Source organism: Felis catus, chromosome F2, assembly GCF_018350175.1.
Source record: "Felis catus isolate Fca126 chromosome F2, F.catus_Fca126_mat1.0, whole genome shotgun sequence".
NCBI lineage: Eukaryota > Metazoa > Chordata > Mammalia > Carnivora > Felidae > Felis > Felis catus.
Window position 1 is genome coordinate 21,877,837 of NC_058385.1, and position 72,089 is coordinate 21,949,925.

The 72,089-nt window shown below is 41.5% G+C and overlaps 1 protein-coding gene and 1 pseudogene across 1 annotated transcript; one reads left to right on the plus strand and one right to left on the minus strand.

Annotated features, from left to right (window-relative positions):
- Nucleotides 1–7,122: 7,122 nt before the first annotated feature.
- On the minus strand, nt 7,123–9,743 carry MSC (musculin). Its single transcript, XM_023248413.2, has 2 exons — nt 9,234–9,743; nt 7,123–8,323 (listed from the first exon to the last, which is right to left on the minus strand). Exons 1-2 carry the CDS (start codon nt 9,741–9,743, stop codon nt 8,237–8,239), a joined length of 597 nt encoding a protein of 198 aa, XP_023104181.1. The 3' UTR covers nt 7,123–8,236.
- On the plus strand, nt 8,030–40,522 carry LOC123383059 (annotated as a pseudogene).
- The last annotated feature ends 31,567 nt before the right edge of the window (nt 40,523–72,089 follow it).

Sequence of the window (72,089 nt, forward strand, 5' to 3'; positions counted from 1 at the left end):
TAAATAGCTGAGGTGAAAATTTACCTGATAAGATGTTTTTGTTATTTATTGCTGAGGAACGACGACAACAACAACCACAACAGCAAGCTAAATTTAGTAGCTTAAAACAACAAAAATGTTATCATCTCTCAAGATTCTGAGGGTCAGGAATTAGGACAGGGCCTAGCGAGGATGGCTCACCCTTGCTAGCTGTCCTCAGTAGCTTCTTCACTCTCCACTAAGACACCTCCACAGTTGGCTGTAATGGCTCCCCTGCGATCAGCCCAGCCATCTGGGGCCTCAGGCCTCACTGTCAGCTGGGATCCCAGTTCCCCTGAGCGTAGTCTCAGGGCTTTCCTCTCATGTGGTATCTTCTGGGTTATTGAACTTCTTGCATGGAAGCTCAGAATCTCAAATAAGTAAAAACAGAAGCTTCTAGTCCTTAAGGCTTAGACCTGGACCCATCAGTCCTGCCAGTCACTTCTGCCACCTACCATTGGTTGGAGCAAATCACTGGACGGGCAATACACACGCGTGTGGATAATGGAAGCCTGCTTCCTCGAAGGCCATCTTTGATATCTAAGTCCCTCTACTTCAGCAGAGGCAACTCCATCCCTGCCCATGTCTGCAAAGAAATGGATGGCTCGGAGGATGACTGAGTCAGGAAAGAGAATAGCTCAGCCTATGCCTTCACCACAATTTGAGGGAAACCTTGTAATTAAAGCATATAAAAGTTGGAGATTCCCAGGGAGGTTGTGCACATAAACAGCCAGTGATCTAGGGGCAGGTAAGAGACACCTAAACTTCTTTTTAGAAAATTACATATAGCCGATGTCTAGCAACGCACGGGCATCAATATGTATTATAACTAGGGTCCTTCCTCCCCGTACGGCTCTCTCTGTTCTCTGCACGTGTGGTTTAACCACCTTGTCCCCTCAAGCCCCTGATGCCTTGGCTTCCAACTCTTAGAGCACCGCCCTTTGTGATTTAGATGTTCCTTAATTGGGTTTAGCTAGAAGAGTTTCTGTTATTTTTTTATTTTTATTTTTTTTACATTTATTCATTTTTGAGAGACACAGAGAGAGCGTGAATGGGGAAAGGGAAGAGAGACAGGGAGACACAGAATCCGAAGTAGGATCCAGGCTCTGAGCTGTCAGCACAGAGCCCCACGTGGGGTTCGAACTCACCAACCGTGAGATCATGACCTGAGCTGATGTCGGAGGCTTAACCGACTGAGCCACCCAGGTGCCCTGAGTTTCTGTTATTTTTGCACAATGATAGATAGTCCCTCCCTACTCCTTGGCTCTTGGAACAGTTTTCCTTAAGGATCATCCAAATCCCTTGGACCTCATGTGGCTGAGCTTTTTATTTTATGGGATCCTTTCTTTTCCCTTGAAGAAGTTTGCTTCCAAAGCCTTTGAGTTTTTGTTATTGTGTGTTTGCTTGTTTTTGTTTCTCTTGTACTCAAGTTTTGCATGTCAAGGCATTTAGTTACTTCAGTGATGTGTCCTGTATAAGCTAATCAATATCACAAATAAATATATTTGCCTGCCACTTGGCAAACTTACAGATAGAAAAAAAAAAAACTCTTTGTTGAGGATCAGTGGAAATGATTCCCACGTTTCCTTAAATAAATTTCTTCATCAGGACAACACAATGCTATGATTCTAACATAGCCCTCAGAGAATATTAATATATGGGCAAAAGAAAGGGGATTTTGCAGTCACGAGTTTGGGGCATCACTTTCCCTTTCAGCTGAAAGCCAGATCCAGCCCTGAGACTAGAAAGGCTTAAAACACAAGGACCTAAAGAGCTGGGAATGGGGCAGAGAGTGGGAAACATTTCAGAAATCCTTCAGAAAGCAACCTATATGACACCAGCTCAGGCATCGGCCTTGCTCTCCTGATTTGCCTGGCAAGATTAAGGCAGTATTGCATAGGGAAAGTCTGCCCCATCTAATTGCATATCTTAACCGCTCTAACAAATCTTTCTGATCCCGTGTTTGCTCCTATCTCTAACCTAGACGTGATCTACGTGTTCCTGTCCTGCTAAGATTGCCTCACCATCAAGAAAACATGGAATCCTATCTGCGAAAAGGGCCTTAGGAATTACCTAGGTCAGTGGTTCCCAATTTTTTCTTGTCTCTGGTCTCCTCACATTTTTAAAAATTATTAAAGACCCTGAAAAGCTTTTGTTTATGTGGTTTATATCTACTGATATTTACTGGGTTTGGAATCAAAACTGAGAGAAAATTTTTTTCATTCATTTGAAAATAATGATAGGCTAATTACACGTAAACATGACAAACACATTTTTATAAGCTTATTTATTTGTTTTGAGAGAGAGAGAGAGAGAGAGAGAGAGAGCAGGGGAGGGGCAGAGAGGGAGGGAGAGAGAGAATCCCAAGCAGGCTCTGTGCTGTCAGCGTGGAGCTGAACACCAGCCTCAAACTCACAAACACGAGACCTGAGCGGAGACCAAGAGCCGGATGCTTAACCAACAGCTGCCCAGTTTGTTATAGGCACCAATTTGTTATAGGTGCTCCATAACAAACATGTTTTTAATGAAAAATAACTATATCTTCCAACACATTTTCATGGGAAGAGTGGCATAGTGTTATATTTTTGCAGATGTCCTTAACATCTGACTTAATAGAAGATGGCTGGATTCCCATTTCTGCCTTCTACATGATTCTGCTGTGATACACTGTTTTGGTCAAAGTATATGAAGCCTCACACAGATATGTAGTTGTAAAGAGAAGACGTATATTAATGGTCATTTCAGGTTAACGTGGATATTCTTTGACATCACACCAAGACTCCACCAGTGTAGTTTCTGAAAGGTGGGCTGCAGTGTGAAATCTGAAGTCGTATCAATGAGCTTTTTGTATTCTATTGCATCAAATCCATTGGTCTACCTTGCACAACTACCTGAGTCTGTTTCTTACACCACTGGTGATTTTTGACGCTGAGTGTGATCATCTTTATTTTTCAAGAGGAAACTAAAGAAAAATTTCTTCTTAGTGGCCAAAAAAGAAAGATCCATTAGTTTAGGAAAATTACATGTGGACTAAAACAAGCAAGGTGATAACAGTGGCAAAGGGATGATGGGAAGTTTTTCAGATGAGGAATAAGGACACCTGAACTACTGTTAGAGGAAAGAAAATGAAGAATATAATTTTTTTTAATTAGCATGTATGGAGCATTTCTCAAGTGCCTTATAGAATTATCTCATTTAATCCATTTTCTGTGGGGTAAGATATATTGTTCTTGCCTCAGGAAGAGTGGCAAAGTACCCAAAGAAGCAGAGCTACAAAATTGTGGGATTAGACTGGAACCAGCTACATTTAATACGGTGGTTTGCAATCTTTTAAAAATATTTTTAAAAAAAGATCCAAAAAGCATATAAATCTTTTAACAAACTAGGAATGGTCAAAGACAAAGGCCTCTTGCTTCTTGCTCCCCACCCCTCCCCATTTCTACTGCTAATAGTAATAGTCAATACAAGATACCGTATTTTCACCAAACGGAAAATCACTGCTCTTAACTGCTCCATGATCCTCTTTACCACAAGCAATGAAGGACCCCAAAGTTGGTCCATAACCTATCTTGCTGATAATAGAACTAACAAGGGCTGAGATAATTGGAGATAACCACTACAGTAGTGCTAATTGTGTTTACACAATTACATGTGGATTTCAGGTTTCTGGTGACTTTCTAGACCTTCTTAGTGTCATAGACTCACCTTTCACCGTTGTGGGAGAGAGAAGAAAGATAATACAGAGGGCAGATGGAATATAAAAGGAGATTAATGGTGAGTGCAAACAAGTAACCAGTGGCATCGTGGGGGGCCGGGCACATGGGGGCGGGGGGGGGGGGGGGGGGGGCGGCGGGGAACCGCCCTCAGGGGGTAAGCAGAACTGCCCAGTGAAAGGAAAGTAGCCAGGTTCTCTGTTATAAAGGGAGGCAATCCATACACTCTAGTGAATTTTCCTAGAAGTTAGGTCTTTGGCAGTGAGAAGACAATTATTAAATTATCTATTTTTTGCTCTTCCAAACATAACTAAAATGACTTTCTCAGTTATTGTTTTTTCAAAATCAGTAGCCAAGCTATTTACCTATTGCCTATTAAAATAGGATGTGTATTAGTTCTTTTTATGGAGGGGAATATCTTTTAAAAAAACTTATTAAGCATTTATCAAACGTAGGGGGAAACGTACCTATAAAAAATCTCCTTTGTAAATTGCGATGGTCAATGTCACTATCTGTTGAAGGAGCCATCAGACTAAAGTGAAATTGTAACTTGAAGTCCAGGGCAAAAGAATACGCACAAAATCAATTCAACATCCACAACCAAGAGAGACGCCTAGGTGTTTCAAGATTACAGTGCCGAAAGCATTTCTTTTAAAATATTCATCTTAGGAAGAGCCTGTGAAAGGGGATTTTTTGTTCTCTTTGATTGAGTCAGTATCACTAATAATAATGCTTTGGTCTCTCAAAAAGCCCCCTGAAGACTATTTTTCAATTTACTCATTTTTTTTTTGCTATTCAGTACTTTTTGCATTATAGTCCTGACAGCTTTTTCTCTCAACTCTTCTCACACAGCAGCAGAATCGAATTGAAATAATCCTTCAGAGAGACGTTCTTCTTTTTTTCTTAATCTTCTCCATAGCCAGCCTCAACTCCTATTTCTCCAACCCAAATTCCTAAAGGAAAATAAAGGAAAAAGAGAATAAGGAAGGCTTTGGGCTCCCTTTCTACTACTCAGAGTGCACAATGGTCATGGTCCATCAATAAAAGATTGTTCCAAGGTGTTTAGACCTCTCCTACAGCCACTGTTGTCCAAGAAGCTTGAGCAGTTGATACAGATTCACTGAGACTTACTAGAAATTGGTCTCTTTCCTTCTTCTTCTTTTTAAATAACATAATTCTTGGCATTGGACTTTTTAAAGAAACCGTGGAGCAAAAATAATTCTTTTTTTTTTTAACGTTTATTTATTTTTGAGGTGGGGTGAGAGGGGCAGAGAGAGAGGGAGACACAGAATCTGAAGCAGGCTCCAGGCTCTGAGTTGTCAGCACAGAGCCCAAAGCAGGGCTGGAACTCACAAATTTGAGATCATGACCCAAGCAGAAGTTGGACGCTTAACCAACGGAGCCACCCAGGCTCCAACGGAGCCCCCCCAAAATAATTCTGAAGATTTTTTTTCTTCCCTGTAAAGTGGCAACAGAAATGAATTTGCATGGTATGACAGTCTGGACACATGAATCAGTAAAGAAGGCCACTTCAGTGTGGGGAGTGGTGATAGAGGAAGGGCAGGAAATCTGTAAGTTTACCCCTGAACTGCTCAGAGGGAATATAATTATAGACACAAATATTTAAATTTTGTTTATGAAAATTTGCCCAAATATTTTGTTTATTCAAATGCTTCTTCTTTTCTCTATTTACTACAAACACAGCCTTTTTCTTTCTTTCTTTCTTTCTTTTTTTCTTTCTTTCTTCTTTTTTTTTTTTTTTAACTTTTTCTGTTTCTGCTTTTGTGGGACACTTCTGTTTTATGGTTGTAATCCAGGCATTTTAAAGCTGGGCCACGAATATTAAAGACTGGAATCCTGAAATGCCCCACCCATTTAAAGTGTCCCCTTTGCCAAAGCATGTCTCCCCACTTTTTTAAGGAGTCATTTAGGGTGCTGCTCACTGCTTATTAGAAGGGTTGCGTAAATATTTTCACATTTATTTCTGATGGCACTCTTCCTAGGTAGGCACTATTATTATCACCATTTTGTAGGTGATAAAACGGAGGCTTAGAGGGGTTGCATATGGTCACTATTCTGTGGGTGGCAGAGCTTCAATTTCTAGTTGGGTTCTGTGGACATTCAAGGTCACCTTAACAACATACCACACTGCCCCCTTCCCTTAAAACGGATCGAATGTGATGGAAGCTTTGGAAAAGACACTAACAGCTGGCCTCCAGGAGACACCCCACCCCCAAGAAGCGGGCCACCCAGAACTTATCAGGGGGCCTAAGTGCCTTTAAACCACCATACTAGGGTTTCCCGTCACTAGTTAGCAAACCCGAGTTTGCTTTTACCAGAGAGCCCCTAATGCCACAGAAACCAAGAAGTGTAATCCTGTGCCAACTTCTGCTGTTGTGGCAGATTAGATCCTGAGGGCCGGGTCCCTCCCCCTGTGAATAAAGCCCAAGAAAATCGTCTCCGAAAGCAGTTATCCAGAGTTTTGGTTTAGTTTAGTTCAAAACAGGAAATCATGCTCCCCTACCTCCCTCTCACCTCCTAAACCCCAGCTGTATTTTCTCTTTCTGGTCAAGAAAACTGCCTTTCGATTTTATTAAATAACGAACATACTCCAAATTGGGCAGTTGTTTAGGTAGTTTTCTCCTTCACACTTTTCCAAATTTTCTAAATGTTCTACAACGAGAATGCAGCTTTAAAACAGACGGGCGTTAAAAAATAAAATAAAATAAAATAAAATAAAATAAAATAAAATGGCGTTTGAAAAACCATATGATGGTTTTCCAGGTTATTACTTCTTGAGAATATTGCAGTGAAAATGGAAGAAAATGACAAGGAAAATGAGGTGGTGTACATTAAAAGCACTATATAAACATTATTTAGGGGAAGAAAGAAAAGCTCTAACTGAAACACAACTTGGCGCCTTGTATTATGGTTTTATTCTGCCAATTAGACCTGAGACCTACTCCCCACTCCAGTGTGTGGGCTGTAGGGGTTTAAGCTGGAGAAGGCATCCGGTGTGTGTGTGTGTGTGTGTGTGTGTGTGTGTGTGTGTGTGTGTGTGTGTGTATGCGCGCGCGTAAGTGTAAGAAGTGTACCTATATTACCCTGTAGAACATACACCTTTCAAAGTGGCCCTGGCCCCAAAGACTCTTCTGGTGTAACAAGCCTCTGGTTCTTGTCTTCCAGTAACCTCGGCCTCCAGAAGAATCAAATCATAGCAAGTAATGAGAGTTCCATTTGGAAGCGCAGTAATTTAAATGTGATCACCACCCGTTCTGCAGAGAAAGAACCAATCCCAGCGCAGGGAGCCAAGAAATCACCTTTAAATGAACTTCCGGACCAAACTAGGTAAAAGGCAACAAAGACCACATTCTGCCGCGCCCACGGCCACTCGGTTTTCACAACGCGTTTTATTATTCATAAAAAAATAAATTTATTTACATTTGCTAGTTGCTGTGGTAGTGCAGCCTCGAGACAGCGGCGCATTTCCCCTGAGCGGGGTCACTGGGTACGTACAGCCTCAGCGGACCACCCAGCGCACTCCTCCCGCGAGGCAGAGCCTGGACGGTGGGCCGGGGGAGGCGTCCAGAGCATGGAGGCGGCAGGCCCGCTGGGGATGGTCAGGGGCCGGAGGAGGGGTGCTGCAAGGAGACGTGGGAGGAAGGACTGGACGGAGGCCTGAAGGGGACGCGAGCCTGGTGGGGTGCGGGGTGCGGGGGTGGGAGGCTCTAGTTTAGACGGGAGGCGGGTGGAGACAGAAGCCTAGCTGGGAAGCAGCGGGAGCCTGGGGGGAGTGAAGGGCTTGACTGCAGCCGGGAGGCAGAAGCGCCGGGAGCGCTCCGGGCCAACCCGGGTCAGGTGGTCTGGGAAAGGGCGCCTCCGTCTTTCCCTAGACGGAGCGGGCGTGCCCCTGCCTCCCGGAGGCTGGGGTCCCGTGGGGGGTACAAACCTGGCCCAGGTGTGCCACTCCCCTCTCTTTGCAACTTAAAAACATGCCCCGATGTTGGTCTCGCGTGAAGACTGCTGTCTGTAAAGCCACTCATCCAGAGCACGTTCTAACCACTGCCTCACCGTAACATGCCTGTGCTGGGCACGGCCCCGCCATCGTATACGTCTATCTGGCTCAGTCGGGAAACTAACTCGTAGGCGGTTTGGCAGGGCAGCGCGGGGGTCAGTCTACACTGCTAAAGCCCGAGGCTGGATCTGGTTGCGCGTTGTAGAGACAGAAGGAAGGTCTTTTGGAAAAGAAAACTGCCGTCGCCAGGATCCCCAGCAGCCGCAGCCCTTGGCGCCCTGCGATGAAGGCCACACGGCCAGCCCTCAGGCTCTGTCCCCAACGCCCGCCTCACGTCCTGCTCACAGTTCGGGTGGGTGGGGGGTGTCGAGGAGGATTTAGCAGAGTCCGATGGCACTTTCCCCCATTCTCTGGGGGTTCTCATGCTCCCTTCTCTCCGTGGCCCCCCAACACACGCGCTTGAACAGTAACTCCAGCAAGTGACTTCGATCTAAGCGGTGGTCCCACATAATCTGTTGGCTGCGGAAACTTCTTTGGTGTCGGTGTCAGGTCGTCCTGAGACCACGAACGGCCATGTCTGTAAAGTCAAAAGAGAATCAGACATCGAAGGAAAAAAAAATACCGTCTCAAAGCGAAACCGCTCTCTTAAATGAACCCTGGAATACCCCTGGCTTTGAGTAGCTCAGATTTTATCCGTGTTCTGGGAATTTGGGTATCTTTTCTCCAAACTGGGATTTTAATTTTACTGGATTTTGATTGCGTGAGACGTTAAGACTTCCGTCCACGCTTCCTCCTGGACTTTGCCCTCAAGATGATTTGGTGAAACTTGCAAAAGTTTGGGATTTTGTGTTTAATTCCCTTCCCACAGCGCGCGCGCGCGCGCGCGCGCACACACACACACACACACACACACACCATCACCAGCCCTCCACTCTAAGTAGGAACTGGAATAGGTTCTTTCTCAAGCCTGGAAAGTTGGCAGGTTAGAAAGGGACTTTCCAGACAAATCCCTTTTGGGGAAACCTCTGCTATTCTGCAAGAACTTTTTAACATCCAAAGGCTGATTAGAGCTCGGCCTTCCCTCCTTCCTTTCAGTAAGTAGGCCTCCTTAAATGGAACCTGTCTGACTCTTAGATGGAAAAGCTTGGGCGACAGAGACTTGCCATTGAATCTGCAACCGGGTAGTGGACGCAGATGGCATCGAGATTCACCCCGGAAGCAGGATCTAAGCCAACTGCTGTCACAGGGCAAAGTACCAGGTACAAAGATCAGAATGAAGAAGCCCTGAAGGGTGCACGGTTCTTCCCCAGGAGAACGGCCTGGCCCCTCCCTTGACTGGGAGAAACCAAACCGGACTCCTCACCACCCATTCCAGCACCCCCCCTTTCGGGTTCTTGCCAGGGGGCTGACCCTGCCTGGCACGCGGGAGCTCGCTCCCTGAGCATTTCCCGGCCGCTCGCCCCGAGCCTCGCGTGCGGCGCCCCTACCAGGTTCACCGGGTGCACGTAGCCGTTCTCGTAGCGGTCCTCCTGCAGCAGCTGCCGCAGGTGCGCGATGTAACTGGAAGCCAGCCGGAGCGTGTCGAGCTTCGAAAGCTTAGTGTCTGGGGGCACCCAAGGCAGACTGGTCTTGAGCCTGGAAAAGGCTTTGCTAAGCACGCGCATCCGGGCGCGCTCGCGGGCGTTGGCGGCGTTGCGCTGCGACTGCTTGCAGTCGGCCGCCGAGCCCTTGGGCGGGAGGGGCTTCTTGCCGCCGCCGCCCCCAGCCACGCGCGGCCGTTTCCTCTTGCAGCCCTCGGCGCCGCCGGCCGCTCCCAGCGCGCACCGCTCTTCCTCGCCGTCGGGGTCTTCCTCCTCGGCCGAGGAGTTGTCACTGGGCGAGATGTAGCTGCGCTCGGCGCCGCGGAGGGGCGGCCTCTTGGAGGCGGGGACCGGGTACCCCCGCTGCAGCCCCCGCAGCTCCATCTCCTCGGGGTCGCTCACCGAGCCGGTGGACATCACCGCGTCCCCCACGCCCACGCGCGCCCGCCTTCCTGCCCCAGGCCAGCCTCGCGGTGTCGGCCTTCCGCTCCCTCTGGCGGAGGCGGGGGGCCAGGCAGCGTTCGGAGCGAGACTGGAGACCCGGGTAGGCAGCCCCGCCGGGGAGCGAGCCGTGCCGCGGACCCGGGAGAGCGCGGGCCGAGGAGTCCGCGCCCCCGCCCAGGCCCCGCGCGCACTAGCGCTAGCTGCGCCTTTTGACACGACTATTTATTTGTACTCCTTGGGACAAACCACCCGGGCAAAGAAGAGGGGGTTGGAAAGGGGGGCAAGAGGTGGGGCGGGGGCGTGGAAGGGGTGGGGACCGTTTGCGCTCAGGATCTGCTGTTGGGGGCAGGGAAGGGGAAGTCTCCGCTGAGCCGCGATTTGGGGCCCCGGGTCCGTGGGACCCTCAGATTGTCAGTGAGAGATGTGTGTCGGGCAAGTGAAGGAGGGGACCTTGTTCGTACCCACCCCACTTCCACGCCCAACTAGTCTTAGCTATGGCGGAGATTGCCAGACGCTTCGAAGCCCTAGGATCGCGACCTCTGCTTCTCTCCCGGGCTTTTCAGCGGAACTGTTTCCCAAGTTCATAACGCATCATGTAGGACTGCCTATTCTGGGCTTGCCCGACCACAGCTTAAGAGCAAAGCAAGCAAACAACACTGACAACAGTTAACCTCTCCCTTTTCCGTCCTCCTTTTCCCCTAACGTGGCTTTATGATTTACAAAGCACTTTTAGTACATCGGTTCGGTTCGTTCCATTTTCAAACATCTGTGACTTAAATGTTATCTCCACTTTGCAGAACTTCAAGCTAAGCCACAGAGATAGAGATTTAAGTAAAGGACCCCCAATCACCGGGCTGGTAAGTAGAATACGGACTGGAGATCTGTGTCTAGCATCCCCGGCCCCTCGGTCTTTAGTCGCTAACACGCCTCCCTCACCACACATCACAAGCCGTTATATCCATTATTTTCCACTGTCTTGAGAATTTCATGCTTCGTTTTGTTTGTAATACCACAATGCGTAAGATAGAAGCTCTTGCCCCAACTCTTTGCGTTGTAGTCTAGGGAATCGATTCCTATTTTAGATTGTGTATTGAAGAGCACACTCCTGGATGCAGAATGCTAAGTCAATGCAATCTCCAAAAAAAAAAAAAAAAAAAAGACAAAACAGCATCCAGAATTATGCCAACCAAAAATAAGCCCTCTGCCCACTCCCCTCCCCCAAAGGAAACAAAACAAAACCGTGGCCTCATTATTTTTTAACTCAAAGGACCTTTGCAGTAGGTGCTCTTGGAATGGGTACTTCACTTTGGAAGGAGGCACCTATGGCCAGCTACTGAGTGCCTGCTGTGCGCCAGTCACTGGGGTGGGCGCCATACGACTGCCCACGGGAATTAAAAGAAAGCAACAAAACAACAAAATGGTTAAACCCCTGCGAGGTTGGGGTATGGTAACTCCGTTTAGCAATGAGGAAATCGAGTCTTCAAGCCGGAGTTAGGTGTTTACTTGTCCTTTCCCTGAAAGCTCACAGGCTCCCAAACGGAGCCAAGTGCGAGGAAAGAAATGTGCAGTCAGCCCAGGACAGAGTGGGCAGAAGCCATGGGGCCAGCCTCCCTCCACCAGCAACTCCGCAGAACAAATGCTCCCGGCTTCGTGCCTGAAGTGCCACAACAGGTGGCTGGCCTGGGCTGACTTCATCACTCAGGCATCGTCCACCTTCGTGTCCCAGGCCAGGCCTCCCTGGTGGGGGATGTTTCACACAAGCCCTCCTGGTCGCCCTCATTTGTAGAGGTTTTCTCCCTACACATTTTGTCATTTTGTTAAGGGATGGGGCAGGGGCTCCTCTGGGGATCACTTGAATGAAAATATCGCTCATTTTCCGTTCTCTCTGGGCTGGGAAAAGGCAGAGAGTATCCACAGAATGTAGAGTTCTTCATAGGGGTGCTCGAACTTGAACTTGACTTTAGGTGCCACAGGCCAAGGAGGGAAGAAAAAGTGAGAAGGGGGAGCGAAGGATGTAAAAAGGAGATCGTAAGCTAGATTTCTGCATCACCTATTGGTGACTTGAATCTATCAGTATAAATACATAGACTCACACATTAGAGGCAGGCATATAGGTTTTAAAAATCTGGATTGTTTATACAGGTGCAGAACAAAGTCTTTCTTTAGAAAAGATTAATGGTGGGCAAAGTGCTAGTTTTTCTCTAAACAGTCGCAAAAATCTGTACCCAGTCTCAAAGCTAAGCAGGTCATGGCCAGTTTCTCTTGCTTGTAGGAACTGACTGACCCCAAATGTTCCTGCTTATTTTTTTCATAGCTCTTTCCTGTTTCCCTTCTCTTCTTTGTGCCTCTTCATCGTTCCGTCTTTCCATTCTTTTTTCCTTCTTCTTTATCTCTCTTCCTTCTTCCCTCCTTTCCTGTGTTCTCTTTCAAGAAAGGCAGCTATTTTCATCTTCTTTCATTATTCCTTTCCCTCCTTTTCTTTCTAGTCATATTTTTCTTTTACTCTTTTACTCTTTTTTTTGGGAGTTGCAGACTTCCAATAAAGATCAGGAAGTGTATCTTCAAATGCATTTCATTTGCATAGTGTATAACTGAAGTTTGCTTTAAACATGTTTGTAATATATGACGTCTGTCACCTCTTTACACTTTGAATATGCTTTTACTTTCCCTTCTCTCTTCAATACAACAGCCCCATGAGCTGAACAGTGCAAGTATAATTATCTCTTTTGAAAGCTCAGCTATTCTAATGTTTTGGGAAGTTGTACACTGCAAATGAATCGTAAAGACTTTATTTTGGTATTTTAAAAAAAGCATATTGAAAATAATTCCTATCTGCCCATGCTTTGCAACATGTTTTCTTTAATTTTTTTTTTTGAAGTTTATTTATTTATTTTGAGAGACACAGAGAGAGTGCAAGTGGGGGAGGGGCAGGGAGAGAGGGAGAATCTGCTGCAGGCTCAGCACAGAGCATCACCTGGGGCTGGAACTCATGAACCACGAGATCATGATCTCAGCTGAAATCAAGTCTAGTGCTTTTCCAACTGAGCCACCCAGGCACCCTGCTTTGCAACCTTTTAGATTTGTGGCCTGAATATACAAATGTTTATGGTATACATTAATCGTCTTGAAATTCTTTAAGATGTCCTTTTTAAGTAGTCAGGGGAGGCTGGGTGGGCTAAAAGTTACATTATAAAACAAACATTAATACATTTAATAATGTTTTCTAATCCTGGTTTTCCTGCTTATTGGCTGTATGACCTTTGGCAATTTCCTTTTTCTGAGGCCCAGTTTCCTGATCTATAAAATGAACTATCTGTCTCATAAGGGAGAGGAAGGGTATGAGCAAATGCCTGGGCCAGAGCCTGATACATGGAAGAAGTTCAATAAATGCGAGTTATTTTCATCACTATTAATTGCTTTGTCCGATGTCATATAGCTAATAAGTATCAGGTCAGGAACTGACCCAGGTTTTGTACTCCAGGACTTGTTCTGGGTTTTCGATGGCCCCAGGATGCCATTTGCTTTAACCGCAAGCTTCTAGGGTTTGAAGTACGTGATCCCGTTTCCCATAGATCTTGTAGGAGACCTCACTGAGAGAAAACGGATGGGCCTACATTTCTTTCTCCAGGTTCTCTTCCCGTAAAGTCACAGCACTTCTCCAATCCTCACTCTCCTTATTTAAAAACTGGAATAACATTCCTAAATCAGAGTTATTGAAAGGCTTACATGAAATTGTGGTGTATGTGAAAGCACACTCAGATGTAACACGGAAAAGGCACTTAATATATTAAAATATTTTTAAATGCAATATTTAAATATTTTAAATGGTTTAAAATGTTAAAAATATCTAGGGGTGCTTTGGTGGCTCAGTTGGTTAAGCATCTACCTCTTGGTTTTGGTTCAGGTCCTGAGCTCATGGTCTTAAGATTGAGCCCTGTATAAGACTCCCTGCTGAGCTTGGAACCTGCTTGAGAGTCTCTCTCTCCCTCTCTCCCTCCCTCTCTCTCTCGCTGCCCCTCTCCCACTCGTATGTACATGTGCATGAGCTCTCTCTCGCTCAAAATAAATATTTAAAAATGTATTAAAAATATCTAAAACTTAGGTTTTCTAAAAAGCTAGACCAAGGTAGGTTAATAATTAGAGACCACAGAAAATAGGCCATTTATGGCCACTGCCCCTTCTAACTCTGTTGGAAGACTAGATGCGAAAGTCTGAATTTGGGCTGGTCAGGTGGGTTTAGGGTTTTGGGAGAGGAGCGGTTGCATTTACGTTCTGGGAACACCAGGCCAAAACATTAGTAAGTAAATGCTTAAGAAATGATTGCTGTGACAATGCATTTGAATGGAAAGAGCCCTCCCTACATGACCTTCCTGGTGGTTATCTTCCTAAAGTCTCCTGATATTCTGAGCCATCTGGATGGCTGAAGAAATTGCCATATCTTTGATCTACAAAAACAGAGTCTCCAATTGGCCAATATGGAAGCCACTAGCCACAGAAGGCTATTGAGGACTTGAGCTGTGGCTAGTCATGTACAGTAGAGTAAAACACACACCAGATATTGAAGACAAAATGAATAAGATCATGTAAAATACCTCATGAATATGTTTCCAAAATTATGTCTAACAACGATAGCATTTTGGATATATCGGGTTGAAACAAATGTGATTAAAATTATTTTCACTTGTTTCTTTTTGGTTTCATAATGCAGCTACTAAACATTTCGATTTATATATGCGGCTCAGATTATTTTCTTTTGGATAATGTAGGGATTAACTATGCTACTATAGATGGAGTGTATAAGGTTCACTGTGAGACCAACTCCCACCTACTCAGGACACACTCTCGTGGGAAAAAGCATGATCACTCGGGAAGCACACATGACATCACGTATCTTGTCCCTCATCCCTGTCATCTCCCCCCTGCACCTCACCACGCGTCTTCAACCTCACATAATCCACCTGACCCTAGAACACGCTGAGAAACACTCTGCCCTACTATGTAACGGAAGCCTTAGCCCTGGAGAAGCATTGAGCTTGATCCCCCCCAGGCATAACGGACACTCTGCAGACATCAGCCAGAGCTCCATGGCCCAGTTCATTAGGCTTTCATTGCTTAAGGAGCAGGACACCTAGGCCAGCGAGGTGAAAGATCTGGGGAACGCTGTGCACGGGTCACGTGGTGTGCCAGTCACACGGGGAGCAGGTCGGTTGGAGGCACAGTTAGTACAGCCTCACCCCAGGCCCTGTCTCTTCTTTCTTCGACTACACGAAGCCACGTGCCCAGCTTTAGGTCCCCTGCAGCCTCCGTCCCCGGTCGTCCAGGATGTCTCCTCCACCCCCACTCCCAGCCCAGGAAGGAAAGGGACTCCTGACGTTTGGGCGCCACCAAGGAAGCGGCCAAGCACCTGTGGGAACACTCGGAATGGACAAGAGGAGTTCTCTGTCATCTATGACACAACCAGTCGTCCACTGCTGGCTTCTTTATCCAGAAGTTGTGCCAAGATTTTTGCTTCCTTGGAGCCCCAACAGGCCTCAGTGCGTAGACAGACCAGTGCCTGGACACATCAGGTCTGCGGAGGCTTGAGGGCGAAAAAGTCTGAGTATGTTTCAGAGACCTGATTTTCTCTGCCATCAAGAGGGAAGGAAAAAATCTTCACTGACTGTCTTGACAAGTAAAAATGCAGGTGGCTTTGGGAAAAGATTTTTTTAAAGCAGTATCTGCGGATTGAAAGCGTAAGCTCTTCTGCCCCTGGCATGCTGTGTATCTCCTGAAAATGACTTTGACTGCTCCACTAGCAGAGTGAAGCACACCAGCTCTCAGGAAGAAAAAGCCCTGCGGTGAAGGCCTCCGAAGGAGGCCTGTTTGAAGACTCTCTGGACCTCATTGATTTGGGGGCATTCTGAAGGGTGAGCTAGTCTGAGTGCAGTCTTATTTTTTAAAGAATCTCTTGGGGCGCCTGGGTGGGTCAGTCAGTGAAGCGTCCGACTTCGGCTCAGGTCATGATCTCACCGTTCGTGGGTTTGAGCCCCGCGTCGGGCTCTGTGCTGACAGCTCGGAGCCTGGAGCCTGCTTCGGATTCTGTGTCTCCCTCCCTCTCTGATCCTCCCCTGCTCATGCTCTGTCTGTCTGTCTCTCTCAAAAAATAAACATTAAAAAGAATTTTTTTAATCTCTTGAGACAGACTTCCACTTTTGGGCAGAAGCTAAGAAACTTCCGTGCCAGGAGATTTTTAGTGTTTGTCGGCAGTACTTTGGAAGTGTGAAAATATTTCATTATCAAAACACCCCTTGAAATGTAGCACACTGCTCTGGTCTCCAAGATGCGGTCCCAAGCCTTGTTAATTGTGGAGATAACCTGGGAGAGAATGACATCCTGCCATGTGGCTCCTCCCCTCCCGGAAAGAGCCCCCTTTGCTGTGGACTTTAGAAGATTTCTGCATTCGTCAGCTGAGTGGTCTTGGGACACTTGCTCACCTTCTTGGACTTGTTTCTCTGTGGATAGCCCACCTCCCAGAGACTTCCCAGCGTTCAGGCCCCCCTGGACAATGTAGGGCATTGCACAAGGTTAGTTCTTGTGTTATTGTCTTCATCCTCTCTCCTAGGGTCCCATCTTTTTGTACCCCCTGGAGCAAAAGAGTCATTCCCCTGCTGAGAGTTGCTTTCGTTTTAGCAGCCCTCCAATCCTCCACGACCCCCGCCCCACCCAGTGCCTCATCCCCTACAGAACACCCAAGTGAAAACTAAATGCCTCCTGGCGCCAGAAGGAAGTTCTCATGTAATAGATACTTTGTGGTGTCAGAGAGCAGGGATTCTGTGCACTTTGTCCACCAGGCCCTTAATCAGCTCTTCTGTAGAAGAGGGGCCTGGCTTATTTACATACAAACTTTGTTTCTCCAGGCCCAAGCCCCTCTGACCTCCAATCCTAAAATGAGCTCTCATAGATGATCAGAAAACAGGGAAGTGTTTTGGGAAATGTGCCCACTTTTTCTTGATTTTTCCCCCTTTGGCTTATCTGTGCGCCTCTGCCCAATTAGCAAGGAAAACGAGCCAATTAACTTGCAGCGGGGGAGAAAAATCCACTCTGTTACATTCCTCTTAAGGTCTGATTCTCAAGCAGAGCTCCTTGAGGATGTTGCAAACAGAACTACCTAAGGAACCCTCACGCCTGGTTACATCGCCCTGCTCCCATCCCTTCTTGGACTGCCACATTCTGGAAGCTTCCTTTAGGGAAGAGAGGGGCAGAATTAAAAAACAAACACAACAACAACCAAAAACAACGAAAGACTTAACTGTAAACTCCATGAAGGCAGAGACTGTGTCTTGTTCATCTGGGTATCCTCAGTGACTAGCAGCTTAAGAAGGCACTACCGAAATATGTGGTGATTGAAAACATTCACAAACACATGAGCACAATCCAGCCTTCACCCATAATTAATGGAAGGTGCACACTCAACCCGTAATTTGCCCTTCATTTAACCAACTCGGTTTATTCCTATGTACTCTACCCTACTATCAATACTTACAGAGACCCAATTACATTTCTCACTAACTGAATGGACTTTTAAGAGTTATTTCCTGTTTTCAAATGTAGCTTATATATCCGTCTACTTTTCGTATGATATACTTACCACAGTCCCAGGGTTCATTCCTACTAGCAGAAGGATTACATTTATTATGAACATCCCAGCAGCAAGATCTCTTCTTATAAAAATGAACTCTAGCTTTAAATCCCATTTGTAACTTTTTATTCCTGATTGGAAAAAAAAAATCAGAATTTTTATAAAGTTGCAGAGGATCACAGACCTACAAAACCTTGGATTACGCTTTTTCTCATAGAATGAGGAGAGAATGGGACCCTTGAAAGTTTCATGGGTTAGCAGAGAAGGAGGACTCAGAAAGACAGGAATCTGTGAGGTGAGAGGAAAACCAAAAGTGAGTAGTGACATTGAAAACAGGGGAGGAGTTTCAGGAAATCATGGGTGGGGACTTCCAGTTGAGATGCTACGGTAAGATCACGTTTGGAAGCTTCCCTTGTGCTCCAAACACATGGTAATAAGAGTTAAGATGTAACAATAGAAACCTGAAAAGACATAGTCATGTTCAAAAGCAAGAAAAAGTATCTCTGTGCACCAGGACTGGAACAGAAACCGAATGTGGAGTAGGGTTGAAGTTCCTGGTGGGTCCTCAGCGTCTCCTTCAGGCAGGAGTACTCCAGAGTTGAGAACCTTTGCAGAGAAGAGGAGCCCAGCTGTCCCCTGTGAGGACGGAGACTCCCCTGGGTCACTCCTTAAATTAGGATGCTGGAACAAGGTGCTCGCAGCCGCTAAGGAAACACACAGAAGCAGGCCTAGCCAGTGTATTGGCTCTGCGACTGGGTCATTTTCAATTGTTTTAGTCTCTTAATTATGGGTCACATTTTTCTGCTTCTTCACATGCCTGGCAACTTTTTTTTGGGTGCCAGACATTATAAATGTTATCTGTTGGGTTCTGGATATCTCTGTATTCCTGTAAATACTGTTGATCTTTGCTCTGGGATTCAGTTAAGTTACTTAGAAATGGTGTAATCCTTTTTGGTCTTCCTTTGGAGGTCGGTAGAAGGAATCAGAGCAGGGCTCATTTAGGGCAAATCATTCCCCTACCAAGGTATGAGTCCTATGAGCACTCAACCCAATGCCCTGTGAATTCTGAGATTTTCCAACCCAGCTGGAGCAGGTATTATTCCTGGCCCGGTGTGAGTACCTAGCACTGCTCCCTTTTATCTCTTTTGGTGGTTCTTCCTTCAGCCTCTGGTAGTTATTGATCAGCTGAACACCCCAGGGGGCCCTCTGCAGGTCTCTGAGTTCTGTCCCTGGGTAGCTCCCTGCTTTCTGGTACTCTGCTCTGTGAATTCTAACTGCCTTGTTCTCTGTACTCTCTTAGCTCTGTCCTCTCCATTCAGGGAGTCGGCCTGGGTTCTCCCTTTCTGCTCCTTAGCTTGGAATGTTCTGTGATGGCAATAGCTGGAGAAACTATAGCAATTTTAGGGCTTGCATTATTTGTTTCCCTTCTCTTAGAGTCCACTAACCACTACCTCATGCCCAATGTTTTGAGAGTCTCTATTTCTTATATTTTGTTTGTTTTGTGGTTGTTTCAGGTGGAAAGGTAAGTCTTCTCGATTTTGGCCACAACTGCAAGTCTTTGGACTTCTACCTTAGTGGGAAACTAATTTTTCCTTTTTTTTTTTTTTTTTTTTTTTTTAAGGATGAGAGTTGCTTAAACATGGTTGTATTTTGATGAAGAGATTAAAGATATTAAAAAATATGAGAAACAGAAAGGAATAGTGATGGGCTAAGTTCTCAGAGGAGGTGGAAAGAATAGGGACAGGGGTTGGCTTTGAAAAACAAGAAATATACCTCTCTGCCTAAAATGAGATGAAAATAACGTGGGTTGCCAATGTAGATCAGCAGAGGTTTGTAACAGGAAGTTTGAGAGGTAAGCTCCCAATGGTCTCTGTTTTCTCAATAGAGTATAAATTCAGGTTACTGACTTCAGATAGGGGAGTAGGCATGAGGTATCCAGATTTTAAACAGTGAGAAATGTGAGAAGTAACCATTTTAGAGACTATAAGAAAGGTCTGATGAGGTGTAAGGAAAATTATTTGAAAGAAGTGTTAAGGGCTCTGATGAGGTTGACTGATTAGCATTTAGAGCCATTAACAACTGTGAAGTAATCTAGCATAGTGGCTGATATGTAGTGATTTTCAGTTAGAAATAGCTGAATCTTGATAGTAAGATTGCCTGTTTACATCCTTGGTAACAAGAACTGGCAAGAATGAGCCATTAGTGGGTGAGTTAGGTTTTGATGAGGTTAGAGAGGCAATTTAGGAACATGGTGTCTAGGGGAGACACTCACAGAGATTTAGATGAAGCCTCTATAGTTGGAGACCCCTGATATGCAAGAGAAAGACAAAACAAAGGCATACTTACACAGTACATACATATATATATTTATACATATATATATTTATATACATATATATACACATATACACATATATACATGTATATACACATATATACATGTATATACACGTATACACATATACACATATACATATATATGTGTGTATATATATATATATGTATAATTTTATTTGGGGGTTAAGTGAAGAGGGAAGGATTTGGAGAGAGGCGGTAACACTATGTTGTACAAGACTTGAGGGTGCCATTGACATTGTGCTTTGTCTATATAAAAGACAAAAAGTCTATAAATGCAGGCATACATGCATATATAAACACAACGTATTCTTCAAAATTTAGGTTGAGAGTATTAGCAGATTTCTCTCAATACGTCCCACAGCCACCTAGGTCACAGCAAATAGTGGGTATTTTACATCAATACTAAGCCTCTGATTTCTTAATATTAACCATAGGGTATGGACTGGCATGTGATATATAATTAATGGAGGGAAAAGGTGAAATAGGTCAGATTGTCTGTCCCGCCATGGACCTTATTTTCTTATTCTGCATACTAAATTTCAGTATCTCCTCACATTTTACAGTAAACGTATTGAGGTTAACAGAGGCAAAGTCCCTTGCTGAGAATCATGGAGATAGTTGAAGGGGAATTCAGAGTCCCGGGATAGGAGTCTAGCACTCTTGTTACCATATCATGCCCATGATGGCTAATTTTATGTGTCAGTTTGGCTATGATACAATATCCAGATATTTGGCCAGACATTATTCTAGATGTTTTCATGAAGGTGTGTTGTTGTTGTTGTTTTTGTTGTTGTTGTTTGTTTTGTTTTTTTTTTTAGATGAGCTTAGCATTTAAGTCAGTAGACTTTGATTAAACCAGATTATCCGCTGTAATGTGAGTGGGCCTTATCCAATCGGTTGACTATCTTAATAGAAAAACACTGACCTCCCCAGAGGAAGTGTAAATTCTGCCAGGAGACTGCCTTCAGACTTGAACTCAACTCCTTCCCTCCATCTCTAGCCTGCTGGCCTACCCTGTATCTACTGTTCTTGGACAAAGTATGCTAGTCCTAGACAATTTAGTAAGCAGGATAATATGTAATGCTATGCACTCTGTGCTTAAAGTGAGAAAATTAAAATTATGAAGGGATATTGAATCTCATAGTTCTTGAAATTTAGTCCTTATTTTCAATGTCATGGAAAAATTATTCTATCCAGGGAGGAAAATGTTCCAAGTAACTATAAAATATCAAAACATTGACTTTTCATATTTCTTTTAATATTATTATGCTACTTTGTCAAAAAATATAAATTTTAATTAGAAATTTTTCTTCATGTCGCTTGGATGGATATAGCCATCTTTTCTTTTAATAGAATTATCATTTTCAAATCACAAAATTCACCCTTTACAAATATGCCGTTCATTGGTTTTTAGTCTATTAACAGGTTGTACAACCATTATCATTATGTATTTCCCAGACATTTATGTCATCCCAAAATGAACTCCTATACCAATTAGCAGTCAGTCCATACCTCTTGGAAACGACTAATCTTTCTTTTTCTGTGTGTTTGTCTATTCTGGACACTATTACATAAATGGAATCATCTAATTGCATTTATAGGCCATTCATATTATAAGTCACAGACCTTTTGTGCCTGATTTACTTTACTAAATATGATGGGTTCTTTTTTTTCAAGGTTTACCCATGCTTTTCATGTAATAGCACTTCATTTTTATATGGCTAGATAATATTCCATTGTTTTTACATACCAAATTTTGTTTATCCATTCATCAATTGATGGATGTTTGGTTTGTTTCCACTTTTTGGCTATTGGGAATAATGATGTTATGAGTATTTGTATACGGTGTTTTGTAGAACATATGCTTTCAAGTTTCTTGGGTATATATCTAGGAATGGAAATGCTGAGTCGTATAGTAAGCTTATATTTAACTTTTTGAGAATCTATCAAAATATTTTCCAAGGCAGGTATACCATTTTATATTTACAGAAGCAATGTAGAAAGTTTCCAATTTCTCTCCATTCTCACTAGTACTTTTTATTGTTTTTTGTTTGTTTGTTTTGATTATAGTCCTCCTAGTGAGTATGAAGTGATGATGTTTCATTGTGCTTTGATTTGCATTTTCCTAATACCTAGTGATGTTAAACATCTTTTTGTGTCCTTGTTGACCATTTGTGTATTTTCGGAGAAATGTCTATTCCAGTTCTTTGTCCAGTTTTAAATTGGATTGTTTGTCTTCTTGTTGAATTATAAGTATGCTTTATTTATTCTGGATAAATACATGATTTGCAAATATTTTCTCCTGTTCTGTGAGTTGTCTTTTCGTGTGATTCTTTCCTTTAAAGCACAAGAGTTTTTGACTGTGACCAAGTCTAATTATCTGGTATTTTCTTTGATTGTTTAGGTTTTGGGTATTATGTCTAGGAAATGATTGTCTAATCTATGGTCACAAAGATTCACTTCTGTGTCAGCAGTAATGTTCTCCCTTTAATTCCTGATTTTAGTAATTTGAGTGCCATATCTTCATTTTGGTCATTCTAGTTAAATGTTTATTTATTTATTTATTTTTAAAAATTTTTTTTTTAATGTTTATTTATTTTTGAGACAGAGGGAGACAGAGCATGAGTGGGGGAGGGGCAGAGACAGAGAGGGAGACACAGAATCTGAAACAGGCTCCAGGCTCTGAGCCATCAGCACAGAGCCCGATGTGGGGCTCGAACCCACAAACCGTGAGATCATGACCTGAGCCGAAGTCAGACGCTTAACCGACTGAGCCACCCAGGCGCCCCCCTAGTTAAATGTTTATTTAAGTTGACTATTTTTTATTTCTTATTCTCAGTTTTATTTATTTCTGCAGTAATCATTGTTTTGTCCCTTTTGCTTATATTTGGTATGGTTTATTACTCTTTTCTAGTTTCTTAAGGTAGAAGGTTAGGTTATTGGTTTGAAGTCTTTTTTTATTCTTTTTTAATATAGGCATTTATTATAAGCATGGTGGATAATTTTATGTGTCAGTTTAGACTAAAGGGTGCTCAGATAGCTGGGAAAACATTTTTTCTGGATGTTTCTGGGAAGGTGTCTCCAGAAGATTAATATTTGAATCAGTAGAGTGCATTAAAAAATACTGCCTTTACCAACGTAGACAGGTGTCATCCAATTCCTTGAGGATGTGAACGGAACAAAAAGGTGGAGTAAGGGCAAATTCACTCTCCCTGCTTGAGTTGAGGTATCTGTCTTCTGCCTTTGGACATCAGCTGAGCTATTTCTTAGGCCTTCAGACTCAATCTGAATCACACAACCAACTTTTCTGGTTCTCTAGCTTGCATATGGCAGATTTGGGGACTTCGCAGCCTCCCTAATCTTATAAACCAATTCCTATAATAAATCTTCACATATATATATATATATATATATATATATATATATATATATATATATATATATACTATTGATTTTGTTTCTCTGGAGAATCCTGACTAATACAACAGCTATAAATTTCCCTCAAGCACTGTTTGTGTTGTATTCCTTAAGGTTGGTTTGTTGTGTCTTTAGTTTTTTTCATAAGCATTTTTAATGTGTTGTATGTATCACACCATACCTAAGTGTAACGTTTTCTTTTCAAAGTATTTTCTGATTTCCTTTGTGATTTCTTCTTTGACTCTTTTTTTTTTTAAAGGAGTGTTGCTTACTTTCCACATATTTTTGAATTCCCAAATGTCCTTCTATTACTGGACAAATACTTTGTATTATTTCAATCCTTTTGAATTTATTGAGACTTCTTTCATGATGTAACATACATTCTATCCTGGGGAATGTTCCGTGTGCACTTGAGAAGAATGTGTATTCCACTGCTGTTACATGCAGAGTTCTATAGATATCTGTAAGGGCTACTTGGTTTATAGTATTGGTCAAGTATTCTGTGTCTTTGTTGACTTTCTTTCTAGTTCTGTCCATTACTGCAAATGAGGTATTGAAGTTCCAACTTCAATTATTGTTGAATTTGCTAATTATTCCTTTACTTCTTAGAAATTCTGTTTCGTGTGTTTTGGGGCCCTGTTGTTAAGTTCTTCTGGCTGCTCAAATATCCTGTTGAAACCCCTTTAGTGAATTTTTCATTAAGTTTAGATATTTTTCAATTCCAGAATATCTTTTGGGTTCTTTTTAGAATTTTTTTAGTCCTTAGACATGGTTTTCTTTTAAAAGCTTTTTGCACATATTTAAAATAGCTAATTTAGGGGCACCTGGGTGGCTCAGTTTGTTAAGCGTCTGACTTCAGCTCAGGTCATGATCTCGCAGTTCGTGAGTTCGAGCCCCGCATCAGGCTCTGTGCTGACAGCTCAGAGCCTGGAGCCTGCTTCAGATTCTGTGTCTCCCTCTCTCTCTGCCCCTCTCATACTTGCACTCTGTCTCTCTCCCTCTCAAAAATAAATAAACATTAAGAAAATAAAAATAAAATAAAATGGCTAATTTAAAGTACACATATAGTAAATCCAGTGTCTGGACTTCCTTAGGGATAGTTTCCTATTGGTTGCTTTTCTCCTCCTCCTGAATGGGCCATACTTTTATTTTTTGTTTGCATGCCTCATGATTTCTTTGTAGATAACTGGATGTTCAAAATAACATAATGTGGCAATTCTGGAAATCAAATTCGTCCTCCTTCCCAGGGTTTGCTGTTGTGTGTTGATGTTTCTGTTTAATGACTTTTCTGCATCAATTCTGTGAAGTCCGTACTGTATGTCAGGTGTGGCCACTGAAGTTTTTACTTGGTTCGCATAGTGGTCCACTAATGATTGGACAGAGGTTTCCTTAAATTTCTGAACTGCTAAATCTCCCAGTCTTCGCTGAGGGGCTTTCTCTGTGTGTTGGGGCACTACTTCAATGCTTGGCCAAATAATTTACAATTTTGCCTTAGCCTTCACTTCCTGCTTGCACAGAACCTCAAGGTCAGCCAGAGGTGAGAGTTTAGGGCCTTTCAGGTCTTTCTTAATCATATGCACAGTTCTGGGAAGGTGCACAGACCTACCTGCGTTTGTGACTTTCTCAATCCCCAGGAGCATCTCAGAGCTTTTCAAAGCCTCTATGGAATTCTCATTCCCCAGAGTTTTCCTTTTAAAGTTTTGGTTAGCCTATTATTTCCCCCAACCGTTATTTACCTCTTTAGGCTGCTTCAAAGTTAAACAATTGCCTGTAATGGCTTCTGATAATGTGCCTGGGGAATAGATTTTTTTTTGCACTGAATGAGCTCTGAGTCAGGTTAAATAAAGACATCTTTACAAGTAGGGTCTTCCAGGAACTAACAGGTCAAATAATGACAATTCTCTTGGAATGAACTTTCATAGGAGTGCCACTTTCTACCTTCCAGTGGCTTCAAGGCTGCTGGGTTTCACTGTGATTTTGAGCTGTCCATTTTCAAGGCTACTGTGGCTTCAGAGAGGAGGTATGGGAATAGGGTAAGTTAAAATGCCACAAATCACACAGTCCTTTCCAAGATTCAGATGTTTTTCTTAAAAAAAAAAAAATACTACCCAGGTTGCTGGAAGCCTTTGGTTAATTTCTAGCATTCTGAAGATATTGATTCTGACAATTTTGGTGAGTTTTCTTATTGCTTTTATGGAGAAAAGACTTTTTGGAGGTCCTTAATCTGCCATTTTTGCTGACATCATCCCCTTTCCCACTGAATCTTGATATATATTATGTATGTCATTAGATCCAATCATAAGGGCAATAAATTAAGTGCCAATTCTCCTGTTCACCTGTAGGAAGGAGAATGTTAAGAGGTCCCCCATATGTTGAGGAACTCGTGTTCAGTCTTTTCTGAAGTTTTTAACTTCCCTTGATGCAAGAATCAGGCAGACCAGTGGAACCAAGGAACAGCTAGCTGCAGGGATTCGAAATGCTTGTTTAACACATTCTCATAGGTAAACACTCTCCTGTGCATTTGTGTTTTAGCCTCTTCATCTTCTGAATAGCTTGTCTGCGGTGAGACTTTCCCTGGCGGGGGCTGAAACATTCTCTTGAGAGAAGTGGGTGTAGGAACAGCTGCGACTCAAAGGCTTTCCCTCCAGATACGAGAGGAAAAGCTACTTAGAGGAAGAGGTGGGCTTAACTATTTGCATCTATGCTTATACGACTTGATATTCTCCGATACTTTTACAAAACAGTCCCTAGGTGAATAAAAATAAACAAAAAGTATTTAGCTTCTTTTATTCTTATCTCCCAGCTATGTTCACGTACAAGCACAAGTCTGTCGCTACTCCCGAGTGGTGGCGATTCTGGAAATCAGTAGTCGTTCCAGCTCTGGAAATGACAATAGTCATTTAACATGTATTCAATCAATACATTCTGTGATGAGCCCAGTTAAATGAAGTTCATTCTTTCAGCAAAGACCTGGTGAGCATCTACTACGGACTAGGCATGTGATTGCATTTGGCCATCATTCTCCAAGAATTCCAGAATTCTATTTCTTCTATATCTGGTTGCAAACCATGAACTATAGAATTGACTGTATTTTTACTGCCCCTTCTTTTAGTATAAACACAGCACAAAGTGATCCAATGTCACACAAAATATTCAAGATTGTTGTGTTTCCTTCTCTCATGCACAGACGCATGCACACGCACACGTGTGCATGTACCCACACACAAAGTGAAATAGAAAAACTACCTATAAAACCAAGGGATGTTAAGTGAAAATAGTTTCTTAACCTCATACCACTTCCTAGTATGAGACAAGGAATACTAGAGAACGGGTCATCAGTTAGTTCTTTTTCCCGCTGGTGTTGCTCAACATGCAGAGACATACTTCGATATTAATTTGAGACAATGAGATTGTGGGAAAATTTTCCTCTTGAAGGATTTCACCTCTACACCAAATATGTCCGGGGTACCGTTTCCAAAGAGATCTCATTACTTTGTCTGGTTTAGTATTCGGAGCGGTGAGATTGCCAAGGCTTTCCTGTTTACTGGCTGTCACCTTGTGTCCTCTCTGTCCACAAGCAGACACAGTTTGCATGTGGGCTTGATATTCCCAGTTATGTGGGGGAGGGTGGGAACACTGACAGCTGCCAGAACGGCTGTGGTGGTGGACGGCTGGATGCAGGTGCATATGCTGCCTCAATTTGACAGGCTTTCAGGCTTGCATTATCTCTAGTGATATCCAATATCCTATCCAATAATGTCCTTAAAAACAACAGAAGCAGCACACTTACGCGTATTCACCAGGGCGTAGAGTTCCATAACGTTCACTCAGATCTGCACGGATAAAACATCTGCAATGTGTTATTTTTGTGATCTGCCTGGTCACAGTGTCACAGTAGCTTAGAAATTAAATCATGCACCTGACATTATGATACTTTGTTATCTGAACGATTTTCTTTTTGCCTACATCCTCTGTAGTACATAAGGATTCGACCTCTTAAGGTTTTATAACAGTTCCTTGCCAGAGTTGTACAAGGGATAGGTAGTCACTGCTGACCGAGTTATTCTTCTCGTGGAACGTTAGTGTGCCCCTGACTTTGAGGTTCTGTTCCAGTGTCCGCTCGCTTCAGTTTAGTCCCCCTCTGCCACGAACCCACTAGGCTGTGGTTGAGTCTCTTAACTTTCTAAATCTCTATTTTCTTGGCTGTAAATTAAAATGAATAATCCCTGCCTGGCAGTACCACAAGGCAGGCGGAGAATGAAATGATGAGGACAAATGTGCAAGTAGTTTGGAAATGGCTGTCAGAGGTAGACCAGAGCCAAAAATTACCTCTCCTCTCTGTCAGGTTCTCACCCATAAGAGAGGAATCACTAGCCAAACGGGGGTCCAAAGGATCATCATTTTAGGCAAAGAAGTTGCGAATAAAATTCTCGGCTCTGGGAAGTCGAGATTGGAAAATGTGGCTTAAACCTGAGGTCCAGATCGGGTTTCCTCTCACCCAACCCAAAGAAAAGCCTCTGTATTTACCAAGAGAGCCCAGTCTGCTGTGCAGCCTTCCAGTCCCACTTACTTGAAGTTCAGAGACGGCTTCTGGAGGGCAGGAGGAACTGGAATGCAGAGAGAACGGCAAGCATCCCTACCGACTGGAGTAGGTTCTCCCAACGTGGGCTAGTACTCAGAGACAGGAAGTACCATGGCTGGCACCAGAGTAGGAGAGGGAACTCACTGCCTTAGCACAGATCTGTCAAAGGGAACTAGATGCCGGGCCACAGGTGAGCACAGGCTCTAGTGGAAGCCAGGCTCCCACCAAACAGATTAGCACCTCTCCCCGCTGAGGGGGGGAACAAGCAAAGGGAGAAAGAGGTTGGGAGTGTTGGCATCGTCTCTCTCCAGAGTGAGGAAGAGACCTTACGTCTGCCCCTCTGTGGATTTATGACGGAGAACGAGAGTCTCTCCCTCTCATCCGACCATGGCAATGAGATGTGCACATGGCTTAGGGTTTGCTTTTATAGGGTTCGCCTCAGTGAAAAGTCTGAGGAAGTTGTTTATATAAGGTACATTAGAGGCTACTTACACAGTCCCCTAATTTTACAGTAAGAAGGGGCCAAGAACAGGTTGGTGACCGGCTCAACTAGTTGATGGCAGTCGTCTAGTTCTTAGGAAGAAGATTAGATCCGAAAAACAGGGCACTCACCAGGGAAGGTGAGAGGACTTTGGTGAGAGGATGTGGGTTGCCATCGTGAGAGCAGCGGGGTACCCCGGGGAGCAAGGGAATGTGTTCTCATACAGGAGAGGGAAGAGGGAAATGGATGTGAAGGAGATGAAGGTCATAAGTTTGTTTAAAGCAATTTTATGCAAATGTTAAATTGTAGCTATAATGGAGATAACCAAGTTAAGCCATTAGCATGATTTTCATTATGTGAGGAAGGAATAAGTACTTCCTTCTCACTGCCCTTTGGAAGGTGCATTTTCTTCTCGGTAGTATTTATCCTTCAGTCCTTATGATGGAAAAAGCACGCGGGATTCCTCTGGGAAGTGGGATTCTCAGTCCACCTGGTAAAAGTGGGGCTGGCCTACTCCCAATGCTAATGGGCCGTGTGCCGACTTAGACCTGGGCAGTCAGAACATTTCCTTTCTCTACCGCGGGAACTGGGTCCAGGAAGGGCATGTGACCCAGTCCGGGCAAATGACAATCTTTTCCTGAACCTCTTACGAATGAAAATTCCCTTTGCTGGAGAGTTTGCAGCTGAGGTCGTGTAATATAAACAAAGAGCTACTGTTGACCGTCTTGTCACCATGAGGAAGGAGTCGCTTTGAGAAAGAAGGCAGCCCAGAGAAAAATGAAGCTGCAAGATGGGGAGAAGCCTATGTTTTATTATATCTTTGAGCGTCTTAATCGAACGTATCCAAGGACAACATCCCACTACAGTTTTCGGTTACATGGGCCAATGCGTTCCATACATCCCTTTGTTTTGGTGTAAAGCACTTGAATTAAGATTTCCGTCACTTCAAGTCAAAAGAATCCTAATTCACTTTCTCTTTGGTACCTCTCAAAATGTTATATGAGGGCATCTTTTTTTCTCCTCTTCTTTCTTTTTCCTCTTTAGTCATCCAGGTATATCTCAACCTGAATAACAAAGCAAAGGATCAAATCCTGTTTTTTAAAGGTCAGGAGAATGTTCCATTTTTCAACAATATTAGGCTATGTCTTTACTCAAGACTGTCTTCAGGTTCACAGCATGGTTATATCAGAAAAGAAAGCTTTTTATAGTTATTTATTGCTGCCATCACCCACCACCCCCAAACTTTGTGCTTATAGCAACAATCATTGTATCATATTTGGTGATTTCGTCTGTCAGGAATTTGTCTAAGGATCAGCCAGGCGATTTTTCTTCTCTACATGGTATCGACTGGGGTCACTTGGAGATATTCAACTGATGGCTGGCCTGGCTGAGACAGGCCAGGATGGCTTATGCCTGACATCTTGGTGAGGATGGCTGGAAAGCTGGGTTCAACTGGGGATCCTTCCCATTTAGCCTCAGGGCTTCTTCACCTGTTCTTTCACGGTGGCTCAGGACTTCGTGAGTGATTGTCCCAAGTGGTCCTGGGTGTCAGCTGCGAGACCTCTTGTAACCTAGACTCAAACGTCAAAAGATGTCATTTTCACTTCATTCTGTTGGTCAAGCAAGTTACTCAGGCCAAACTGGCTTCAAGGAGGAAAGGAATTAGATAATTAAACTCCATCTTTCAGTGACAAAAGTCGCAAGTTGTCTGTTGCCGTCTTTAATCTACCGCAGGGTGGGGTAGCAGTGAGAAGAGCTCGAGCTTTGGGCTTGGACAAACCTGTCTAAGCAGCGCTTCATCATTCCCTAGCTGTGATTGTGGAGATTCCGTGTAAAATAGGGAATACTAAAACATCATGTTGAGAATCAAGTGAAACAATTTGTGTCAAGTGTCCCAGGACAGTGCTTCCTACCTAGTAGTCATTTAGTAGGTTGTATTTGGATTTCTATAGAGAGATCTAGAGCCTTGATTATATGTTTTCTTTCTGCCACTTTGTGGAGGCACTCATGAACTCTAGGGGCCTCTTCTTGGTTCCAGAGCTGACAATGTTGCAGATTGTTGCAGATACTATCAGTCTGCCTGGGGCCAGGATCATTTACTTCCTTAGACGAATGGCGCCAGCAGAAGGTAACAAATTCAGCATCTTTCTGCGGGGCTGCAGTTCCTCTGCAGCATGGGCTTTCTCACCTCACTGTAGCCCTGGCCACAAGCTAGACTCAGATCAGGTCTGAGTACAGCTCAGCATGTGCTGACATTGAAGGGCATTAGAAAAGCCAGTTGAGGGGCCCCTGAGTGGCTCAGTCGGTTGAGTGTCCAACTTCAGCTCAGGTCACAATCTAATAGCTTGTGAGTTTGAGCCCCACGTTGGGCTCTGTGCTGACAGCTCGGAGCCTGGAGCCTGGAGCCTGCTTCGGATTCTGTGTCTCCCTCTCTGCCCCTCCCCTGCTCACGCTGTGTCTCTCTGTCTCTCGATAATGAATAAACATTTTAAAAAATTAAAAAAAAAAAAAGGAAAAGCCAGTTGAGAGCTCAGCAGTTCATCTGTGTAGAAATCTCATCTGTGACATCTGGGATCCCCGTCAGCCTCAGAATTCCCTTGATATTGACGTCAGTGTTCTACATTCGTGAAGTCCCTTCGTCTCGAGCCACCCCCCCCCTCCTCTCTTTATGTCATCATAATCATAACAAATTGGCTGTACATGCTGGCTGTCTGGGAGGGAAATAAATTTTATGGTTCTAGTATAATGGGAAGAAAGGAGAGACACGCACAATGCTTGTACTTGGAATTACTAAACTCTGGGAGCCGTTATTATCATCCCCACAGCTGAGTCTGTGGGTTTGCATTTGGTATATAAATTCCTCAGGGCTACTGCTGAAAGTTATGTGCGGAAGGGTGTTGCTGATGAATGAGGAGTCTTCTGTATGATAAAGCTTAATATTTTATTCGGTGCTTTGCATAAAATTAGTGAAGTGTCATGAGTATATGGATGTTGCCATAATTTTTCAGTGGGTTGAGAAAAATAGTGCCTTTTAAATGAGGCTCCCCCTTTAAAGTTTTGTAAAATAGCGTTTTGATTATCATTGACTGTCTCAAGATATTTGTGTTGTCACTTCTTTAAGTCATCTCATGTTGCAACATTGAGGCAATCTGGAACGTGGGTTTGCAGTTTCTGTTCTGAGGAGCAGGCCAGCTGGGAGCCCCACACAGATAATATGCTCCGCTGCTGTGGGAAAATAGAAACCTCGCTCATCACTTAATGACCCCTATAGATTCAATAATTTTTTTAAGTATATTTTAAAATAGCGGTTATTGAAAAATCTCTATTTTTTAATAAGGATATTTCAACTCAAATATTTGAAAGAAAGATGATCAATTATTATATATTTTTTAAATTGATTGGAATGTCAACCAGGTCAACAATGGATTTTTTTTTTAGTATTTATTTATTTTTGAGAGAGAGAAACAGAGCACAAGAGGGGGAGGGGCAGAGAGAGAGGGAGACACAGAATCCAAAGCAGGCTCCATGCTGTGACATCTGGGGCTCGAACTCACGGACTGTGAGATCGTGACCTGAGCTGAGGCCGAAAGCTTAACTGACTGAGCCACCCAGGTGCCCCAACAATGGATTCTTAAACAAGGTATTATATATCTTATCTATCTTACTTTAAATTTTAAGGTCACATTAGCTAAGGATATAATTTTAAGAGGATATATATTGGGTTGAAAATTACAGTCAGCCAATGGTGTATTACCACATTATTTTTCTGACAATTCAGGCATTAAACTCAATTTATGGGAGGGAAAATAATCCGAGTTTTGTTCTTCCTCATTAAGTACTTCATTGATTCTGTCAAGCCATTTGAGCTGTGTTTGCTCCAATAAACTATGGACACAGCAAGACCTCTTTTATTCTCTTAAATGGAAGTGTTCATTGGGTAATATTTGTGTAGTGGTTTGAATTCCTCAAAATGTACACATTGTTCCCTAAATTCAATTGTATGTGCTAAATGTCTCATAAAACACACAAAATCATTTCCCACTATAATTACTTTAAAACAATACAATTTTTGAATATATAATGAGGCCTGTTAACTAGAATATCTACTTCCCTTTCACTTTAGCAGCATTCCCAAGACCTACCTATTGTCTCTGTCTGAGTACATTTTATCATACAGACAAAATAAGTATCTCTCCACTAGTGGAAAACCAGTCATACTGAACCAATTAAAGCAAGCAAAGGAAAGAATTAGCCGAGAAAATCTGTGGTGCTTTACGGATGAGATGGCCTATACAATGTCGTACCTCACATTATCATAACTCACAGACTTCTTACTTTCTTAATGAGTGACAATAGCAAATCTGGAAAACATCTGCCTTGGAAAAGAACACTAACTGCTCTCTGCTTAAAAAATGTTGCTCAGCTATGACCGTACAGCAGCCATGCGTATCATATTGTGGTATGAGATGTCTTGGTTGTGAGAAATTAATATTTTCATGTTTGATTTCAAATGGTCTAGACCAGAATTCTGGCATAATTCAAATCAATGTAAAGCGATAGTTCGAATAAAGAACATGATTTACTATTAGCAAAACTTCAACACTGCTACCTAGTTCCCAGCGATCGTTACGACTTGGGTGAAGGAAACTTAGCAAACTTTTGTGATTTTGTGCCATCTAGACAGAAAGTCTGCCATATAAAAAGAAAATCTCAAAATAACCTCTCATTTATATAGCTGACCATTTCAACTGGTAAACATCTTTTGGCTGCACAAGTAAAATATATTTTTTAAGAATCCCATTACCCCCCATAAAAACCTCTGCCATCAGAATAAGTTTATGAACATTCCCACCTGTGTTTTCATCATGGGCAAGAGTATCCTTCCTTTCTTCTCGGTACCAATTGATAAGTGTTTGGAAGATCAAAGAATAACACTTTTGGAAGAAGGAACAAGAAACAATTCTTTTGGAAGAAGGAACAAGAAACAATTCTTTTGGAAGAAGGAACAAGAAACAATTCTTGTATCAGTCTGTGTTTTGCATGACCTCCCGAATTTTTCCAAGTTATTGTCAAGTAGGTCTGTAACTTAAAAGTAACTGCTCATTTATTTTTATTCCTCCTTATAGTGAGAGGTAAGATCACAGTAGTAAACTGCTTTCACACTTTGGATACATGTTCTCATTGCCCAAATACTACACTGTCAATTTGTAAACTGCTGCAGAATCATGGGAGTTTGGAAAAATGATAACTAATTCTTTTCTGGCTTAGAAGATAAATTCAGTCATGGAAAAGAATTCATTTTCAGACCATCTCAGATATTTGTCATCTTTTTTTTTTCATTTCAATAGCAATGCATTATTACTACAAAGTGTGAAAAATTTCATTCAAGAGTGACTTTATCCAAGACATTATCTAATAGAACAGCTGGTACTCTTGTTCACATTGACCCTGTTTTTTGCAGACCTTTCACTTGCCCTTGTTATAAGGCAAAGCAGGGTCTAAGTTACTTGTATTATTTATTTAGCTCATAGTCTGTTATTACATTTGATGACATCATACACAGGAACTGAAGACAGAGTTTTCCATGTGCCATTTGAGTCTTAAATTACATAGTTAATTTAATCTCATTTTTAACTACTGAAAATACTCCCAAATTGTGCGGTTGACATTTTTAATATATCTGTGTACATATAAAAATACATGTATATGGTTTCAGATAATTCTACTTTTGGTCCAAAAAGCAGATTTGAAGTTCTAATCTTGTTAGTTGCAGAAGACAAACCTAGCAGTGTAGAGAGAAGACTGAGTTGAGTTTGGTGGTAGCTTGTGAATATTTCTGACTCTAAACAGAATCATATACTATTTACAGTTGTCTTTTGGATGCAGGTGCATTGTGGGAAAGTAACCCACCACTGAAGTCACCCAAATCCTTTGCTTCAAGTCTTTTAGTCACATAGTAAGAAATTAACAATGCTGTATTTGTTTTCTTTTTAATATTTCTCATATTTCTTATTCTCATTCTGTAGGAATGCATTCTAATCCAAGGACACATTCTCATGCGTTCATTAATCCTTGTGCTCCAAAACGATTCACATGAAAATTCAAAATCAGATGGTTTCATGTGTTCCAACTTAGCTTTTGCTAAAACAGGGTCATCCTTGAACTTGTCATCTGCTGAGGTATTGAATTCCCTATTTGACTCAATTACATGATCTTAAGAATGTGGCCATTTGCCATTTCTGTCTCAACTCTGAACACATGTTTTTGCATCTAACTGTTCAGCTTTAGGAATCCCTCAATTATAAATGACCTACTGAAAAAAAAAAGAGTAAATCATTTAAGGAGCTACCTAAGTAATACATAAAAATGCTTCTGTTTAAAGATAAAGTATTATTAATGTAATTTTCTGGTGATGACAAGTTTTAACTCTTTAATGTCTGAGTTTAATTTTAATTTAATTTAATACTACAATGTCTGAGTTACAAATAGTTTATAGAGTAAAATATTTCTTTCATTGTAAGAAGAATTTTTATGCATTTAATGAAGTTGTAATCAAGGCAATATTTTGAGAGAAGTAGTTGCCATTTTCTTCTAATTTAAAACAGTATCCTAATGTGGAATAATTTAATTGTAAAAAAATATTTTGATATGTATTTATTGTGTTACTCAGTTTTCTTTTTTTATTATTTTGAGAGAGACAGAAAGAGAGAGAGAGAGAGAGAGACAGAGAAAGACAAAGAGAGAGGGAGAGACAAAGAGAGAATGAGCGGAAGAGGGGCAAAGAGAGAGAGAGAGAGAGAGAGAGAGAGAGAGAGAGAGAGAGATAATATCCCAAGCAGGCTCTGCACTGCCAGCACAGAGCCTGACATGGGGCTTGATATCATCAACAGTGAGATCATGATCTGAGCCAAAATCAAGAGTCGGACACAACCTACTGAGCCACCCAGGAGCCCCTACTCAGTTTTCCTTTAAAATGAAGTAGACTGATATTAGTTTCAGATATTTATAATTAAATGATTGAATCAAATTAAACATGTATTTGTCTTCTCTGCTGGACTAAAAACTCTTGAGGGCACAGATTATGTCCTGTTCATTCCTCAGATGAATAGTTGACTAGGACAGAGTTTGGCGGATAGTAGGCGCTCAATAATGTTGAACTGATCTGAATGAACCTTTATGTGGCCAGATGTAAACCTATTGTATAACCCCTATTGATTTTATATATATATATATATATATATATATATGATCTTGAACTAAAGAATCAAAGATAAGCTCATACTGTGCACTTATTTTAAATATATATATATATATATATATATATATATATATATATAATTTTTTTGGCTTTTCAGATCACTTTCACATAGTTATATCATTTGAACGTTTTGGGGTGGTGGGCCTAAGAAATTAGTCCATTTTTCTTTTTTTCTTTTTTTTAAGTTTATTTTTGAGAGAGAGAGAGGGAGAGAGAGAATCCCAAGCAGGCTCCACACTGTCAGCACAGAGCCTGACCTGGGTCTGGAACTCACGAACTGTGAGATTGTGACCTAAGCCAAAATCAAGAGTCTGCAGCTTAACCTGTTGAGCCACCAGGTGCCCCAGTCCGTTTCTCTTGTTTGAAGTCATACTCCTGGTTAATTTCATAGCAGGAACTGGAAACCAGTTTTTTTTTTTTTCCTTTTAAAAACTTGTAGTTTCTTTACCCTATTCTTACTCACCCTTTTATGAGAAATATGCGAGGTGGGTCAAATTGCCTCTTTGCAAAAAAAAAGCCTTGTTAATTCAGCTTGCAGAGGAAGAGTGTTGAACAAACTCTCACTCCTACCTGCACAACAGGAAAAAAAAAAAGTCAAGAAGCTGGAAACTAATGACTTTTCTTGAACCCATGAGAGAATTGAGATTGCAGGGCAACAGCTCTCCTGAGATGTGGGGAGAGACAAGTGCTTGCAAAGAAAGATGTTGTCAAAGTCCAAATAAGCCAAAAAGAAGACCCAACGAGGTATTTTTAATGAATTGCTAAAGGCTGAGTGGGAATGTAAAGTTCCTGGAGGCTGAAGACATGTGTGTATATAGGAAGTCTCACTCTTGAAGGATTTTCCTCTAGGAATTCACAGGGAAAGTTGGGGAGAAGCCCAAGAAAACATCCCCCGTGATACTGGCTGAAGCAGGGGAAAGAACAGAAGCCGCTACCGACTTGCAGCCAGACTCCTCTTCGCTATCATCTCCGAGGAACAAGAGCCTTAACATGCAGGGAAAAGGGAACAAAAGTGTAGACAGAGGTCCTTGGGAGGGGCGTGGGACTCTGTGTCGGCCCATTATAACCTCTGGAGAAGGAGCAAGAATACTTGAGAATGTCCCAGATGCAAGACCACAATGGCTGCCTACATCTGAGGCTTCTTAAGAATGCCTCCTTCTGCCAGTCCTCCTTCTTCAACACAGTTGAGACTAGTGGCAACACAGTTAAGAGTGGAATACAGCTAGGAGAGCTGGAAGAGCCAAATTCTGTCTCTGTTGCGCAAAGGAGAATGCCAAAGCCCCTGGGAGATCCAAAGCCAGTAAGGAAGCAAGCTTCAAACCCAGACCACCTTCTGACTAGATTAAAATGAACACCCACACTAACAACTCAGCGGAAGGAAAGGTGTGCTCATCTCCAAGCATAACAATTCTTTATCTCCACATATATCCTGTTGTATAATAAGTCCAACTTTCAACAACAAAAAAAACATATGAGGCATACAAAGAAGGAAGACAAAACACAGTTTACAATAGCGAAGAAGTTAACAGAGCCAGACTCAGATGTGACCTACCTGTTGAAGCTATCAGATGGGGAATTTAAAATAGCTATGGTTAATATGTTAAAGGCTCTAGTGGAAAAGGGAGACAACATGCATGGTCAGGGAGATAACGTTGAGCAGAGACCCGGAAACTAAAAAAGAATAATTCAGTAACAGAGATGAAGAATGCCTTCAGCAAATCAAAAACATAGCTTTGACATAGCTGAGGAAACAGCAAGTGAGCTTGAACATGTAGATCAATAGAAATTGCCCAAAGTGAAACACAAAGAGAAAAAAAATGTGGAAAAATAGAACACAGCATCCATCAGCTGTGGGACAATATCAAGTGATACAGCCCAGGCATAAATGGAAATGCCAGGAGAACAAAGAAGAGGGCATGAAAAATATTTGAAGAAATAATGAGTAAGAATTTTCCAAAAACCCAGCCCCGGTGAACATCATATTCAGACTTCTGAAAGCCAAAGACAGAAAACCTTAAAGGCAACTGGAGGAAAAAATGATACTACATCAGGGTAACAAGGATAATAATTACAGTGGACCTCTCAGTAGAAACCCTGCAGACAAGAAGACGGTGGAATGGTGTCTGTAAAGTGCTATAAAGGAGGAAAAAAACTGACTTAAAAATATATTTCAAAGGTGAAGCAGACGCTCTTCTCAGACAAATAAAATTTCAAACAAACCTTTCAAATAACAACAAGTGTTTCTCAAAGACAAAGAAAAATTAATGTAATTTAATAACCACAGATCTGCTCTATAAAGAATGTTAAAAGAAGTTCTTCAGGTAGACGAGGTATGATATAATTAAAAAAATACTTGGATTTATGCAAAGGATGCAGAGTGGAGGTCAATGGGATATTTTTTTCTTATATTTAATTGCTCTACAAGCTAACTATTTAAAGCAAAAAGTTGTATTAATGTGTTTATCCTAGTGAGAAAAGAGCAGTGCGTGACAACAGTGGTACAAGGAGAGGAGAATTGGGGAATGTATCGTTACATTGCGTATGAAGTGGCATAATGTTATTTGCAGATAGACTCGCAGACCATTAAAAGTTAAATGTTAAACAAGAGGTATCAGTCCTCTGTGGAGAAGACACTGAGACCAGCTCCTGACTCACCACTTTTCCTTCTTGCTCAGGAAATCATGCTGCAGCCGTGGGGCAGTCATGGCTCTCAAGGATGCCGGAAAGACTGGTGGAATCAGAGGGAGGCAGTTCACGGAGTTAGAATCACCCAAACCATCCACGACGTAAAATCCCTGGAGGTGTGCATGACCGGACCAGAGGTGCAAAGGAAAAGAACCTTCAAATGAAAGGACTGGCTGGGATGCCTACCAAGACTGAGAATCACCATGAGAAAATTTGGTGGTGAAGGATCCAGGCATGGCAGCATTTCTAGATGCAGATCATTGACTTGCGCCGTCCTTCCAAGATTGATAAGCACATTACTTCTATCGGCATTGAGCCGGGGGTAGAGATTGAAGTGATTATTGCAGATGCTTAAATCAACCATTTTAATAATTATCCACTGTTAAAAAAAAAGAGGCATAAATAACTAAGAGGCATAAATAACTATTAAAATGGAATAATAAAAATCTCGCTAATTTAGAGAAGGCAGAAAGTGAACCAAATAAATAAATAAATAAATAAATAAATAAAACAAGAAAAAATAGAGCATATAGAAAACAGCTAGCAAGATCGTAGGTTTTAATCCAACCATCACAATAATCAGTTAAAAGGCAGAGATTGTTAGGTTGGGTATAGAAATAAGACTCAGTTACATGTTGCTACAGGAGACTTACTTTAAATATAGACATGAACAGGTTAAAAGTAAAAGCATATACCATGCCAACAGCATTACTCCTCTCTTCCACAAAACAAAACAAAAAAAAAAAAAAAGAAAAAAAGAAAGAAAAGAAGGAAAGAAAAAAGAAAAAAAAAACCAAACCTGGAGTAGCTGTGTTAAATTTAGTCAAAGCAGACTTCAGAGCAAGAAGCATTGTCGGATATAAAGTAGACCATTACATAGTGATAAAAGGATAAGTTCTCCAAATGCACCTAACAGTCCTGAAGGTGAACGAATGTAATGGCAGCGTTTCACAATACACGAGGCAAAAACTGGTGAGTCTGAGAGGACATACAGACAAATCCATAATTATCACTGGGGACTGCAGCATTTTTTTTATACTTGCTCACAGAACAAATAGTCAAAAAATCAGTAAGGATATAAATGATCTGAACAGCACTATCAATCAACTTGACTTAAGTGGCATCACCACACCAAAGAACTTCAGAATACACATTCTTGTTAAGTGCACATAGAACATTCACCAACATAGACCAGATTCTGGGTCACAAAACAAATACATTTAAAAGAACAGACATGATACCAAGTGTGTTCTCGGATTATTACAGAATTATATTAGAAATCAAAAAAAGAAAGATATCTGGAAGATCTCTAAATATTTGGAAATTAAACAATGTATATTTCTAAATAATCCATGAGGCCAAAAGGAAGTAAGCCTCAGGGGAATTCTAAAATATTTTGAACCCTCAACAATAGGAAAGCAAGCAACCCAATTAAAACAGGACAAATGATCTTAACAGAGACCTCACCAAAGAAATAGACAGCTGCAAATAAGCACATGAAAGATACTCAACATCATTTGTAACTGGGAAATTTCACATTAAAGCAACAATGAAACACCACTATCCACCTATTAGAGTGGAGATAATAATAATAATAATAACAATAATAAAATAAAAATCTGACAATGCTAATTGCTGGCAAGGATGTTTAACAACAGGAACTCTCATCGCTTGTGGAAATGAAAAATGATACAGCTACTTTAAAAGACAATTTGGCAATTTCCTACAAAGCTAAACATAGTCTTATCTTTCAATTCCAAAATCACACTCCTACATATTTATCCAATTGATTTTAAAACATGTCCACACAAAAGCTTACACATGAATGTTTGTAGCAGCTTTGCTTATAATTGCCCCACAAAAAGTCTTAAATGGATATTGGTAAGTGAAAGAAGCCACTTTGAAAAGGCTCTATATTGCATGATTACAATTATATGACATTCTGGAAAAGTCCAAAGTATAGAAACCATACAATGATTAGTGTTTTCCAGGAGTTCAAGGGTAAGGAGAAAGGAATGAATGGTTGAAGCACTGGGAATTTTTAGGGTATCAAAATTATTCTGCATTCCACTGGGGATCTTGTGATAGATGTGAGACATTATGCATCTGTCAAATTCACACAACTTTACGGCACAAAAAGTGAAGTTAAATGTACGCAAAGTTAGAAAAAAAAATCTTATAGGAGATTGGGGGAACCCAGGATGGAATACAGAATGGGACAAGACAATCCAACTGCTTTACGAATGTATGAAGGGGGAAAGGTGTGTAGGGGGGAAAGATACTGAACTATGTAATTTTGGAAATGAGTGTAATATGTAAGACTGTACTCGAGTTGATAAAGTTGTTGACCGTAGGGGTGTAGTTTCATAATTCTGATACCACTATAATGTATCCTGGGATTAAACAACTAAGCAAATGGATGGCAATGGTGGGAGATAGGTTTTTCATTGCTGACAAAGGAGTTTAGAGACGAGCAAGAGGAATAGACTAAAATGATCCGTGGGGCCTAATTTATATTAGAGTTGGGGACATCAGTATGAACTTACATTTAGCGTAGTGTAGATACAGATGGTGACGTATAGAAATGCACACATACAGCTTAGGATACACACACATATTTTCTTGCTCTGTTAGCTGAGAGCCTGAAACAATGAAAACCCTAGTAGCAACAAGTATAACTACCCAGATCTGGGCTTGTAAAATTGTTTTCTAGTAAAAGGAACAGGGCTTCTTAGAGAAATGGCTGATTCTAGGATTGGGCAGGAAATATAGAAGATGCGTCTGGAGCATCTTATAGTGGCATAAGCTAAAAACCATAAATAAAACCAACAATGATGGGATGTGTGAAAGAGACACAAAAGTCAACCAAAAGAGCGTCCAGTGGCCAGAGCTAGAGCAAGTTGAGCAACAGAATAAATTGTATTGGATTATAACCCAAAACATAAAGTGAATATTCATGAGTCACACTGATAAATGAATTAGTGAATAAGTGAAGAAATAAATGGGGTAGAATAGACAAATCCTCATACAGAAGAATTCCAAATAATTTATACAGGTATTCCACTCTCAAGGAGATGGTACATAACTTTCCACTCCTTAAGGGTGGACTTTGTAAACTTTGTAAACTTTCTTCCCAAATATACAGTTTGGAGAGGGGAGAGAAGAGTAAAAGAGTAAGTCTTCTGTGGAGACACATCACAAACACTACCTCAGCCAGGTGATCAAGATTAATATCAACAATGATAAGTCATGTTCACACTATATACCCTTGAGAAGATGTAGTGAAATTTTTACTTTATCCTATGGTCTTCCTCCTCAGAACTTAGAGTGGAAATCAATTAAACTGGAAACAGAAAAAGCTAAAGAAAATCAATGGAGCTTAAAGCTGATTCTTCGAAGAGATCCTAAAATTGATATACTTCTAGTCAGGCTTAATCAAGAAAAAGAGAAGACAGAAATTACCAATATCAAGAAGAAAATAAGAGATATCATTAATGGCCCCACAGAATTTAAGGTATAATAAAGCAGATATGAACAACGTTAAGTTTCTGATTTTAACTATTTACATGTAATTAACCAATTCCTTGAAGACACATCAAATTCCTTAAAGAAACTGTAAAAACTCACTCAAGAAGCACAGATAACCTGAATAATCTCATAACTATGAAAGAAATTGGATTTGTAGTTAAAAACCTTCCAAGAAAGAAGACTCCAGGCCCAAATAGTTTCCCTAACAAATTCTATCAAATATTCAAAGGAAGAAATAATACCAAATTCCTCAAAATGTCTTCCAGAAAACGGAAGAGGGACACTTACTAATTCATTCCACAAGACCAGCATTACTCTAACACCAAAACCAGAGAAAGAAACTACAGAACAGTATCTCATGAATATAGATCAGAATTCCTCAATAAAATATTTTTAAATTGCATCCAGCAATATATAAAAAGTATAATGTATCATGATTAAGAGAGGTTGGTTTAACATTGGATAACCAGTTAATATAATTTGATGCATTGACAGACTATAGAGAGAATACTATCTCAATAGAAGCAGCAAAATCATTTAATAAATTTCTACGTTCTTCCATGATAACAGCATTTAGCAAAGTAGGAATAGAAAGGAATTTCCTTGACCTAATAAAGGGCATCTACAAAACCAAAACAAACAAACAAACCCAAACCAAAAAACAAATCTACTTGCTTGTATCATATTGAATGATGAGACATTAAATTTTTCCCCTAAGATCAAGAAAGGCAAGTATGTCTCATCAGTCCTATTCAACCATGTATAATAAGGCAAGAAAAAGAAATGTGGTACATAGTGGTTAGAAAAGAAAAAAATAAAACTGTCTCAGTTCATGGACAATGTGTCTATGTAGAAAGCTCAGGGGTTTATACAGAAGTGCCTGGAACTAATAACACAAGTTAGCAAGGTTGTAAGATGAAAACTCGATATAAAACAGTCAATTGTATTCCTCTTCATTAGCAATAAAAAGAAGGGGGGAAAACTATTGATTCAACAATTCAGGTGTTGATTCACACAACAATACAAATGAGGCTTATTTGCATTTTGTCTGGTGAAAAAAGCCAGACTCCAAAGTCCAAATATTTCATGATTACAATTCTATGATACTCTGGGAAAGGGAAAATTATTAGAATTGAAAGCAAATCAGTGGTTGTCACAGTTTCAGGAGGGAATAGGGGTTGGTTACAAAGTGTAAAAAAATTAAGATGTTGGGAGATGTAGGATGGAATGAAGACAGATTATAACTGCATTTCAAATGCATGACATAACCTCACTGAAGGGGTTAGAGACAAGGGAACTGACCTAAATTACTTTAGAAATGAGTGTTTGGATATTCTTTTTTTTTTTTTTTTTCAGCGTTTATTTATATTTGGGACAGAGAGAGACAGAGCATGAACAGGGGAGGGGCAGAGAGAGAGAGAGACACAGAATCGGAAACAGGCTCCAGGCTCCGAGCCATCAGCCCAGAGCCTGACGCGGGGCTCGAACTCACAGACCGCGAGATCGTGACCTGGCTGAAGTCGGACGCCTAACCGACTGCGCCACCCAGGCGCCCCGAGTATTTGGATATTCTAAGGATAAAGACAATAAAGAACTGTACATAGAAATTATATTCTAGTTGGTAAATTAGAGCCTCATGGGGTTAGCAATTCTGAAACTAACTTACATTTATGTGAGGGTTAAGCAAATACGTGAATTAACTGTATTAATAAGAATCAGATTTCTCACTGTCAGAGAAAGAAGTTCAACATAAGCAGGGGTGGGGAAGCTAACTCTGTTCCCTAAAAGGGCCTATAAGCCATGAGCATACCTAGTGCCCAGATCTTAGTTCTAAATACCATTTGGGGAGAAGAAAAAAAGGAAGTGAGAAAATGACTGTTTCTATGGTTATATTATAAGGTTGATGATACAGTGTGATGACAACAGTATTGACCTTTGTGGTATTCTCCCCCAAATCTATATTCACTGTCTGATCATGAGAAAACATCAGACCAATACAGATTGAGGGTCAGTCTACTAAAATCCCTGACCAGCACTCTGCCCAAGTATCAAGGTCATGGAAAAAAAAAAAAGATTCAAACAGTCACACATGGGGTGAGACTAGGGAGAATTGATGAATAAATGCATCTTGCTATACCGGATGGATCCTGGAACATAAAAGGGACCTTTAGTGGAAAAAACTGGTGAAATGTTTTGATAAATGTACTATACTTATGTAAAATGTTAACTTTAGGGGAGGCTGGGTGAAGAACATACAGAAACTTTCCGTATTATCTTCGCAGCCTTCCTGTAAATCTAAAATTATTTAAAAGTAACAAGTAAAAAGAAAGGCATGTTGTAAAAGGTTTTGATATAATAAATGAGGCTATTTAATAGTTCTTTGATCTAAACAGAGAAACTTACAAATTAACATAGCCACAGACATTTATCTAAGGGTAAGAGTCATAAAATAATTCTGGTGCAATATACTTTATGCTAGAAATACAAGTAGCTTTATCTGTCTCACAACTGTTTAATATCTATTCCTTTTTTAATTTTTTTAATGTTTATTTAATTTTGAGAAGGACAGAGACAGAATGCGAGTAGGTTAGGGGCAGAGAGAGGGAGACACAGAATCTGAAACCAGCCCCAGGCTCCTAGCTGTCAGCACAGAGTCCAACACGGGACTCGAACTCATGAGCTGTGAGATCGTGACCTGAGCCGAAGTCGGCCGCTCAACCGACTGAGCCACCCAGGCGTCCCTTAATATCTATTCTTTTTATTCCTCCTAATAACGCAATCTCTGTGGTTACACTATCCAATGAAACTCTGCAGTGATAGACATATTTTATATCTGTGCTGTCCAGTATGGTAGCCACTAGCCACATATGGCTGGTGTTCACATATTGTTCACATATTGAATGCTTGAAATGTGGCTAGTGTGACCGAGGAGCTGAAATTTTAATGTGATTTAACTTTAATTTAACTTTTAAGTAGCTACATGTTGCTAATGCCTATAGTATTTACCAACGCAGCTCTAGATAATAAGCCCCTTTAGACAGCAATTTGTCTTACTCAGTTTTTATCCCTTGTAGTGCAAGCAGGACTAGACATATAGGGTAAATAAAATGGACGTAGCCAGTTTGGGGAGGTTCTGGTCTAGTGTGGTGGATGTTATCCTGCGTGCGCAGTAGAATCACAGGGAGAGGACTTTCAATGAAGTTTAATTTTGTGATCTCCACCCCAGAAAATTAAATCAGAATCACATTGGGAGTGGGGGCAGTCAGGATCAGGGAGGAGATGTCCAGAGACAAGTATTTGTTTTAAAAGTTGCCAGGTGATTCTAAGACAGCCAGTGTTGAAAAATGCTGTTTTCAGGAAAAAGAGAATATATAACGCAATGGTATAAAATGAATTTAGACTCCTTACCTTTCTGCAGTGCTCAGACTTCCTCACGTTATCTAACACCATTGCAAAGTAAAATTATACTTTTATTTTTTTTAATGTTTATTTATTTTTGAGAGAGAGAGAGAGAGAGAGCGCGCGCGCTTGAGCAGGGGAGGGGCAGAGAGAGAGACAGACACAGAATCTGAAGCAGGCTCCAGGTTCCCAGCTGTCAGCACAGAGCCCAGTGCAGGGCTTGAACCCATGAACTGCGAGATCATGACCTGAGCCAAAATCAGAAATTTAACCAACTGAGCCACCCTGGTGCCCCATAAGTAAAATTATATTTTAAGCATATAATTTTAAAAAGTAAATGCCAAGTAGTACTTTAGGAAAAAGAGACATTCTATCATCCTTTAGGCTGATGTAACTTATGAAAAAAATACGTCTCACTGGTTTAGGCCATATATATGCATATAAAAAATTTATATATTTTACATAAATTATTTACATATATTTTATATATATACGCATATATATAATATATATATATAAAATAAAGGAGGATAAGATACCTTGAACATATATCTCTGTGGTTCAGAAAAACCAGATAGATAAATCACAAATTACAGATACCAGAAGTCTAAATATTCCCAGTTTACTGTTTGTTGTAGTAGAAAATGCTTAAAGAAAATCAGTGCTAGAATTTTTTCTTTTTTTTTTTTGGTCTTTATAGTACCTAGAAATCTAGAGAGTAAGTAGATTTGTTACCTGGGCTCTAAATGGTAAATTAACAAATGAAATAAAAGGTTTGCACCAAGCCAGAGTAGAAGCCAGGAAGGTGACCACCATTATTCTCTCACTCCCTATGGATTTCTTCTTCAAATTCCTGGATCTCTGTCTTTAATTTGGTGTATAGGTTGGAAGATTATGTTTAAACCATTAGGGGATTTTAACTGGAGAAAGGTGAGAGCTGAGAGGTAATTGTTACTGGCTGACAGTATAAGGTGCTATCAAACATTCAGCTTCAACTTGGATAATCATTTATCTTCTCTGCATCTAGAATGTCAGCCATAATCATAATCAATTATGTGTTCCTTTCCTGTTGACTTTTTCCCTTTTTTTTCTAATAGAGTAAGTGGGGGTTATTTTTGGTGGGGGGAGCACTGAGAGGCATAAAAACCCCATTAGTCACAGAGGATTATTTGTTGTATAGAATTACTTATTACTGATGGTGAACCGTTTTTATGGGCCATTTACAAAGATTGGCAAATGATTTACCTAGTGTAGTGGGAAGAGCATGGACATTGTACAGACAGACCTGGTTTTGAATCTCAGCTCTGACTTACCACCTGTATAATCTTTGGCAGGTTTACCTCTGTGAGTCTCAGTTTCCTCTTCTGTGTAGTGGGGATAATACCAGTCTTAAAGATTAAATGAGCTGATATTATAAAATACATGACAGACACTTAATACATTCTCGTTTTCCTTCCTTTATGACACCTCGCACTTCTGTCTACAAGATCCTTCCCCTTGCTCCCTCCGGCTCCCAGGGGTCCCACACTGGTCCCCGCTATGTCTATTCTGCAACCTTGCTTTCACCCACCCGTATTACCTCTCCTGTGGTCTTTCAGTTTCCTTTAGGTTTCAGCACACTGTTGTTGCTACTCCTTTCACCCCACCCCTCTCCTCCTCCCCCTCCAATATTTATTGAGTACAGTGTTAAACCCTTTAGATGTGCATCTGCCTAATTAATAGTAACATGATGAACTGTGTCCACTTAATCTCTACACCAGAGTTATCTCTATTTTACAGAGGAGGCAACTGAACCGGAGAGAGATGATTAGTAGGACACATAACTAGCCAATGTGACACAGCCAGTCCATCCTCTTTGCCCACAGTTTGCCCACAGGTCCCAATAACAACCTCTTAGGACAGAACACAATACTGATCACAATTGGGTCCCAGCCTTATCTCCTCATCACTATGCTCTAAGCTCCAGCCACACTCAGAGCTATTCCTTGGGTCTTCCCTTCCCTTGGGTTACTCCCTTTCCACGTGCTATTCCCGCTGCCCTGTCCTTTTCTACCTAGTAAACTTTGGCTTCTGCTTTGTAGTCCGGCAAAGATGTCAGACCCTCTGAGGATCTCCCTGTGTGTTGCAAGGCCTCCGATTTTCATAGCCTATTGCACAGACCGGTAACCATAGTGCTTTTCATACTCTTTGGAAATAAATAATTCATTTGTCGCTTTCACTGTCTTCACTATTATCATCCCTGAACTGCTCTTGGGGAGAATTTTTGCCGCCTAATTGGTGTTTAATAATGGGGTCTGGGTTCAATTGAAATTTCTGTTAAGATTAAATGATTTAGATAATTTTACATTCACATGCAGTTATTAAAAAATAATAGAGACCCTTGTACAGGCTGCTCGTTTTTCTCCTATGGTAATGTAAAACAATAGTATGATATGAAAACCAGGATATTGTCATTGATAAAATTCACCAGTTTTATTCAGATTTTCCCAGTTTTACTTGAACTTGTGTGTGTGTGTGTGTGTGTGTGTGTGTGTGTGTGTGTGTGTTTATTAAGGTTACTTAAAAATTGTCACCTGTGTAGGTTAATGTATCCACTACCTCAGTCAGAATACTGAACAGTTCCAATGTCACGGTGCTTCATCCTATGCCCTTTTATGACCACGTCTCGATCTTTCCACCCCTCCCCTATTTCCCACCGAATCCCTAGCCTCTGGCAACCATTTATCTGTCTTTACTGTCTAAAATTTTGTCCTTTTAAAATGTTAATAAATGGAATCATACAGTATGTATTATTTGGGGACTGGTTATTTTCAACTCACTGCAATGGCCTAAAGATTCATCCAAGTTACTGCTTATATTGCAGTGACTACATATACTTCATTCCTTTGTATTGCTCCGTAGTATTCCGCAGCACACGTATACTCCAGTTTGTTTAGCCATTCGCCTTGGAAGGACATTTGGGCTGATTCCAGTTTGGGGTTATTAGGAATGAGGTTGCTATGAATATTCACGTTTCGATTTTTAGGTTGCCACAAATTTCAATTTCTCTGAGATAAATATCCAAGAGTGCAAATGCTGGGTCGTAGGGTAATTACATGTCCAGTTTTATAAGAAGCTGCCACGTTGTTTTCCAGAGTGGTTTATATCTTCTTCCCAGCACCTTATAGTTCCACCGGTAATGCATAAGTGGTCCAATTTCTTTGTATCCCACCCATCCTTTGGTACTAGCATTATTTTTTATTTTGGTCATTCTGATCTCTGTCTCTTCCCCGCTCCTTCTCTCCCTCTCTCTTTCCCTTCTTTCCTCCTCCACTCCTTTCTTTCCTTCATTCTGAGCCTTGCCCCTTCATCGTGGGCAGTCTGCTACTGTAAGGGTGTTTTCCAGTACGTGCCCACTTCTCTCCTTGGATACTTTCTCGCCTCCTGTGCATAGCCAAGTAGCATTCATGGAGGGAAGGCAGGGGTCTTTAATTGTGGGACAGAGTGCTGACCACTCTTCCTGCTATGGTTTCCCTTTTTAGCACCCATGGCTCTTCCTTATTCCCAAGATTCGTTCTTCAGATACTGTTCTAGGAGACTTTCAATATGCTTTTCATGGACTAGCCTTTGCTGTGTTTAGCCAGATATCTGTTGCTTCCAGCCTAGGATTCTGAATGATACCATTACTCTTTAAAATGTAAATGGTGTTTGGGGTGCCTGGGTGGCTCAGTCGATTAAGCCTCCGACTTCAGCTCAGGTCATGATCTCACAGTTCATGGGTTCAAGCCCCGCGTCCAGCTCTGTGCTGAGCCTGGAGCCTTCTTTGGATTCCGTGTCTCCCTCTCTCTCTCTCTCTCTCTGCCCCTCCCCTACTCGTACTCTGCCTCTCTCTCTCAAAACGTAAATAAAACATTTAATAAATAAATAAAAATAAATAAATAAATAAAATGTAAATGGTGTTAATCATTAGTTATCCATAATGAACATCTAACATGTATTTCAGTGTCTATTCTTAGTGATATACAAACACATGGAACTGTGATATGGAACAGAGCTAAGTATAAAAGGAAAATTATGTAGGGCCAGAGGGAGAACAATTCTATTTACCTGGGTGGAGATGGGGAAAGGAAATCAAGAAAAACTTTGTAGAAGATACAGAATTTGAGTTAGGTCTTAAAAAGCAAATAACATTTGGGCAAATCATAATCCAAATTGAACAGCCATTTGCTGAATCTTGGTTTTGTGCTCATTGAAACAGACCACATAATATCTGCTGAATATCTTTTCTGCATTTTCACTACCTCTATATTTACCCATTCTATTTAGATAGAATATCTATTCTAAATAGGTAGATACAGATCCAGTGCTCTGATGCAATCTGATTACCTTAGATTGCTGTAAGTATATCCGTGTCTGCCCTGAAAGAGGGTGATGGCAATTGTAACCAAATGGTCAGGGGAAGAGAACGCAATCTGACATGTTACTACTAGGTTCTTTACAACATGATACCTAGAGGTTGGGGGGCGGGGGGGAGTTTGAATTTTTTTTTTTTTTTTAGTTTTTCCTAAAAACATACTGAGTTTTATCCAGTTGAGAGCAAGACGGAGGCACCAGTTTTAAAAGTACACCTTTGAGTTTGCTAGCAGGAGCTGCATCACTCCCAGAGGCCCTACCCACCTGTGCTGTGCTTCCGGGTGGTTAGGAGTGATAACAACGAAAGGAGCATGAGGTAACCATGTAAAGAACTTCTTCGTGTGTTACAGACATTGTTTAGCATGTTTATTGTAACTCCTGAAGCCGGAGAATGGATTCCTACATGGAGTGTTATGACCTCACTGAATATTGTATTTCCCTTAGCTCTAGAAGCAATGGAAACTTTATCAAGTCATAAATTATATAAGATAGATGAAAGTAACATCTGAAATACAGTTAATAGATCAAAGAGAACAGATTTTAACTTATATGAAGATTTAATTGGTGACACTGTTGAGCAATATGAATCACAAAATAATGATAAATCCTGGAAACATACATTACCACCCACATTTTTTCATTATGACATATGTCATTCCCATAGAAGAGTATAAATAATATATATGCACACTTTAGAGAACAGTAAAATGAATCGCCATATTCCCAACACCCACTTTAAGAAATAGAATGTTCCCAATATATTTACAATCCTCATTTTCCCTGTTGGATTCCTTCTTCAACCTGCCCCCCTGAAGGTTGTGGCTGTGAGCCTAAATTTTGTGTTTATCATTCTCCTGCATTTCCTTATGATTTTATTACATATGTATGCGTCCACACACAACAATATAGTTTTTTAATGTTTATTTATTTTTGAGAGAGAGAGAGTGTGTGTGTGTGTTTGTGTGTGAGTAGGGGAGGGGCAGAGAGAGAGGGAGACACAGACAGAATCCCAAGCAGGCTCCAGGTTCTGAGCTGTCAGTACAGAGCCTGATGTGGAGCTCAAACTCATGAACCATGAGGTCATGACCTAAGCTGGAGTCAGACACTTAACCGACTGAGCTACCCAGATCCCCCCCCCAACACAATAATATTTTTAAACTTTGCAAACTACTGAGGCATATATAAATGGAATCTGCTGTATGTGTTCCTCTCTGGCTTTTTTTTTAAGTGTTACATTGAACATTTAATCATGTTGATGCCCAAGCTGCCATTATTCCTGTTTATTGCTATGTAGTGTCTGTAATAGTGTCCCACAGATATTTTTATCCATTCGAATGTCACAAACATATGTTTCAGGGCCTACTTGTTGTGGATGTAAGCATACAGAATGTGAAATAATTTAGAAATACTGTTTTTCCGTTATAGATGTGAGCTGAGCTAGAAGACGTTCTCTAGAATAGTATAAGTTGTTCTCTTCATTCCCTGAGTAATATATAAATTAGTTTTGCAAAATTTTTACAAAACAATACTTTGAGGGGTATCTGGTTTGAGCATCCAGCTCTTGATTTCGGCTCAGGTCATGATCTCATGGTTTGTGGGTTCAAGCCCCTCATTGGGCTCGGTGCTGACAGTGTGGAGCCTGCTTGGGATTCTCTCTCTCTCTCTCTCTCTCTCTCTCTCTCTCTCTCTCCCCCTCTCTCTCCCTCTCTCTCTCAAAATAAATAAATAAACTTCAAAAAATTAAAAAAAATACTTTGATTTCAAGGGATGCTTTTTTGATGCTTTCTAGTCCATTCTCTTCTGTTCCATTTCACTTTATTTTTTTTTTATTTTTATAACATTTTTATTTATTATTTTTGAGAGAGACAGGGCATGAGGAGGGGAGGGGCAGAGAGAGAGAGAGACACACACAGAATCCCAAGCAGGCTCCAGGCTGTGAGCTGTCAGCACAGAGCACAACGCGAGCCTGGAACCCCCCAACTGTGAGATCATGACCTGAGCCGAAGTTGGATGCTTAACTGACTGAGCCACCCAGGTGCCCCTCCATTTCACTTTATTTTAAAAATTCTGGTTATGTCCCTTTATGTAGATCTCTAGAGCCACTAATGGGTCATAGCCCATCGGCCTCCGTTTTGAAAATACTGCACTGGCACTGGGAAAGGGGCTGATGGATGGCAGAAAGTGCCCCAGCTTTACTGGACAGTGTCAGAGTGCTTTCCAATCACCTGGACTAAGTCACTTCCCCAACAGCAGCAGCACATGTGTTCCCTTTGTTCTACAGCTTTGTTAACATTTGATATTGTCAGATTTTTGCATTGTCTGGTTCACTACACTCCATGTTTTTAATAAAAGAAAATTGAACAGGAACCTAATTTTAAAGCTCACCACTGATAATGCAAATTAAGGTAAATCTACTCACTCTGTCAGTAAAAATTACACAGACGACATCAGAGGTTTCCATTTGTGGGCAATCTAGTGTGTGAGATTATTTTAGGAAAAAAAAAAGTGATGTGTGCTAAGTGCATGCACTAAACAATGATCTCGAATCAGCTGTTCCCAAACTGACTCTCTTGGTGGCTCAAATTGTCCACATCGATAGTCAGTGATGAAACACATCAACCTACAGTTGCAAAAAATCTACTTGGGGTTTTAATCTGAGCCGACAGAAATTTTAGCAATTCTAATAAGCAAGTGAAATGTGGTTTCTGGAGTGCACGCCCACCACATATTGAAGGAATCCCTGCTGTTGTCTTTGTGCTCTTTCTGTTTAAGCGTGGACAACTCTATAATTCCTTGACTTGCCCACTGTCTTCAGTGAACGATAGGAAGCCATTAGAATAATCTTCTTTCACTCTTACTTCTAAATCCTTGACATAAATTTCTGGTGAACCTGTCACTCACTAGGGGTAAATTAGGGGCCTGGAGGCACAGTAACTTGTACTCGATGACTTGTGTCTCTAACCGGCCTGTGGAAGGTTCAAGGAGTGCAGAATCTCTAGACTTCCATGCACACAAACACAATCCTTCAGAGGCTTGCAGCATCCCTGCGCCCTCAGTCATTCCCGTTGTTGAAGCAAATTAGCAAGACCAAGGAAGTCAGTTAAGTTATCTTCTTGTAGACAGGCAGCAACTTTATTTATGGCAAATTCTTTGGCCGCTTGCCAACATAAAACATGTTCACACAAAACCGGCTGGGGAGGGGAGGCGGAGAAAGGAAGACGGAGGAGCTGAACCCTGGCCCGTAACATCATGAGGGCTTCCAAAGATGACAGCTTCCACAGGAGTTTTTAGAAGAGCTATGTGAGGAGAAGTTTCTACTCTGGCTTAGGGGAAAAAAAAGATGTATCCTAATATTAGGTGGACCTTTCTGCTGCCTGGAAAATGATATTTTGCAGGATTTTAATGACTATGTTCCCTTTGGCAGAGCAGAACATAACACACAGGAAAGAGGGCGTAACACTGGTAGGAGTTCAGGTAGGAAGTTTTGGCCTGGCTCTGTTGGCAGTTTGGCAATTAAAACAAAAAGAAATTCCAGGGGTGCCTGGGTGGCTCGGTCGGTTGAGCGTCCGACTTCGGCTCAGGTCATGATCTCACAGTCTGTGAGTTCGAGCCCCGCGCGTCGGGCTCTGTGCTGACCGCTCAGAGCCTGGAGCCTGTTTCAGATTCTGTGTCTCCCTCTCTCTCTGATCCTCCCCACTCATGCTCTGTCTCTCTTGCTCTCAAAAATAAATAAACATTAAAAAAAGAATTTCCATTTAGAGCTTGTCAGGAGATTTTTAGATCCATAAAGTTTCATTTATATTCACAGATTAAATGCATCCTTACAGCACCTGTTGCCATTTAACTCTCCGATTATGTTTCCTTATTTTTTCTTAAAATAAAATAAAATAAAGTAAAATAAAATACTGGTCACTACTAGCAGGACTCTATGCAGAGTATTTTCCATTAGTTAACTGTGAGTTCTTAAAACTTACGGTTTTAATAAAATTATTTGAGTATTCACATTTATGTTTTAAAGAAGTAGCTCTGTTTAAATGTGAGTTGAAAGGCTGAAAAAAATAAATTTTAGTTTATAGACTAAACTATAGGTTTAACACCGATTGATATTCAAGTAACAATGTTCATTTATCACTCATTCATTTAACACCACGCCAGACACACACCTAACATTTACGAAGAACTTTGTGCTTTGCAAAGTATTCTCACGCGTCATTTCGTGAAAGCCCAGAAGAACTCTGAGAATGTCTTAGTGGGTCTACTCAGATGGGGAATGACGACATTGCTGGGCTGCTGGAGATCTGCTCGAGCAGGCTGAACCTGACCGTGTGTGCCAGGGTGCAGCCGGCCGGGGAAGCAGGGTGTCTGAAGGCATTGGGACCTCGGTCACAATTTACCCCTTCCTCCTCTCGTTCTATCCTGAGCCAGCCCCAACGCTTTGGATGGTAAGTATGAGATAAAGACAACACTGATAGTGATTCCCCATTCCATCTTCTAGGAATGTCCACCTGAATTCTGTAGCACAACCAGGAGGAGTTTTTCATGTTGGAAGTTCACGCGTGGTGAAATCTAGGTGGAGGGCACATTTTTTGCTAATTACCTATCCCCTGGTCCGGGAAAACCCAGGTGATAATTTTTGTATTGACCAAACTGCCTCATTAGTGTTATTTTTTTTCTTTTTAATAACTGCGAGACTCCTGATTATTTTGTGGCTATTTTAGCTGCTGCATCAAGTAAAAAATTTCCCAAACGGGTGATCCCAAGTTGGAAACATTGCTGAATAATTATGGAAAGGAGTGATTCTTAATTCTACTCAGGAGGTATCCAGAACAGCGGGAGACTATGCCGAAGTCCTAAAAAGCAGATAAAGTAACCTACAGACAAACCAATCAGCTAATGATTTGCACTGAGGGATTCCACTAATGAAGCCGGCAGCCTGTTGTGAAGACAAGCGAGCTTTCTGCCTTTACCTTTCGTCCGCAAGCATATGTTCAATAATATCTTGCATATGTTAACAGATTACATGGAAACAATTGCCAAGTCTTTCACCCCCGTGTTCCTGGCAGTCCTAATGGGGACAGATACTCTGGCAAAGCAAGGAGGGAAAAGAGGAAAACGTTGGCCACGATGAAAACAAGTAGTGGGTTTCATGTCCCCCCGGGGAAGATTGAATGGGCACATGTGCCTCAGGTTAAGAAAAGACCAAATAAGTTTCAGCTGCTTTGGGGTCTGCATCTTGTTAGAAGTTGGGAAAGTGATTGACCAAGGACTTGGCTGAATGCTGAAGACATGAGGAATTACAGGAATTCTCGGTTGCTCTCAAGATTCAGTGCACAGAGTGAGGTCTCAGCAGCCGGAAGGCTGGACACAGGAGCCAGTGCCCTCAACGTCTCACCTGCCCAGTGGGGAAAAGTAACAAGCCCAAGGAGGACAGCCAAGGACGGAGGATAATGCAAACTGCCGTTGTTTTCTCGCCTCCAGATGGTACATGTGCAGACCATGAATTGTTCGACCCAACATCCATGCCCAACTGTGTACTTCTGCTGTAGCACCTGGGAGAGCCAGATGCTTGCCTTCACAGTCTTGTCTCCCCTGCATCTTGGTGGAGACATGGGAGATAAGCAGAAGACTGCAGTGGGGTGGTAAGTGGAGGTGTGGAGTAGGATTCTGGAAAATCTTTTGCTTTCCTAATAAAAGGGCCAGATGTGCCTTCTTTGCTCCTAATCCCTTCTTTTCATCATTCTAGTTTAAGTGGAATGTGTTGCCAGAATCTGGGGGTCACTGTCTTATAAAGGAGGGAAAGGACTTTCGAGTCACTGTCCCTGACATTGTCGAACTGCTAAACTAACACCAGCATTTGCCTACCTGTAGAAAGAATTCTTGTTGTATGAGAAAAATAAACCCCTATTTGCTGGGGTCACTGTAAAACTTTTTTGATACTTGCTGTTGAAACACTCCTTACCATATGACATGTGCATCATGCGAGTTTTCTTTTGATTAAAACTTCTCATAGACCGCTGCAGTGAACGTGGTCATCCTGCGTCTCAGATATTTCTGGAGAGGCTGGGGAAGGCGGCAGAGGCCACACCCCCTGACAGTATTCCGTGACTCCACCTGGAGGAATTAATAAGCTACCGCTTGTGTGGGTGAGCTACAACATGTAATGATAGGTTATCCAAAAATGAACTTACTGACTCACTGACTTTTTTTTTCTGAATTATGATTCCAATAATTGATAAATTTAGTATTCATCTGCTCTCGTGTCATTTCCGTTCCTGCAGTTTGGACACCGTCAGTGGGGGACACTGGGTATGGAGAAGAACATAGAGAAGAAAGCCTGTAAAAATGAGACCTAGAGAAAGAAAGACCATTGTAGGAGGGGTGGAACAGAGGTTCCGAGAAAAATTATGTTCTATTTATTGTGTTTTCACTCGGTTAATATTTCTGGCACGTTTAAAAAAATTTTTTTAACGTTTATTTATTTTTGAGAGAGAGACAGAGACAGAGTGTGAGTGGGGGAAGGGCAGAGAGAGTGGAGGACAGAATCCAAAGCAGGCTGCAGGCTCTGAGCTGTCAGCACAGAGCCTGACGTGGGGCTTGAACCCATGAGCTGTGAGATCATGATCTGAGCCGAAGTCAGATGCTTAGCCGACTGAGCCACCCAGGTGACCCTGGAAGGTTTTCAATGAGATAGCACTATTCATCTGAAAACAACAACTGTGTTTCTGTTGTTCTTGGTTTATTTTAGAATCAAAGCCCCGAATTTACCCCAAGGGAAACTTTTCTTCTGAAATTTGCAACTCCTGCCTCCCCTCTACCCATATTCAGAAAGGATTAGAAACCTACTAACAATGTCTAATCTTCTGAGCTCTGTGGCTCTGTTTTCAAGCAGAGGGGGATCAAGTTGGGTGATCTATACCTTTGGAGAAGGGATGGCATCTACTGAGTTTTCCATTTTGCTAAGTGAGATGAAAACAAAACAGGCGGCCTTCAAATGAAGGGCTGAAATCTGCAAAGGTTTTTCCATTCAGCTTAACTGTAACGTGTCTTTCTGGTGTCAGATTTGGCAAGGACTTAGACATTGAGTTCTCCCTTCTGTGGGGTATTGTGAAGGGAGATGGTTCTGGGGCCAAATGTGAATGTTTGAGAGTTAAAACTCACTGTAAGTGTCTTCTATGACTATATTATTTATTTCTGCTCTTTTTCCCCCTGTAAAGTCAAATAAATCTTCAGAACTCTTCACATTTAAAACACAATATTTTTTCATGTCCATGAAATGATTTTCTGAAGCTCTCAAGTATCCTAGCTCAGTGCATGTGGCTTTTATGTCTGTTCAGTGCTTACCAAGAACTTTATTAGTTTTGCCTCCTGAGAACTCTGGGGCTGAACTCCTATCCATGCTGTTAACCTGGTTAGATATTTAAGAAAACTGGCAGAGACTTATCAGAGGCCCTCTCCGTGAGCTCTTGGAATGATGATTGTGGCAAATGGCTGAATCACTCTGTCCTTTGTGTATGTTTTTAAAGGCTTCTTTAAACCTATTTTAAGATGAAAAAGGAAATGGCTTCTTAGCTATATTGCCACTTTAAGGTATATCTTCCAGTAATCTCGTATCTATTTTATAATTCACTTCCTAATTTACAAGTGATACTGACTTGTGTGTCTGTGTGTGTGTGGAGCTTGGACTAGGCAAGGCCTGGAAGAAAATCTGTAACCTACTCACATGTAATACCCTTTCCTGCAATGGTGCTCCAGTTCCAGGTAGGTCTAGAAGGGGAGCACTGACATGGGCTCCCTGATTGAGGGAACCGGGAAGTATTTGATCAGCTAGGGAGCTCGGGCCCATCTTTGATACATTGTGTAGGAGACTCACTGCATGTAACTGACTTATCTCCCCAGAGCTGGCTGGGGCAAGACTCGGTGGGGCTGTACCAGTAGAGAGAATGGTAGGAAAGGGCTTTCACTAAGAGCCAGTGACTCTCCCCTCCGTCACCCTGAAGATACACTTACTTTGGCTTCTTGCAGGACTGTTTGGCATTTGGCTCAGAGGGGGATGATTTTAGAATCAAGAATGGCCACAACGATGATAAAGAGCTAGATTCTTGGTACTCACTTTAGCTATTTTTCAGGCTTCTTGAGCCTTATATGCCAAGAGGGCCAAGTTGAAAGGGTTGTGCTGGCCAAAGATAGGGTTCAGAACTGCCCAGAGAAAACATCAGTGGCATATTCCAAAGTCATGTTTTTGAGAGGAGGAAGATTTGGTAGCTTGTTTACATTGATTTTATGAGTTAGTAAACTGTTGGCAGTTTGGAGATAGAGTTCTTTCTTTTTTTTTTTTAAGTTTATTTATTTATTTTGAGAAAGAGAGAGCGTGAGCAGGGGAGAGGCAGAGAGATGGAGAGAGAGAGAATCCCAAGCAGACTCCACACAGTCAGTGTGCAGAGCCCAATGTGGGGCTCAAACCCACGAAACCATGAGATCATGACCTGAGCCGAAATCAAGAGTCAGATACTTAATGGACTGAACCACCCAGGCATCCCATGGAGATAGTCATTTCTATCTAATAAGTCTCTATCAGCTAATTAACGCTATAGTTGTAAGAAAAACCGGTGATAACCATTTTTTTTAATTATGTATTTAATCTACAAAACACAGAATACTGAAAAATCAAATTGTTGGTAAGATTATGCAAGTATGAAATTGGGGATTTTTAGATATCAAATATTGTTATGTTACAAGAACATTTACTAGGGGAATTTGGGGAAGGAACAAGTTTTGTTAGAAAAATGTGAGAGCACATGAAATTTCCATCTCTGGATTTCTCTTTCCATTAGGGGTGAATGGTTCATTTTGAGGAACTGGAATTTATCTGGTTTTGTTCTGTTTGCTTTGTTTTTAAAGGCACAGGATCTATTTCTGATCATCGGAATAGGCACTTACCTAATCTTAGTTAATCTATGTAGAGCCTGAAGGAAAGGTATATTTGTGTTGTGAGATAACTCTGAAGACAGATTTTCCAGTGTTTCTTTTGAAGTTGAAATTTGTATTTGAAACATTGGGAAAAATCATACAGGGACGATAGACAGCTGGTAAAGAGTAAGGTTTTTTTTTTTTGTATTAAATATAATATATAATTTATTGTCAGATTGGTTTCCATACAACACCCAGTACTCATCCCAACAGGTGGCCCCCTCAATGCCCATCACCCACTTTCCCGTTTCTCCCACCTCCCATCAACCCTCAGTTTGTTCTCAGCATTTAAGTCTCTTACTGTTTCCTTCCCTCCCTCTCTGTAACTTTTCCCCCTTTCCCCTCCCCCATGGTTCTTTGTTAAGTTTCTCAGGATCCACATATGCGTGGAAACATATGGTAACTGTCTTTCTCTGCCTGACTTACTTCATTTAGCATAATACCCTCCAGTTCCATCCACGTTGCTACAAATGGCCAGATTTCATTCTTTCTCATTGCTAAGTAGTATTCCATTGTATATATAAGCCACATCTTCTTTATCCACTCGTCAGTTGATGGACATTTAGGCTCTTTCCATAATTTGGCTATTGTTGAAAGAGTGAGTTGTTAACGCAGCTCCAGTGTGGACCACAGGAGCTCAGTTCCCTAGGGAAAACACTGGGAAATGGTGCAGGACTCGCAGAATAATTCCTCTGAGGAGGCAAGGAAGCTTGAATACTTACATACCAGTTCTCAACATTATTAACTGATTTTAAATTTTCCTATGACAATGTATCCTGGATGGGATCCTGAGACAGAAAATAAACATTTTCTGTCCTCAGGCTGCCTCCAGGGAGTGTTAATTCCCTGCCACCTGTACCTCCATAGTTCTGGCAAGAGTCCTCTGTCACTGAGAGGCAGACCATGCCCACTGGAAGTCATCTGGAGTAACTGAGTAGTGGGGCTCAAGGAATATGAGGGAAATGCTGACAGTATCAGACACAATGGAAAGCCGTCCAAGAATCTGCACGTGGAGTGCAGGGAACATCACTGGGGCTGTTTTGCTGTTGTTGTTGTTTTGTTTTTTAGTGTTACGGAGTCATCCACATACATGAAAAGTTTGAAAACCACTAATACAGGCTATTAATCGATGAATCATAGATTACCAAAGGATTGTCTAACGCAATTCTTATTTTGCAGCCGAGGGAATTAACGTCCAGACAGTTTAAATGACCAGTGAATGTCAAAGAACCGCTTTTGGTGCAAGGGTCTCATGATTTAATGAATTGTGATGGACAGATGATCTGGTTATCATTAATTTGGTTATCCAGAAATTTCTAAAAGATGAATGAGTGGCATGGAGGCACCCTGGCCTCCACTTTTAGCACATTTCTCCGGGTCCCTGCAGGCATCCCCACCCCCAACGCCGTGTGGCATTCCTTTCTGAGCTCCAAGACTTGAAAACCATTTTCTTACTTTACTCCAGAAGCTTACTTTACTCCATACCCTTCAGTACTTGCTTAGGAAAAGGCCTTGTAAATTTATCGATACTAAAACAGAAATGGCTAAGTTAATTTCCTATTGAAGTATTTGTTTGGTAACAGTAAAGAATTTGCCTTCACTGATGAAGCTTTAACATTTTCAGGTGAGGAGAAGTTCATTTTGGGTTCAGAGGGCCTCGGTTAAACATTCATACACACGGATTGTCACATAGCTTTTAGACAATACTGATCTTGTAGCCACGAAAGAAGGCGCTTTATATCCGATGAGATTGATTTACCCTGGGGCACAGCAACGGTTTTTAGAAGAGAGACTGTTTAATAACTATAATTCCAGGGAGTCACGCTAATATAATCGTTACTAGAGTTTTGCAATATGGAAATATCTAGTTGTATTTTTATAATATTGGGTCAAATACAAAGATAAAGCCCATTTTAGATTACAACTGCATATAAATGGCAACTATTCAGAAAGAATCAGAAAAATATCCAAACTGCAACTATTTACAAATTCAGTATTTGCCTTTTAACTGCTGTAATGTTTCCCAAATCAGGTTTTGCAATAAACTGCATTTCATTATATTCACTATTAATAGCTATCTATCATCTTTTGAACTCTGGTGCACCAGACAAAATGTTAGGGGACTTAAACGCTGTGATTATTTAACTTTACAATAACCTTGCATGATAGATAATTTTATCTTAATTTTATGAACGTAAATGAACTTAGGCACTTAAGTAAAAGGTTCGAAGCCTGGCACATAATAGACATTCTGTTAATATCTTTGAACTCAGAATGAGTGACGATTTGCCCGAAGCCATGGCTTGGGCACTGGAGCCCGCCAGAGGGCTCGCAGCCTTCACGCTGGTCCGGCTGTGAGTGCAGGGAGGTTTTCAGTAGCGAATCTGAAGCTTCGGAAATCAGAATCAGCTTGGCCTAGAGGATGATCTTCACAGTTGGAGCTGTTCAGTCCAGTTAACGTCCTGGGGTAACTCCCTCTTGAGAGCTGAGTTTGTCTTCTTCAGGTCCGCTCTATTCAATGCTATCAGCTCACAACTCCGTCAAGGCCTCCGGCTCCCCCTGACTGCGCAGGGTCACATATTGTTCATTTGTTCGTGTGCTCATCACCCATCTATTGAGAATCTGCTCTGTTCTGGGGAACTGGCTGGTTTCTAGAGACACAAAGAAGGAAAACTATTGAGTAAGATGGATACTGTGTCCGTGCTGTGCACAAGTAACCTAGAATATGACTGAGCAGAACGCTTGTGTTCAGGGTTCCAAAGAAAAATGCTTTCGTGCGGAACATTTTAGTGGCTCAGTGAACTACTGAATAAATGAGAATATACCACTCAGATAGTGGCTTTTGAACTTCTAGATCATTTAATATAAAATGCTCGAGAGGTAAGCAAGCCGAGAGAGAGGCATTTTCTTACCTGCTGGGTCCCTTTCTTCTAGGCTAGCACAAGAATTCCTGAGCCATTCCTCACCACCCATCTAAGAAGGATCTTGGATCAGACCTACCCTGACATAGACATACCCATCATAAAACCTAAAAGGCAGGTAATGTGACAGCCTCGGCAGACACCTTTTTTTTTTTTTTTTTTTAGCTGGCGTTATTCCCAGAGTATGATTGTGACACTCCATTATGCTGTTTTGGTGGCGGAAAGTAGCTGTTGTTTTTGCAAGGTCTGTGCATGGTCTGGAACACGGTCTTAAATAAAAATACAGAATTGTAAGAAGGAAGTTCTTCCAATCCGAAGGCTTCCCTACACCAAAGATCTATTTTGTCACAAAACAATGTATTTGTGATAGAGTATCTGAGTTTGTGCATAGACTTTTGGGAAAGGCATTTCCAGTGCTGAGTTTTACTGCTGAAGGCTAGCCGTAGTGTCATGAAATACTTGAACTGTCCTTTACGAGTTTTTCCAGGGTTTCAGATAAAGTGTTTTTGTAAGGAACATTTTCTTCCCCCTTCAAGGCTCATGTTAAAATAAAGGTCAGGAAATTCAGTCGAGTAAACAAGTTAGCCACAACTTTCATCCAAAGGGGCGCGCATCACAGGCTGCTGGAGTTAGTTTAAACACGTTGGTTATGGTTATATATAGCACTTAAAGTCCAAACATTCACTGCAGTTCCACCATCGCTTACTCAGGTTGTCCCAGCTAATTCCTCTCGGACTGTTTCTTTGCCAAGTTTAAAAAGCAATGGATTCTAAACTGTAACAAAGAAACTTCTCCGTTTTAGAAAAAGGTAAAAAGTTTTCCCTCACTTCTTTCCCTTAAAAAGGAGGCTTTTCGTATGCAAAGGATTTTGTAACTATGGACATTTAATGGAACAATGAAAGCAAGAAGTTCATCGTGGTAGATGAAAGTTTTATCAATTAAAGTCATAAGAAAATTTATTATTTTTTTTGTATTTGTATTTTTTATTTATTTTGAGAGAGAGAGAGAGCACTCCAGCAAAGGAGCAGGGGAGACACAGAGAGAGAGGGAGAGAGAATCCCAGGCAGAAGTGTTTGGGGGGTGGGGGTGGGGGTTCAAATTCATGAACCCTGAGATCATGACCTGAGCCAAAATCAAGAGTCAGATGCTTAACTAACTGACTGAACTACCCAGGTGCCCCTGTATTTGTATTTTTAAGTTTTTATTTTAATTCCGGTTAGTTAATATACAGTGTTATATTAATTTCAGGTGTATATTATAGTTGATTCAATAGTTCTATACATTACCTGGTGCTCATACAAGTGAACTCCTTAGTTATTGTTTTTAAAAGCTATGGAAAAGAAAAAGACAAGAAATGGCCAACGAATGTCCCTATTTTGGGTTTTAAGCAAAATTTTCTTTGAAGGAAAATATACATAGAAAAATATACAATTCATAAGTGTACCGCTTGATATTAAATACACCTGTGTAACCAGCACTCCTCTCTAAAACGAGATCATCACCAGAGCCTTATCTCCAAAGCCCTTCTTTTGTTCTCTGCTAGTCAATACCATTTCCTACCCGGAAGGGTAATCAGAACCCTGACTTCTAACACCATAAACTTCTTTTGCCTGTGTTTTTTGATACTTTGTATACGTGGAGTTATGCAGTACGTATATTGTGGTGCCTGGATAATAGTGCTGGTGGGAACATGGTCGTACATGTCGTTTGGTGAACACATGCGTGCATTTCTCTTGGGTGTAAAGGTGGTGGGTTATGGAGTATGTGTATGTTCCCTTATGGCAGGTAAGGCCGAACTGTTTGCAAAGTGGTTCTACGTGCTTTCTTTTTATGCGTGCCTGTGCTGCCCTGTAATGCTTCTCCCATTCTCATTTGCCATGAGATTTTCTGAAACCGAAAAGATTATCTGAAAAACACTCTGCTGGGTATATTTAAAAATAATTTTGCCAATACAGTTATTTCGAGTGACACTTTGTGAGTTAAATCGTAATTGTGAAAACATATCTTCATAGGGGTACTAACAACTCCACCTAAAGGCCAGGCTATAAGTTCTGCAATGAAAGATGAATCACCATGAAGCAAGGCTATAGTCTGGCTTGGAAATAGAGTGTATATTCTAATGTTACATAACCAAACTTTCCATGTGGCAGAAAGATCCTAGGTTGCTTTCCAGGAAAATAGGTGGAAAAAAAATAGGTAAAAAGAGTTCCTCTTTTCCCACAAATACATCAGTTTTTAATTACAAGGAACTGAAACCAACACTGGTTAATTTAAAAGAAATTTGGTTAAAGGATATTTAGTAACTCAGTGAGTCTCTCAGAGGGTCTAAGAACCAGGCTTAGGGACATTTCAATTCTCTACAGACCAACTGCCATTGCCATGGGGTACAGATCCCACAGCCTGCTGGGTAGCCAGTCCCCCAAGATGGCCCCAGTCAATCTCACACCCTGGTATCATGCTCTTGTACAATCTCCGTCCACATTGAAATAGGGATGCTGTGTGTGACCAGTAGAGTTTGCAGAGGTGACAGTGTGTGACTCCTGAGGCTGGGTTATAGAGGACACTGAAGCTTCTGCTTGGTCTCTGAGATAACACAGGTGGGGACGGGGAAGAGGGGAAGCCAGCTGTCATGCTCTAAGGATATGCAAGGAGCCCTGTGGCTAGGAACTATGGCTCCTACTGGCAGCCAGCACTGACTTACCAGCCAGGTGAGTGAGTCACTTTGGAAGGAGACCATTCATCTCCATCTGCACCTGCGGATGATTGCAACCCCAACTAATGTCTTACCTCCAAACTGCTGAGGGACTCATCTATGGCCGCTCAAATGTGCTGCTCTGAATTTTTGGCCCCACTGTAGGAGAAAGAAATATCATTGTCTAAAGCCATTAAGTTGGGGGGTAATTTATGACACAGCAACAGATAGCTAATCACCAATCATAGATCTGGGATACCATAGTTGGAACTGTTGCCACTCTTGCCTTCGGTAACTAGATGTATCTGCACGCAGCCTCACCGAAATGGATTCTGCACAGTCCCCTCTTCTTCAATTTCTGCCTTCTGATCCAAAGTCTGGGATCTTTGGGGCACCTGGGTGGCTCAGTCGGTTGAGCGCCTGACTTCGGCTCAGGTCATGATCTCGCGGTTTGTGGGTTCAAGCCCCGCATCAGGCTCTGTGCTGACAGCTTGGAGCCTGGAGCCTGCTTCGGATTCTGTGTCTCCCTCTCTCACTGCCCTCCCCCCCCACTCACACTCTCTCTCTCCTTCGAAAGTAAATAAACATTAAAAAATTAAAAAAAAAACAACAACAAAGTCTGGGATCTTTGCATTTGACTAACACTACCTGGCTTGATGTGCCCATATTTTAGTTGCATAGAAGACTTGGAAATGGAAGTAGGAACCTTTTCAGCTTCTAGAACGGAAGGGGAGCTCTGCCTCAGAAGGAAACTCCCTAAACCTAGGAAGACAGTTCTAGATACGAGGCCTCCAAGAAGAAGGCCAAATGTCCACTATGCTAGGGCTCCTCACAGTGTGCTCGTCTGTGAATTTGCTGTTGTGGGTGCATGATGAGATACACAAGGAAAAGGAGAACAAGCATTCAGAAACTTTCACAGCAGTTTGACATTGCCGCAGTAGTTTCATTGTATGTGACGAAAGTACTGACCCACAAGTTGAAAACAAAACATGAAATTGGTTCTTCGCTACTGGTGATTTGAGAAGCACCGGACTACACCATGGCTATCCCACAGGTTGTTTGAAAACACTGTGCCTCTCAACTCTGCCTTGGGGGCTTCAGGAGGAAGTTGCTTTTCCATGGGAATGATATCACTGAGTGGTAATTTTCTCTGAAGTCCTTTAGTTAATCAAAGGTACTGACACTCTCTGTGCACAAACTTATTGCTTCAAAAATCAGGTTATTGGGAGGCGGGGAGGGCACCTGCGTGGCTCAGTAGGTTAAGCATCCGACTCTTGATCTAGGCTCAAAATTGAGCCCAGCATAGGGCTCTGCGCTGATGGCACTGAGCCTGCTTGGGATTTTGTCTCTGCCTCCCCACAGCTTGTGAGTGTTCTCTCTCTCCCTTTCTCTCTCTCTCTCTCTCTCTCTCTCTCTCTCTCTCTCTCTCTCTCTCTGTGTGTGTGTGTCTCTGTCTCTCTCTGTCTCTCTCTGTCTCCAAATAAATAAACTTTAAAAAAGTAAAATAAAAATTAGATTATTTTGGCCTGGAGATATGATGATGGGGATAATAGTCATAATCCTATAATCTCATAACAAATCTATGAGGTAAATATTATGGTGCCCGTTTAACCAGTGAGATAACTGAGGCACAGAGAAGTTAAATGACTTGCTCAGTCACACAGCTTTTGCGTGACAGAAACAGGCTTTGAACTCACGCAGCTTGGCTCTATTTGGAACTTGCGATATGGATCAGTCTCCCATACAGCTTTTCTAAGGTAACAAGAAAATGATAAGCTCCAAAATATATTAAAGTCATGTGGATATGGACTTTGTTTTCTCTTTAGTGGCCTTTGTAGAGATCGCTCAAAGAATTTTGAGGAAAATGCTATTTGCCTTAATTGCTAATATATCTTACCCGATATCTGGTGTCTGCTTTTTACAGTATTATAATGACCTTGAGACATAATAAATAATTACATTCCAGTGTCATGCTTAAGGCAAAGACTTTTGTGGTTTTGTCATTTATGAATATAGAAATACATAGAAATGTTGGAACTATTGAAGTATCTCAGTATCTATAGGAGTATTGGAGTATCTTGAGATCAACACACAAATCTTATAAATGAGATATATTTACCTCATTTGATCCTGTAACAACCATGAGGCATTTAGCAGACCACACAGCTGATTTCCGGAAGCCACAGGACCAACCCACAGTCATGAAGCAGTGGTCCATGGCCTCAGAGCAAATCAGGGCCAATATGGAATCCAAGCTGAAGGCTTTTCCACACCATGTAATCATCTACCCCTAACTGACATAGCCCTAACTGAGGGCTTCGAGCTCTATAAATTCTCAGCAGACTTCTAGGAAGTAGAGGATGGCTAGAAGTCATGTCCCAGGAGGATTAATTTGCAGCCAGAATCAACCAGCCTTTGGCCTCATTTTTGTGTCGTTGGATGATTCTACCATCAGATCTGTTTCTCTGTATAAAATGTTTCCTGTTTGAGTTTCCTTTTGCAAATGAATGGATTTATTATCCTAGAGGAAGACTTGGTCTCGCTGTTCTGAGAAGGGAAAGATGAATGAAAGGTTATAGATCAAATGCATTTTATGTGGGTGACCTTGCCAGCTGAGAAATGGTTTATGTGTATGATTTTATGGAAAGCAGAGAAACAGTAACACACATGTTGAATTTATTGAGTCAGGTGGAACAGCACTGGTTAGGTCTAAGGAAACAGGCACACGTGCGGCAAGAGAGGGAGAAGAGCAGAGTTAGTTCACGTGGTCTCTTCTTATCTCACTTGGAGAAGTCCAACATGTGTGGGTGAGAATCTTCCATTCCATTAAGTGAAGTAGAAGAGAGAACAATGTTGGAGAAGACGGCATAGAAGAGCTGGACTCTTAGAAGCAGGAGTTGCATGATAACATTGCTTAACACTTACTGAATACCTGATCTCATGTAATTTTTACCACAGCCATTTGAAGTAGGTACCACTGTGTTTCATTTTCTATTTTACAGTCCGAGATGGTAAACTGCCCCTATCACATAGCTAACGAGAAGTAGCTGGAATTCAAGGCAGACTGTATAGCACAGACTCTTTAAGCTTCTCTATGCTGCCTCCTCAGACTGGGCAGAGGAGAGGTGCTCGGTCCAAGGAGGAGCTGGGAGACGGAACAATCTAAACTGAATTGGGAGGTGGACGAGAGTATGTTCTGGGGTCAGCGCAACTGGCCTGACCAGGGGACGGTCTAACATGGAGGTTTGGGGGCATGAGTTGTGCTTGATAAAACTGGAGAATTGTACAGGAATTAAAGGTGACTATCGCCACGGATTCTGAGAAGGAAACGATATCCCAGAAAACAGCACTTCTTTCAGAAGGTGGACCTGGCAGGCGTGTGTGGACAGACAGAAGGAATCCTTTGAGAAGATGTTGCACGGGCCGGAAGATGTGAGTCTGTGAAGACAAGGACAAGCAGAGCATTTCTCACAGTTTTGATCTTGGGACTATTGACGGAGACCAAAACGACGGAGGACTCCCAAGTGCTTTTGTTTATGTGGGTTTTATCCATCTGTGTTCCTCAGACTTGAAATTCAAACAAATTTAAAAATAGTTTATTAAATTTTTGAAAAATAATAAGGACATATATATTAAAAGCATCTTCAAGAAACAATAACGTGAAAGCAAAAGACGTAGTAGGAAGAGTGTCGCTGGTTTATAGTTTTGCAAGTTTCTTTACTGTCTGGCTTACTAGAATCCAGCTGGATTGTCATACGTTCCATTGTCACATCTTCAAGCCATTGCAATGTCACGTGACATGTGGTCTCTGGAAAACTCCACTGGACACTTTTGAGAAAAAGTGAAAAAGGCAAATAATACCTTGGTATAATCACAAACAGTGTTTTGACCTCATGACACCCTGAGAGATTCTTGAAGATTCCCACGGGCTCCTGGATAAGTTTGAGAACCACTGGGCTAGAGGGTGACAGAGGAGTGGAGACACTTAACCAAGGCAGAGACACAAAACAGCAGCACCTGGGGAGTGATCAGATATGGGGGGAAGGGTGGGGGACTGCAAAGGAAAGATTCTTCCATGATCCGGCACCGTAAACCTGGGTGACCTGGGAAAACTGCAATGCGTCTTACAGAATGAGGAAACACATAGGGGAAGGCAGTTTGGTAGGGAAGTTGGTAATTTCTGGTTTTGGTTGTTTGAATGTGAAGTGACAGAGAGACATCCAAGGACACACAGAATTAGGTCACAGAAGATGACAGAACCTTTTGTTACTAATGAAAGTAAATCTTCAAAAGTTAATTTGACAAGGAAATTGAAAAAGGTAACTTGAAAATGGAAAGTTAATTTACAAATGAACTGGAAGCAGGTACTGTAATGTCTATTCAGTTCATCACGAAGTATTTATGAAGTGGAACATTAGAGCACTTGAATTGTATTTGAAAAAATTTATTTCTTAAGATAGGGAATCAGTATATGGGCATTTATTATACTATTCTTCATATATGTTTATATGTCTGAAATAATTTATAATAAATTTAAAATTTTGAAGTTCACACCACAGACTAATCCACACATCTCTCTCTCTCTCTCTCACACACACACACACTCACACACACACACACACACACACACACACACTATTTACATTCCTTAGATCAGATATCATTTTATTTCCAGATGTTAGGGCCAGGGATGACCCATTTAGAAAAAGAAACAAAGAAAAAGGGAGAGAAGACCTATACTAAACTCAAAACGTTGCACCTTTTCTTTAGATATTGAAAAGCAGACCGTAGGGAAAGGATTTATCTGCAGTGCTGGCAAAGTACAGGGAAAGCATGAAGCAAATAGGAAGATGCCAGTATTTACAAGATACCAAAGACCTGTATTTTATTAAGTGTGCAATGATTCGATCAGACCTGAAGTCCCTAGAGGAGTTTGCAGCACTCAGTAGGAGAGGTGAGTGGGAAGCAAAGAATTACTGTGTGTGCTAAGCTTCCGGTAGACCTAGGGATGTTGGAAGAACAAAGCACTTGGAGGAGAGCATCTACATGTGCCTGGAAGGCCGTGGAGCCAAGATCTGCTCTGGAGTTGGAGTGGACCTGGGTGTGGGTTCCGACTCAGGCACGGAGTCAAAGCTTTGAGACTTTGGCAAAGTAACGCAATTGTGTAATCGCTAGTTCTGAAATATTTTTTATTAATAAAAATATAGTAATACTAGCCACTTCTAGGACTGCAAGTGGGGCCCACTGAAGCAGGTTAGCCCCAGCGAGCCCCTCTCACTCTGTAGCGCTGACCAGCAAGCCTTCAGCTGCCCTCCAGACTTTAAACGCAGCGTGTTCTAACTGCTTGATTGCAGCCAGCACCGCCATTGAGTCAGGAAACCTCTGAAAGCCTGGGCCCCAGAGTCCGCCAGCTTTCCTCATCCGACAGCACCTCTGGAGGACTTTTAGCTTCTTTCCTGTTAGTTTCACAGGCTTTTTATTTTTTGATTCTTCTTTAGCTTTATAACTATTATCCACCGTATTGCATACTTTTCTTTGCCTTAGCATTTATTCCAGAGGATGACCTGGAGTCATTTTAACCAATGAATAAATGAAGTGGGAAAGAATATATAAATGGTTTCATTTTTTAGACAAGAAAGTCACATGACCAACGCTTCTAAATTCTTTTTAAAAGCATGTTTTGTGTGTTGAGTGACTGAGGGCAGGATAAGAGGCAGTGACCATTAGAAGAGCTTAGATCATTAATGAGCCAATTCACAGGCAGAAGGAGGCTATCATTGACCTTCAGAGTGCACCAGTGAACTAGTTAGTGAATTTACTCTCACCTGGGTCCCTGAACTAGAAAACCAGAACTAGTAAACCTGAACTAGTAAACCAGGTGAAACTAGTAAACTCCTGAAGCTAGGTGTTTCTTTCAACAAATGAGTGAGTCGATGGATGGATGGATGGATGGATGGATGGATGGATGGATGGATGGATGGATGGATGGACGGACGGACGGATGAATGAATGAATGAATGAATGAATGAAGATAAGCAAAAATATATGAAGCTACACTTTCTTGACAATCAGGAATTTTGTTTTGGTTTCCTTTTTTTCCCCCCAGCGACAGAAATCATATAAAGTAAGGATAAAATTGGCCTTAATGCCAAGATCATCTTTCTGCTAGTAGTTGTTTCATAAATATATGTGTTCTATAAACTGTCATAACCTTCATTTATTTTTGGGGCGTTGTTTCATGACCTTTGCAAACAAATGAAAGGACTCACATTTGCTAAGTTCCCATTAGTACTTGATTACTAGAAATATAAGGACCTACCAGGGACTGCAGCTGTTCTGAGTTTCAATTATTTTTCTGCTAATCTCCCAGGCTAATAGCTGGGAGCTCTGGGCTGAATAGATTCCATTTTTAGCAAAGGGAAGTATCAAGAGAGTCTTGTTTCCCACATAACTGACTGGAGCTGGAGAACAAGCTTCAGAAACCCTTCTGGAAGGGCTCAGAAGATAAGCAGGAACATCTACACTACTGGGAACAATTGGTTTCAACCAGGAGAGTCAGTGGTAAAAGCCAGGAACCGGCCTGGACCAGAGTGCGAATAGGGAAAGACTTCCTGAATTGTTTGTGCAACATAATGGTATGTGTTCTTTTTGGTGAATCTGAGCATTATTGCTGTGGTTTAGCACCAAGACATTGAATTGTATGTCTCACATAGAATCAAAGATTTTTACAGAGCCAAGTTGGGTCTGAGGCATTACTTGGGTCAATTTCTTTATAGCCAGAGAATGGGGGCCCAGAACGATGAAAGGACTTATCCAGAGTCACACAGCGAGTCTGTGGCAGAGCTGGGAACAGAACACATTTCCTATTCGCAGTCAGTGCACTTCCTCCCCACGACGTCTGCTTCCTCTACTCCTCCAAGCTTCTTTTCCCCTCAGGCAAGAGCTCCAGGCTTCCTGTGGGTATTCTCAGCCCAATCCCCGGATGGCTGCTTTTGACACTTTTGGGTCCGGGCACCTTCTTCTGACTTGAAAAATGATGCCTCTGTAAAATTACTAGGTTTCATGGTACAGTCAGGCACTGATGTTTGAGAATTTGTTGCATTTGGACAGTATCTAGATAGCAACTAATAATATATTGCTGTGGGCTATTGAATTAAGGTGTGTTTAGAGAATCATACAGCCGGAAGACATTATTTGGATCAAATGATCTGAGTCCCTGCTTTGCAGGTTAGGAAACAAAAGCCTAAACTATTTAGTGGCCATAGGTTTAACATACAGAAGTCCTAATGTCACAGAACACTCTATCAAAGCAAAGTTTATGTGTTTCAACTTTGACTCTGTCAGAGATTTAACAAAGATGGTCGTGGGTTTTTATGACATTCAAGAGAAGGCTGTTTATAGTTATTAAATGTTGAAGCATATTACTACATAGTTCATTGTTTTATTCACTTGGAGGAGTTCTACTAGGAAGAGCATGAAACCATCAACCATTCAAAATTACTGGGATGCTGGGGCCAGTGTGTTACAGGAAACCAAATAGTTCAGTGTAATCTGAGCAGTAAGTCACCGTGGTCATCAACATTACAATTTTGATTAGATTGGCTGTCAGAGTACTCGTCATACATGTCTCTGCCTGGACATCATAGTTTCTGCTGTTGCCATCTCACTATCCTACAAGGACACCTGTGAAATCCTCCCAACTTCAGAGCTCAGGCCAAGTTGCTGTCTCATCTGCAAAGCTTTCAAAAGATCCCCGTATCCATGGGATCCCTTCCTCCTTAGCATCCCCAGGGCATGGAGTACTTCTCATCTGTCATTTACCACACCAGTCTGTGTTTTACAAATAAATGCTTGTGTTATCCTCATTCTCATTGAGTTCCGTAAGGGAAGAGATTAGGTCTGTGTTTTACAAATAAATGCTTGTGTTACCCTCATACCCTCATTGAGCTCCATAAGGGAAGAGATTAGGTCAATAATTTTCCTTTCCTCGCAGTATCTTGTACTTTGGAGATGCACGGTAT

Excerpts from the sequence above, each read along its gene's own strand:
- MSC (XM_023248413.2), bottom strand. The coding sequence starts at position 9,743 with ATGTCCACCGGCTCGGTGAGCGACCCCGAGGAGATGGAGCTGCGGGGG. Across the intron at positions 8,324-9,233 it reads ACGTGCACCCGGTGAACCTG|ACATGGCCGTTCGTGGTCTC; the intron begins GTAGGGGCGCCG and ends TTGACTTTACAG.